Below are 62,500 nucleotides of genomic sequence, written 5' to 3' on the forward strand. Positions count from 1 at the left end.
ACTGCTTAATGCAAAGCAGGCGTCATTGCGACGTGTTGTATCCGCATCAATCGTCTCGCAACCGTGCAACAGACCCACTCAACTCCTCGCCTCCCCCACCTTCAGCCAAACCATAATCTAATGAGTGCCCTTCCGTGTATCTCCATATCTTCATCTCACTCGCTCGAGGCTGATGTAATGATTTCAAATGATGTACCGTAAATTGTGGGTGTAAAATAAATGGAAATACGCATTTGATAGATATTTACAGACGTTTCATTGACAACGACTTCTGCCAATCATCGATCTTCCTGCTAAATGCCAACGCTTGTTGCTACCACCAGTACACAGCCACAAAAGCCTACAGGCAAAAGTCAGACCGCTATACGCATGCGGCATAGCAACTGTTCCGTAGGATCCAAGCTCAACAGCAAAAACTGAAATCCTCTCATGAATTCCGACGATAAATGCCACAGCAATAAAGTCAACGCGGTCAGATCTGGAATGTCTGAAGGTAATCTGACGAGAGAAGAGCGCACATCCATAAAGCTGATGACTATCAATCATGAAGTAAAATCTACAATGGACACCTGTTAGTCTATCTGTCATAACATTCCCGATACCACTTGTTTCATGTGTATTTATTCAGGCCTGTTTATGAGGGAGGGGGGTAGCTGGGGAATGCAAGCTCCTTGTTGAATTGAAGCCAAAAGTTGAATTATTAAGCAAATCCGAGTTACGCCATGTGGAAATTGGCACAAAGAGGAGAGCCACACCATTGGGGTTTGACCCCCCTGAAAATACTCGTCTGAGGTTGCGATGTTTAATGCATAATTCAACTCTTCATTTTCATGGCGCTGGTTTGAGTTAGTTGATGGTTGCAAATGAAAAGAGAATAAATAGACTGACCCAATAAAGGTTTTTAAATCAGTAGTGATTATTCTAGCATACTTCTTCACATACTATACCCTTTTAAACTGTATGTAGATGCTAAAATCAATTCGGTGTACTAATTCAGACAGGGCCCCATGCTGTATATTATAAAGTTGAATAGGCCTACCAAACAAAACCATTGGTCGATAGAACAACTACGGCCTGAACAGCCTGACAGCGCACTAAAGCTCGTGTCAACTAATAGGACCTGTGGTCTAACTTTCTGTGAATAATTTACAATTACAAAATATGTCATACATGTATTTTCATATTGGCTAATACCTTTCGCGTAAAACGTCTTGGTGTGTTTAGTAGGCTACACCACCAAAGTGCATGTATAATGTTATTTATTCAAACGTGTGCGGAAGAGACGACAATAAATAAACATACGTGGAAGGGTATGTTATAGGTCTCCATTTGTGTTCAAAATATTGAAATATTACGATTTCCCATAATTTGGTGAAGTATAACTGACTATTATTGACCAAAGAAGTGGATGGGGAATGTTTTTTTTTTTTTTAAGTAAGTCTGTCTGAACTGTCACCGCGTCGTGTTTTATAAGCAGACTTTCTGTAAAAAACGGACCACTCAAACATCTACAGTAAACACTTACGGAGTAATAGAAAACTAGAAATAACGCACGAGCATTCATCATTTCGCTTTCAACAGAGATGTTGTATCGTCTATGTACGTCTCAGTACGTTACCACCTTCGCCCGATGCGTGGCCGTCGGCGCAAAACCGCTTCAACGCAACAACAAAAAACTCCATAAAATGTATGTCAATGAGCTATTATATGAATTTAACCTTTAGGGAATATTACAGCTATCATGTCAGGTATGTATATGGACACCTTGTTTATACGATAACGTGACAAGCCGTATTTACAAAGGTCATGGACTGCGCTATAAATCATGTCTTTACCCAAAATAAATTGAATTCAATATACATGCTATTTCCCCGTGCTGAATGAGTGTGGTGGACGCGTGCTTCACTTACTTTGTATTTGTTGTGTTCCAATATATGGCGTCCATAATTATCGCCCTGGTCAAGATCACCTTGCACGCAATAAACAAAACTCCTACATAATATCTCCACATCGAATCCCCCATTATTACGGTCTTTCGGGAGGATCACAATCCGATCCGAAATTATATGTCCAAAAAAAGAGACGTGAAACGCCCAAGAGAATGACTGAGGCAATTAAACTCTATATCACGATCTGAAAATGGGGAGAGAGAAAAAAGGGACGAAATAGTGAATGCGTAAAAACAATCAAATGTAGTGCATCTCCAAGAAAGAACCTGCTGCCGAGTTAGTCCCTTTACCCGAACACCTCGGGAATACAAAACCAAAGGTGCAAAGCAGTCTCATTCAGAGAGAAGAAGATAGCGCGTTAATATTCTCCCTCAGCGAGCCGACCTGAGCACAGGGTACATTCCTCACAACAGAAAGGCGACCCTGTCACCGCCGTTGTCCACTTCCACGAGCGCAGAAGCAAAGAATAAATCCCCCGTTTGTCCGGTTCTTGGTAAAACCAGTCAAGGTACCAATCCAAAGTGCGCGAGCCTCCTTCTCGAATAACAGCAGGAAAGACAGAAAGAGAGAGATCGGCTCGAGACACAGTATTCCCTTTAGAGCTGGGTGGTCGTGAGCAAACTGGCTGCAAATCAATTGTGGATGAGAGTAAAAAAATCAATGATATCGGATGAAGAAAAATAAATATCAAATATGACAATGAAATAAAATAAAAAAATCAAGTCAAATGAAAGTTGTCATACTATGGGTCCATTTCGGTTACAAATGAACTGCTGTGGTTTGAATCCTGCAGATCCGAATGAAATGCTTTGGCGAAAACGTATAGCGATGCTTGAATGCTTGAATGCTGCGCAGAGCCTGTATTGCAAGTAACTGCAACTGACCGGGATTCAGAATATTTGGCAGAGCTTGTTTTACAGTGACTCCGCCCACGTTGCTCCTCATTGGGCACTTGTCCGAAAGTCAATAGTAATACTCCTGTCAATCAAACGAGGCAACTCGGCGACTGGTTCAACTGCAAAGCAGCAGTATTAGCGAATGGAATAGAATTGGAGAAAGCAGTCAAATGACGTTATATTGTATTTATAGTGCATTGACCACGATATAAATTGTATCTCAAAAACGATCTTTAAAATAAAGTGTAATATGCATGACACTTAGGCTATAGTGTTCTCAGAACATCGCTTTAGGTAACACGATGTAGGTCAAGTATAATAACCAGGGGATATGATGTCAAGAATATTAAGCAGCTGATTTTTTTAAACATTTAAATTGAACCTTTATTTAACTTGAGGGGAAAAAGTGACTCGGATCTTTATTTGTAATAGGTAACCTCGCACATTTGCGAACACTTGATTTATTTGCTTGATGACATTCCTATATTATTATCAAAATACTCCACAAAACAATATCCACACAACATTCACGACGTGTGTAATATTGTAGGGCCCACATTAGAATGTATATGAAATGTCCCACATTGGGGCCCACATCAACCGCCTCAAAAGACAAGGCGTTGAAGGCAACTTTTTTGCAAAAGGCAACAGCGCACACTAGCGGATGCTCGCTTGAAGAAGGGTGAGTGGACGTTTTGAACAATCGAATATTTTTTTTAATAGCCTTTTATGCAAATGTTTGATCAAAATTGACCAATAAGTCATTCAAAGAGAGAATCTGAATCTTTATTATCGATAATTATGTAATTTATCATCAACCAATATGGATATTTATAAAACACAAATCTTTGGTTTATGGTTTCAGTGTTTGATTATTTTCTAACTCGAATTCTTTATTTAATTATTAGGCTATAATTATTATTATAATTATTGTCATTATTATCATTAAGTTATTACAAACTTACCACCACCAGTCTTCAACAATGGGATTTCTAGATATTAGGCCTACAGACCAAAATGCGCATCGTTTTTTTATGAGAATCTCCTAATGGAACCTAAAATGTACTTTTACAGTAAATTGAGTCAGCTCAAGGTAACCTGTAATTAGTGTAATGGACGCAGATTTGATGAGCCATTTCAACCCACACACATTTTCAAACTAAATTACATATGTCTGTCCAAACGTGTGACGTTTTCACACTTTCGAATAGCTTACTTTATGTATATAAGGCTACAATTGCTTACTGCACTGCTTGTTTAGCTGATAAAATGGGCTGTAGTCTCACGAGATAGATCATTTGGGACCAGGGTGGAATGCGCCTGCGGTGCCGGGGTTCCGATCCTCTTGACTAGAATCAACACACCGCAAAAGTGACCAGTCTACGCGGATAGAATGCCCGCCGTCGAATGTAGGTTTATTTGGCGAAGATTAGGCTAAAGAACATATGATAAATTAAAACGAAAGATGAACGAACGGTTAAGGAGGAATAATAAAATATCGACATAAACATGTGAATGTTATAAAGTAACTGACGCTTGTGCTTACAACGTGCAAATGTAAAAAGTTTCATCTTAATTGTATACGTCTACAGAATGTAAAGTAAACTAATAAAAAAGTGAAACCTATATATACGTTTGGTCCTTTTACCTGAATAAACAATAGGAAGTGTAATGGAATAGTGTCAGTATTGCAGATAATGTGCTGCCTTCGGGAGATGAGAGGAAGCGGCGAGTTCCTCAGACTTCAAAATACCCCCCCTATTAGCCGTAAACAATCGGCAGTGATTGCTTTGCGCCTTTCCTGGGTAGGCTATCAGTCAGCAAGTCTAGCAAGGAATCGGAAAATACACACAAACTCTCCTCAACACATTGGTTGCGTTTCTGAATAGTACACTTTTAGCTAAACACATTCAGCTTGAATATATAAATATATTGTAAGACAGATGATTGAACAGTTTTGTTATTCGGCATATGTAAGTCGCTCTGGTTAAGAGCGTCTGATAAATTACTGTCAAATGTACCAATAATAAAATAGGTCCATTGTGTCATTAGTCCTGTTCTGAAATGTTTTATAATAATCATAATTAATTTGTTGCCAGGAATTATGTCTCCTTATAAAACAGCAAAAAGTTAAACACCAGACGGTTCAATAAAGTGAGACTATTTCAAGAAACATATTCTTATTATATTGTCATTATTATTATTAGTATTATTATTATCATCATAATTTAGGGGCAGTTTCCCGGACACATATTAAGAATTGTCCTAGTCTTTAAAAAAAAGCCCTTTAAATGGAGATTGTCGATTGAGCTTTTTAGTCCAGGACTATTCTTGGGAAACGGCCCCATGTCGTTCAGCTTGAAATTCGTCCTCTAATACTTTCAAACGTTTCGTCTCCAATCAGCCTTGAATTGCATTACTAGGTGATAAAAAGCCTGCATTAACATTAGGCCTAAATCATAGCGTTGTTAAAAGATAAACATTCATAGTAACGTGTGTGAAATGTTTAAATATATTTCTCTTAGCTTAAATAGAAACTATAAATGGCTTAAATTGAATGTTATGTGTGGCCATCATTGATGGTGTCGGTCTACTGTAGACGAGACTACAACTGCTGGAAAAACACTTTTTCGGCAAAGAAATTTAGGCAGAAAATAGACTAGCCTGTAATGGAAAATGGTTGTCCTTCATTATAGGCTATTGTACTGCAGCCTACTTCAAACAAACAAAATTGAATAGACTTGATGTGGCTAAACTTTCCATTTTTGTTCTCTCACTTGAAAGGCCCGCTAACTAGCGGGACTGAGTTATCATGGTCGAACCTCTGTTTATTCAGTTGCTCTCGTCTTTGGTGTTACCAACATTACACGGAGAACATCTCAGGTCTATGGGTGGGTGTCCTGAACCTGTAACGGGATCAAACAGAGTCCTGCTGAACTCACAATGCATGCACCCTATCGCTGAAAACCCAAGTAAACACACTTGTCATTTAAAGTGACCTATACTATAATGTTCCAAAGTCTTCCCCGACCTAATGCTTCGTTTCAACGCTGATGGGTGCTTTCAGATGTGTTTACAATAGTGATATATTTTGTCTTGGCTCTTAGTTTCTGTGTGCGTGTTCGAGAGAGAGAAAGTCACTGTCTCAAATTACCCGGGTTTGCTTTAAAAGCAGAGGTTCCATCCAGCACGAACATGGTGGTTATTTAACGATGGACGGTCGCTCTCACGTCCAGGATTTGGCATGTCAAACATTTTATTTGAAGCTTTTGGCACGACGTCCCGTGTGTGATCCACCTGGAAGTTCGGTGACCGAGACTCCAGTCAGCTCCCGTCTTCCAAAGAATCATTGTCTTGAATTCACATCACTGCTAAGATCAACTGTCCAAATACACAAACGAATTTATTTAAAAATGTAAATTGTTTCATCGTCTTCATTCCTAAAATCAAATAAATCTTAATCATAAATCAAATGTCTTTATAAAGCCCTTTTTACATCAGCTGATATCAAAGTGCTGTACAGAAATCCAGCCTAAAACCCCAAACAGAAAGCATTGCAGATGTAGAAGCACGGTGGCTTAGAAAAAACTCCCTTGAAAGGCAGGAACCTAGGAAGAAATCTAGAGAGGAACTAGGCTCTGAGGGGTGACCAGTCCTCTTCTGGCTGTGCCGGGTGGAGATAAGAGTACACGGCCATTAAGGCCAGATTGTTCTCGAGATGTTCAAACGTTCATCGACGTTAAAGGTTACAGTAGATAAATGAAACAGGCACAACGTTAAAAACGGTTGTTTTTAAACTCTAAAAAAATCCCCTGTAATGTGGCTGATTGGGGAAAATCCTATGAGAAAATCCATGAGCAAGTAGTGATGCACCAGCTAGTTTTCCATCCAATTGGGCGACAGATTTACATGCAAATATTATAATATTTACATCAAGAAAATATGAGCATTTTCCACACCAGTGGCGTTTTCACCAAACTGAGTTGATGGGGAGGAAATAGTCAGTGTATGAGCACAGTGCGCTCAAAAAAAACAACCCCCCCCCCCCCCAAAAAAAAATCGACCCTTTCGCTTAAATTGTATTTTATTTAACTCGTGTTCATGTACCGAATACAAATCTAAAAGTTTAATGTGTTTCAACACTACCAATAGTTTTGTTTACAAAAACGGTTGCTTTAAAACAGCAAAATGTGCCCACTCTGGTCTCGACACGTACGCTTAAGCCAACAGCTCGCAGATTCAGTGCTTGAAGGCTAGACTACATATTGTGTATAGACTAATAAACTGCATGATATTCCGTAGTGAGAGGACCAAAACCACATCATCGTGCTCATAAGGGTAGCCTAGTGGTTAGAGCGTTGGACTAGTAAACGAAAGGTTGCAAGTTCAAATCCCCGAGATGACAAGGTGCAAATCTTTCGTTCTGCCCCTGAACAGTTAACCCACTGTTCCTAAACCGTCATTGGAAATAAGAATTTGTTTTAAACTGCCTAGTAAAATAAAGGCGTTTAAACCAAAATTTTCGCTAACTGGCTGGCCATTCTCTCCCATAATACATGTTACTGACACAAAAAGACCACACCATGTCGAAAGAACAAATGTCAGCGTTCATAAAATTGTACCCAAAACGTCCTATTACCGTCACATCCTTCCTGATTTTAATATATGGACTTCACTAGCATAGAAATGGGGTTATTGGCGGTTTACACATGCAGCCCAATTCTGATATTCCCACAATTGGGGAAATAACCATTGAACGGAAGACACAATCCCGAGACAGTTGTATGCATTCAATGGATTTATTGGTAAATTGTTCAGCCCCCGTTAACAAGTTGGGGGAAATTACCACAAGACAAATTTCACTTACTCATGAAGCCCCTTTACCAGAGGTCAGCCATACATACTGTCACTCACTCACTCACTCACTCACTCACTCACTCACTCACTCACTCACTCACTCACTCACTCACTCACTCACTCACTCCTAAACCATGTACCGAGTCAATCTTACCTGGACGGGGGGTTGACGGGGACCCTAACAGGGGGGTGTACTACACAAGCTAAGGAGCAGGAGGTCTGAAACATCTACTTTCAAAGCACAATTCACTCAGATTGAAAACGGTAACAGTTCAGTAAAATGATGCACGATTAAATAAATCCCGTGTTGTTTTGGATTCATTTCATATATTATCTCACAAGAGTAGGACGCCACATGACAGAGACTCTAAATATTACATCATACAGGAAATGTCTCTCGTCCCCCCCCACCACCACCACCACCACTCCTGACCATGGATGAGCCTTGTATCCTGTTCCAACACCAACCTGACCAGCTCCATGGGCAGATTGGGAATTGGCCTGGCCTGGCCTGGCCTGGCCCCCCCCCCCCCCCCCCGCAGCAGTAGGGTCTCTTCGTCCACCCGTTTTGGTTTTTGTATTTGATGCTAATCTAAATCTAGGAGAAACGTTGAGTATAAAAACATCTGATGTGAGGTGTAGGGGAGGTTGAAGATGAGCCTGTCAGGTGGAGGTCACCGTGCTTTACTGAGTTTAGGTTAGCTTAGCCTGCAGCATCACTTTATGTTAGCCCTGCCTGCAGCATCACTTTAGGTTAGCTTAGCCTGCAGCATCACTTTAGGTTAGCTTAGCCTGCAGCATCACTTTAGGTTAGCTTAGCCTGCAGCATCACTTTAGGTTAGCCCTGCCTGCAGCATCACTTTAGGTTAGCCCTGCCTGCAGCATCACTTTAGGTTAGCCCTGCCTGCAGCATCACTTTAGGTTAGCCCTGCCTGCAGCATCACTTTAGGTTAGCTTAGCCTGCAGCATCACTTTAGGTTAGCTTAGCCTGCAGCATCACTTTAGGTTAGCCCTGCCTGCAGCATCACTTTAGGTTAGCCCAGCCTGCAGCATCACTTTAGGTTAGCCCTGCCTGCAGCATCACTTTAGGTTAGCCCTGCCTGCAGCATCACTTTAGGTTAGCCCAGCCTGCAGCATCACTTTAGGTTAGCCCTGCCTGCAGCATCACTTTAGGTTAGCCCAGCCTGCAGCATCACTTTAGGTTAGCCTAGCCTGCAGCATCACTTTAGGTTAGCCTAGCCTGCAGCATCACTTTAGGTTAGCCTAGCCTGCAGCATCACTTTAGGTTAGCCCAGCCTGCAGCATCACTTTAGGTTAGCCCTGCCTGCAGCATCACTTTAGGTTAGCCCTGCCTGCAGCATCACTTTAGGTTAGCCCTGCCTGCAGCATCACTTTAGGTTAGCCTAGCCTGCAGCATCACTTTAGGTTAGCCTAGCCTGCAGCATCACTTTAGGTTAGGTTAGCCTAAAGCATCACTTTAGGTTAGCCTAGCCTGCAGCATCACTTTAGGTTAGCCTAGCCTGCAGCATCACTTTAGGTTAGCCTAGCCTAAAGCATCACTTTAGGTTAGCCTAGCCTAAAGCATCACTTTAGGTTAGCCTAGCCTAAAGCATCACTTTAGGTTAGCCTAGCCTAAAGCATCACTTTAGGTTAGCCTAGCCTAAAGCATCACTTTAGGTTAGCCCTGCTTGGGGAAATCATCTTTCTACGTTCGACACATATGGAACAGGAAAACCTAGGCCAACTCCTAAACCCCACAGTTTTAATAAGCTTCAACAGAACCCCCTGTGGAAACAGAGGTCACTCAACCGCTCGTGGGCCACAGTAGAAGACCAAGTAGTGACAGATCAAATCCTTAAAAATTAAAATAAAAAAAGCACAAACAATAGTCACTGGGTGTGTGGGGCGGGGGGTCAAAGGGGTCAAGCGGCGAAACAGGTGTTTGAAGGTGGGTGGGCCTCCCTCCAAGGCTTGGTTTGGAAAGGTCTGTGGAGCAGGACGGTGCCGTGGGCTAACCTTCATTCAGCCTTCCACACAGCTAGCGTTCCAGAGAGGAGGAGGACGAGCAGAGTGCTGGGTGGGATGAGAAGGGCAGGAGAAGGAAGAGAGGAGGGATGAGAGACTCATTCGGTGGCCTTGAGGGAGAAGGAGAGCTTGGGCCGGGACTTTCCCTTGCCCAGGATCATTTTCTGTTCCTCCTTCTGTTGCCGCTGGCGATCCTGGTCCAGCTTCATCCTCTCCTCGTGAATCTTTCTCTGCTCCTCTACGATACGCAACTGCTCCTCAGCCTGGTGGACGGACACACACACACACCACAGGGTCAGGATAGAGATCCTGCAATGCCAAATGCTCACAAAACTGTTCATGTTTTCTGAGCCACACCAAGATGTTATTAGAATCAGTTTGTTGTTGTTGTTGTTTTTCACCTTGTTTACGACAATCGTGACCTGTACATGTCCAAATAAAAAAATACTAATCCATCTTACAAAATGAGTCAAGTTTCAGAAACAGAATAATAAAAACAGGCAAAGGGGAAACAACACTTATTGTTAATGGTTACTGATAACCATCCATACAAAGCCTGGGCCAGAACGCATTAGTGTGTTGTACTAACGTAGCGTTTCTCACAGAAGCCCTGGGAATCTACGTCAACGCACTCAAATGGCATAACGACAAAAAAAAATGCCACTACCACATTTCACATGAAAGCTTACGAAGACCCACGTATTTCAATATCAAGAACGACCATATCGCATCATAGAACTGCCACGTTTGCCGTTTGACCAGAACAGAGAGGAGGAAACAGGGGTTTTACCAGCTTGGCCTGAGCGTCGGCGATCTTGCGGTTATTCTCCTCCAGGATTTTCTCCAGCTCGTCCCGTTTGGATCGTTCTTCCTCCTGAAGACACAATGCCATGTTAGAATAGGATATGGCCGCACCACACCCCAACACACACACCCCCCCCAACACACACACACACACACACATCCCCCCCAACACACACACACCCACCCCAACACACCCCCACCAACACACACACCCACCAACACACACACACACACCCCCACCAACACACTCCTCCAAACACACACACACACACTCCCCCCAACACCCACACACTCCCAACACACACACCCACTCCCAAGTACACATTGGCCTCACACACACACACACACACCCACTCCCCCCAACACCAACACACACACCCCCACCAACACACACACACCCACACTCCCCCCAACACCCACCCACTCCCAACACACACACACCCACTCCCAAGTACACATTCGCCTCTCAACACACATGTGGGCACAGTCACTCGTCTTCACCCTACACAAAGGAGTGTCACTCCCCCCACCACAACCAGCCACTCCCCCCACCACAACCAGCCTCTCCCCCCACCACAACCAGCCACCACAACCAGCCTCTCCCCCCACCACAACCAGCCACCACAACCAGCCTCTCCCCCCACCACAACCAGCCTCTCCCCCCACCACAACCAGCCACCACAACCAGCCTCTCCCCCCACCACAACCAGCCTCTCCCCCCACCACAACCAGCCTCTCCCCCCACCACAACCAGCCTCTCCCCCCACCACAACCAGCCTCTCCCCCCACCACAACCAGCCTCTCCCCCCACCCACCACAACCAGCCTCTCCCCCCCCCACCCACCACAACCAGCCTCTCCCCCCACCACAACCAGCCTCTCCCCCCACCACAACCAGCCTCTCCCCCCACCACAACCAGCCTCTCCCCATACGTTGTTCTCTCTGTCAAGCAGAATGCTTTCAGAACAAAGGGAAAGAGAAGCCCTGCTCATACAAGTCACTCAATAAGACTCGTAGCCTTCTCTGGATCATTCAGACATTGAAGAGAATAGAAAAAGAGGGGAAAACACTTGTCACACTTACATAGTAGATATTAAATAAATACAAATAAAAAGGAAAAAAACATTCTAAAAAATCTAATTAATATCTATTTGCTTCTTCAAGCAAGAGGAAAATGATTTTTTTTTTAAACATCAAAAGGAGTGAATAGTTTTAGCTCACCAATGCACGTATACCTACACAACAGGTGAAAGCATTCAGCATTAAAGCGGTTGAATATTTACTGTCTCGTCCAGACTGTCTCCTGCAGAGAGAGAAGCGCTCCTGGGGAGGGAGGGGGGGAGTAGGTGCCATACACCAAAATGTGCCCGGCCCACCTGTGGCCTTCCTCTTTAAAACAGATCTGTGTACTGCTAGTCTGTGGCCTTCCTCTTTAAAACAGATCTGTGCACTGCTAGTCTGTGGCCTTCCTCTTTAAAAGTGATCTGTGTACTGCTCGTCTGCAGCCCAGCTTGCACTCTTTAAAGCGTCTCTCTCTCTCTCTGTTCTCAGTTCACATGGAGACAACATACCGCAGCAGTAGAGTACAGTACAGTGTGGAGGAGGCCTGAACACGGCACATGAGCTGGGAGCTGTCCGCAGGCCAGTTCAGGTCAAATGGTGTTAACAGAAGTTGGGTCCAGAAATCAAAATTAAGAAGAAAAAAATATATTACATAAACACCCCTAAAGAGAAGCAAGTCATGAGGATGTCAAATCAAATAAAGAGCATTTGCTGTGGTTGTTTATTCTTTAAAAACATGTTAGTTTCAACATAAAAAAATAAAAAAGGAATATTAAATAAGTAGCATTAACAGTTCGACCAGAGATCATTGACCTTGCAAACAGGAAATGGTCCTTCACCGTTACGTATCCCAGAACAGATGCCTTCTAAAACGGGAGCTATTCAAAACAAATATTAAAAGAGAGGACGATGATAATATAAAATGTTATTGGACACACTAAACTAAATTCTGTATGTAATCGTGTACTTTTAAAATTAGGCTATCTACTCAAAAACAGAAAGCGGCGTGGAGTGAGAGGTCTACTGCTGCATCTGGAAAGGGGGGGGGGGGGGTAGGGGGTCTGAATAAGAGCGATGGTGAGGGAGGGGGTAGCTCAGTGAGGTGCACTGGGGCCACTTCTCACCCGATTAGTACTGAGCCACCGGTCGATCACTGTGCTAGTCAAGGTGGCTGCTCCACCTCATTCACAGAACATTATTATGGTCCTGTAGACAAACCCGACCCTCATTGAATTAAGCCTGGGGGAGGTGCTAGCTTCATCAATATGTCATCTATGCCCAGTCTCTCAATCTACCGAGAAGATTATAGACCACACAAACCGAAAGAACCACTAAGAACTAAACTATTTTTTGATTTAACCAGGCAAGTCAGTTAACTAAGAACAAATTATTATTTACATTGAGATGCAGTGCCCGAGACCGCTGTGCTACTCAGGGGTCCAAACTAGGGGTAACGGCTCACCAAACCCACGATTCGGTACGTATCGTCGTTTTTTGTTTTTAGGGGTGGGGGGGGGTCACTTATTAAGAGAAAGTGGGAAGCCTAGTCAGATGTACAACTGAAATGTTGGCCTCTGAATCAGAGGTGCGGGGGGCTGCCTTAAAAATCGACACCCACGTAAATCGGCACCCGGGGAACCAGTGGGTTAACTGCCTTGCTCAGGGGCAGAAGGACAGATTTTTACCTTGTCAGCTCGGGGATTCGATCCAGCAACTTGTCCAACTCTCCTACCCGCCAGGCTACTTGCCGTCGGTACGTACTGTCATTTTGGGGGTCACGGTTCGGGTTCGGTACAGCGGGAAAATGGAATACCAAGAGTTAGTTGTGCTTTTTTTTATTTAAGAAAATCCAGTGTTTGTTATTTTTGATGCCATTACAGAGGCAGGAAAAAATAGTTTCCCCTTTTTGATACTGAATGTGATCAGATCTTCAACCAAAACCTAATATTAGATAAAGGGAATCTGAGTTAAGTTACATTTTTTTTTATGAAATAAAATAAGTATATGTATTTGATAAATTTAACAAAAAGTTATGCAAGACCCAATGCCCCTCTGTAAAAAAGTAGCGGCCCCCCAGACACCATAAATGTCAGGGTTCAAAGTGGAGTTGCAATACAACGGCTCAAGACACGAGACGTATGTGTCAGGGTCAACAGCAAATAACGGACTACAAAGAGAAAACCATTCACATCACGGACACCGGACAGTAGCGGAGAGGAAGTGGAAAGTTCCTCGGCGTACACATCACGGACAAACCGAAAAATGGTCCACCCACACAGACAGCGTGGTGAAGAAGGCGCAGCAACGCCTCTTCAACCTCAGGAGGCTGAAGAAATTTGGCATGTCACCCAAAACCCTGACAAACTTTTACAGATGCACAATCGAGAGCATCCCGTCGGGCTGTATCACCGCCCAGTACGGCAACAGCACCACCCACAATCGTAAGGCTCTCCAGAGGGTAGTAAGGTCAAACTAGCTGCCCTCCAGGACACCTACACCACCCGATGTCACATCGTCAAGGACATCAACCACCCGAGCCACTGCCTGTTCACCCCGCCACCACCTAGAAGGCGAGGTCAGTACAGGTGAATCAAAGCTGAGACCGAGAGACTGAAAAACAGCTTCTACCTCAAGGCCATCAGACTGGTAAGCAGCAATCACTAACTCAGAGGCTGATGCTAACATACATTTTATTACGTGGCCAGTGATGAGTACCACTAGCCACTTTAAATAATGCCACTGCAATAAATGTTAACATATTACTCATCTCATACGTATGTACTGTATTTTATACCATCTACTGCACCTTGCCTATGCCACTAAGCCATCGCTCATCCATATATTTATATGTACATATTCTCATTCCGTCCCTTTAGATGTGTGTTGTGTATAAGGTAGTTGTTGTGAAATTGTTAGATTACTTGTTAGATATTACTGTAGTCAGAACTGGAAGCACAAGCATTTCGCTACACTTGCATTAACATCTACCAACCCCGTGACCAACAACATCTACCAACCCCGTGACCAACAACATCTACCAACCCCGTGACCAACAACATCTACCAACCCCGTGACCAACAACATCTACCAACCCCGTGACCAACAACATCTACCAACCATGTGTATGTGACCAAAAAACATTTGATTTAACTGGTTGTCTCACCTTCAGCTACAACCAAACGCTTCCTGTAGTTGTTGATCAGTCTCTTACGTTGCTGTGGTGGAATTCTGTCCCACTCTTCCACACAGCACTGCTTTAACTCAGCGACATTTGTGCGTTTTCAAACATGAACTGCTCAGCAAGACAATGATCCAAAGCACACAATCAAAAATCTACATGCAGATGGCTATAGAAGTAACACATTCGAAGTTTTGGAGTCAAAGTACAGGCCTAATCCCAATTTAGATGTTGTAGCAAGACTCGAAATGAGCAGTTCATGCTTAAAAAAATAAATAAATAAATAAATCCACAAACCACGCTGAGTTAAAGCAGTGCTACATGGAAGTGGGGGCCAGAATCACTTCACAGCGAAGTGAGAGACTGATCAACTAAAATAAGCGTTTGGTTGGAGTCATTTCAGCTAAAGGTGGCACAACCACTTATTGAGTGTCTGGGGGCAATCACTTTTTCACACAGGGAAATTGGATGCTGCATTTAACTTTGTTCATGAAATAAAATAATCAAATGTTATTAGTCACATGCTGAACACAACAGGTGTAGGTAGACCTCACAGTGAAATGCTGAATACAACAGGTGTAGTAGACCTCACAGTGAAATGCTGAATACAACAGGTGTAGTAGACCTCACAGTGTAGAGTAGGTTTTGTCGTGCCCTCTTCATGACTGTCTTGGTGTGCTTGAACCATGTTAGTTTGTTGGTGATGTGGACACCAAGGAACTTGAAGCTCTCAACCTGCTCCACTGCACCCTCGTCGATGAGAATGGGGGCGTGCTATGTCCTCTTTTCCTGTAGTCCACTATCATCTCCTTTGTCTTGCTCACATTGAGGGAGAGGTTGTTGTCCTGGCACCACATGGGCAATTCTGTCCTCCTCCCTATAGGCTGTCTCGTTGTTGTCGGTACCACTTGTGTCAACGGCAATCTTAATGATGGTGTTGGAGTCGTGCCTGGCCGTGCTGTCATGAGTGAACAGGGAGTACAGAAGGGGACTGAGCACGCACCCCTGAGGGGCCCCCGTGTTGAGGATCAGGGTGGCGGATGTGTTGCTACCTATCCTTACCACCTTGGGACGGCCCGTCAGGAAGTCCAGGAGCCAGTTGCAGAGGGAGGTGTTTAGTCCAAAGGGTCCTTAGCTTAGTGATGAGCTTTGAGGGCACTGTGGTGTTGAACGCTGAGCTGTAGTCAATTAACAACATTCTCACATAGGTGTTCCCTTTGTCCAGGTGGGAAAGGGCAGTGTGGAGTGCAATAGAGATTGCGTCATCTATGGATCTGTTGGGGTGGTATGCAAATTGGAGTGGGTCTATGGATGATGGTGTTGATGTGAGCCATGACCAGCCTTTCAAAGCACTTTATGGCTACATTTAGGCAGGTTACCTTAGTGTTCTTGGGCACAGGCACTATGGTGGTATTTTTAAAACATGTGGGTATTACAGACTCGAACAGGTAGAGGTTGAATATGTCAGTGAAGACACTTGCCAGTTGGTCAGCGCATGCTCGCAGTACACGTCCGGTGGTAATCCACCTGGCCTCGCGGCCTTGTGAATGTTGGCCCGTTTAAAGTCTTCCGGAACAGCTGGTTCTAGAATGTAATTGTTGTTCTATTTGTTCACTCGGGTTCTCTTTATCTAATGTTAGGTTTTGGTTGAAGATCCAATCACTTTCAGTATCAAAAGGGGGAAAATACCCTTTTTCTAAGCGCAGTATATGATCACGAGTCACATGCCTGATGAAAGCACAAATCAGGCATATCAACACTTTAAAATGAAAACACGATTAATCATCAACAACACTAAAATAAAAGAGCGATACGCGTGTGAAATCAACATGTAAACACGGCGCAGATATTCTATAGGACCCATGCAGGAATGTTTTCTTACAAAGAGGAAAATATGCGTATGTGTGTGACTCATACAGACAGCTTGTCTGTAGTAGCACATAGTTCTGTGGTGGGCTGTCACCGTTAAGATGCTCTCTGTAGCCCTGGAGGTCCAGCCATCTGTAGGAAGTGGAACGCCGGGTGCATTGGGACGATTCATGGACAGCTTGGGCTTTCAGGTTTGCTTATATATAGAGCTGGTACTACGTGTTTGCTGAAATGGATGTGAGAGGGCGAAGTTCGGAACGTGGCGCGAGCACTTTCACGAGGCGCTAACCCCCCTAATTATTTTTCAACCATCTGGAATGGAAGCATGTCCACAGCTATGAAACACACCTATCGCTCGTAATTTCTTTGGCCCAGTCAGAATCAGCTGTGGAGGGCTGCTTGAATAGGTGTGGAGGGCTGCTTGGTAGGCATATGGAGGTGATGTCGGCGTAAATGTGTCAACGTGTTTCGTGTTGGCAGCTGCCAAGGCTATTCTTGGGTGAACAGTGGTGACATTCTCTCTGCCCATCGACCGTTGTAATCTACTGGAAAGCCTAAAAACGTCCCCAAACTGAGGATTTAAAACAATTCTGGTTTATCGACTCCCACCACTCGCCATCGTACAGAACTGGTTCCCGGCTGCGCCTGACAAAAGCAACAGTTTGAAATTCGCCAACGAAGATGCCATTTTTGATTACAACGTGTTCATAGGCTCTAGTTGTTTCAACAGAATAGCCTGAAATGGTTGTTTTTTTTCCCCAAGCACAGATTTACTCTAGAAATATACAACGTAGCGCAGGCATAGCCTATAGGCCTAGTGTTTTTTTCAAATATATTCAAATCGGGTTCAAAGTGCGGAACAAATCGAGGTCCCGTACCGCAAGGTTCAGTATGAATGCATGTGCCGTTACAGAACTAAAATAAACTACTGGGCTAAAAAAAAAAAGGGCCTGATTTGTAACTCATAAAGCCAAAGTTTCTCCATCCCTATTTGTCTCTGGGTGGTTAGTGGATGGACCCGTGTTCTCTGCCTGCCTGAGGAAAATAAAACATTTCACAGAATGTTGGACACAGAGACAGTTACTGAAAATGAAATGTCAATTTGAAAAAAAAAGAGCTTTATTTTTTGTAGATAATTACAATAATGAAAGTTTTAAAAAAAACGTTGTTTTTTTTTAAAGTAAAATAGTCATTCTGAATAGGAATGTATGAATGTGGAAGGAGGGGGGAGAATGATGACAGCAAATGAAGGGATGAGGTCAGCAAATGAAGGGATGAGGTCAGCAAATGAAGGGATGAGGTCAGCAAATGAAGGGATGAGGTCAGCAAATGAAGGGATGAGATCAGCAAATGAAGGGATGAGATCAGTAAATGAAGGGATGAGGTCAGCAAATGAAGGGATGAGGTCAGCAAATGAAGGGATGAGGTCAGCAAATTGTCATAACTCAGCCATGTTCAAAAGTCTCAAATGAATCCTGCGTGTCTTGACTGTCCACTGCCAAATATTGTCCGTTTAACTTGCCCATTTAGAAACCCTTAGTCTGCTACCCTAAAAGCACAGAGCTCTAACCCAACCCTCAGTCCACTACCCTTAAAGCACAGAGCTCTAACCCAACCCTCAGTCTACTACCCTTAAAGCACAGAGCTCTAACCCAACCCTCAGTCTACTACCCTTAAAGCACAGAGCTCTAACCCAACCCTCAGTCCACTACCCTTAAAGCACAGAGCTCTAACCAAACCCTCAGTCTACTACCCTTAAAGCACAGAGCTCTAACCAAACCCTCAGTCTACTACCCTTAAAGCACAGAGCTCTAACCCAACCCAACTATCATGAGCCTCAGCAGCCGTGTCCTACCCTCTCAGCAGTGAAACATGTCTTGGCCAGTTTGGGGGGTGGGGTAGGGGGGGGGGACCCCACTTGCCAGAGAAGGCAGTAGTGGGGGCGGGGTAGAGGTGGGGGTGCCTGCATTCCCAACGACCGAGCGTTACCTCTCTGGCCTTCTGGGCCTGTAGCTCCGTCTGCCTCTGTTTCTCCAGCTCCTCCAACAGCTGGTGCTCCATGATGCGCTTGGCCTCCTCCACGCGTCGCAGAACCTCCCGCTCGATCTCGTCTCTACGTTTCTCCAGCTCCTCCTCCACCCGCTTGGCCACCAGTTCCTCCACGCGACGCGCCGTCTCCTCCTCGATCAGCTTCTCCTCTATCTCCACCTGCCGGCTGCACGGCAAGGGTGGCGAGAGAAAGAGGGGAGGGTTGCTGACGCGGTAGCACAAGTGACATGAAACGATCAATGCATATTCAGGTTACTGTTGAATCAATGTAACTTAAAACACAAAAAGTCAGACATTGCTATAGGAACAAATCAAATGTTATTGGTCACATACAACATACTTAGCAGATGTTATTTCGGGTGTAGCGAAATGCTTGTGTTCCTAGCTCCAAACTCCGGGAATTCTGCATTTGTACGTTTATCAGGGTTATAAAGCTGCTATATGTTTGTTTTTTAAAGAAAGGGGGAAAAAAAAGGTGTTTCAGTGATTTAGGAATTGCAGCATGTCATTATGACATATGTACTTAACATAAAACGTGTGTGTGGAAACAGATTTGACCCATTGACAACAGGAGATGAGGGGGGAGGACCTGATGTGACACATGACAACCCCCCCGCCCCCCGCCCATTTGGTGGAAGTCAGCTTGTCTAGAGCAGCAGAGAAATGTGTGTGGGGGGGTGGGGGGTAAACGTAGGTGTGGGTCAGTTCAAACGGCATGCCCTGGGGTGGGGGAGTCAGGTCGCGCACACGAACACAAGGCAGGCGTCCTGTTTACTGTTCAAATGCTTTTAAACTGTTTCAGCTGCACCATCAACAGGACGTGGCTATCGGGGGTCGTTGTCACGTTGCTTCAGGCACGACTTTAAAAAAAAAACGCGACACTGTCCCGCTCTCTGATTTCATTTGGTTTGGTTACACACGACTACCAGGAAATCTAAAACCAGTATCCTTATCTGGTGTCCGTGTCTCTATCGGACATTGTGTGGCAGGTTAAGTGACCCTGTGGCTGGGCAGTAAAATCCCACACAGCAGTCCAGGTGTAGTTCACGGTGTTGTTGGTATCGGACGTCGATCAGCCTCTGGCCAAAAAGGTGCCTGATGTCTTTATTTCTCTGTCAGACCAACATCTTCTAACTACAAACAACGGAGGGTGTTATTATGCGAGGTGCTCGCTGAAGCAGAAAAGTCAAACATTTTCATCCCTTCAATTACACTATATAAAAATTGGTAACGCCACGGGGTTTTGCAATGTGCAACAAGCATGGATAATGCAGTGTGACATGTAAAGGAATGTGGTTCTGAAACAGATAACAGAAGTAACTGTGCCTCTGGGTGTTCATTGTTACATTTCCGACTGGACTGTGGCTTATCATAAGTCCTTCGCCCCGAATGCTAATTTGGACTGACACAAGTACACATTATAGTGTCTGCGGCCAGATGAACATCATGTGGTTTGACTTCAGTGGTTGAAAACCAGAGGGGCATAGGTACCTAACATGTTTAATTTGACAGGTGAAACAGTTTACCAGTGACAAGGCTTTTATCATGGATTTATATTTATTTGACTAGATTTGGCCATAATGTCTCACATTACTCACAGCTTGCAGGAGGGATGTTGTAGACAAATCTTTTCGAGGACACATAGCGAGGCTACATAGCTAGGCTAGCAAGATAAACCACTGTAGGCCAAAATCATGACACTAGGTCGTTGATTTGTGATGCATGACAAATGGCCAACCAGATTGGCACCGAGACGCACAACTGCACAACTAACATAAATGTGCATAAATGAAAGATATTTAAAATCTATACATTCCTTAAGGTTAAAGACAAATGAATTGCAGCCAAGTGACTTAGCTAGCTAGCCTGTTGTCTAATGGTGCAGGCTTGTATAGCTGCTGACTAGGGCCTCCTCAATACACGTATTGAGAAGGCAGCTTTGCGCTTTTTCCTGTATGTATGTCTGTTAAGCGCCAATATATTTTTGTATTAGCAAGGTAGTTACCTACTAATCAAACATGTCTTGTATTATGGCTAAAATATTGAGCTTCAACTTACATCTTCCTCTGTCTTTCCATTTCGACTTTCTTCTCCTCGTCCTCTTTTCTCTGTTTTTCGTCCAAGGCGCTTCTCTTGCTCAGTGTCCTGCCGAATATGTCAATTCTCTCCGGCGGTGTGACCGCTCTCTCCCTTTCCCTACGGGTCGATGCTGTAGCTGACCGGGAACGAGAACGTGATTCTCTGCGCCGGTTCCTCTTCGCTTCACGGGACTTGGATCGTTTCTTGGTCCTCTCTTTGTCCCGTGAACGCGACCGGCTCCGTTTTTTGCTGTGCTTGCTGCTTTTGGAGTGTTTGGAACGGGACGAACTGCGACTTCTAGATCGACCCATGATCACCTCAAGTCTAAAAAAAATCCCAGTTAACTACTTCTAAAAGTCGGAAATATTCAAAATAAACAACACGGTGTTCCACCTACACACTCGTACACCCCACTACCTGCAATATATGCTCAAATTGAATTGTTAAAACACTCGTATGTCTCAAAAATATTCATTCAAACGTGGTTATTATTCTACCCTGATAACTTGCGGCGCTAAAGCAAGATGGCGACTAGCTCCTTTTTCCCACAATGCAATGCATTCGGTCTTTTCCGTCTTTCTCCGGCTCATGCATGCCTCTCCTGTGCTGAGTTTATGAACTCACCTGTGCGATATGTAGCATAATGGACATTAATAAATGTTTCATAAAAAAAAATCAATACGTTCACACAAATTAATCCATCAAATGACACTCGTTTGATAACCTCAAGGAGACAGTATACTCTGTTTAACTGTTGACGATAGTAGCTGCGCTCCAGTGGGTGGAGGACGCTAAACCTGTCAGAATTCAATTCAAATCAAATTGTATTTGTCACATGCACCGAATATAACAGGTGTAGTAAACCTTATGAAACGCTTACTTACAAGCCCTTAAAACCCTCTTAAGGACCCTTTTCACCCCCAATTTTCGCCTAAAATTACATATCCAAATCTAACCGCCTGTAGCTCAGGACCTGAAACAAGGATGTGAATTTTCATGATATAATTTGAAAGGAAACACTTTGAAGTTTGTGGAAATGTGAAATGAATGTAGGAGATTTTTACACATTAGATCTGGTTTAAAGATAATACAAAGAAAAAAAAACATTTTTATGTTGTACCATCATCTTTGAAATGCAAGAGAAAGGTCATAATGTATTATTCCAGCCCAGGCACCATTTGAAATTTGGCAACTAGAAGGCAGCAGTGTATGTGCAAAGTTTTAGATTGATCCAATGAACCATTGCATATTTGTTCAAAATGTTGTATCAAGACTGCCCAAATGTGCCTAATTGGTTTATTAAAACCTCTTAAGGATCTCTACAGATTGCTGTCCCGCCCTTGGGACGGTTGAGCTAATGTGCGCTAATGCGATTAGCATGACATTGTAAGTAACAAGAACATTTCCCAGGACATAGACATATCTGATATTGGCAGAAAGCTTAAATTCTTGTTTAATAGAACTGCACTGTCCAATTTACAGTAGCTATTACAGTGAAAGAATACCATGCTATTGTTTGAGGAGAGTGCACAAGATCGTCCGGCCCTTCTGGCATTTGCCAGAATTGAGAGATGGTCAATCCACCCATGATTCTCTGTAATAACATAAATGCCTCCAATAGTAGGTCACTCCTATTCTGTTTTCCGGATGATAAACGATTCTACATAGACAGGGCATCTGAGCATACTACAGTAGATCCTCAAAAGGTTTTACAGCTGCACCATCGAGAGCATCCTGACGGGTTGCATCACTACCTGGTATGGCAACTGCTCGGCCTCCAACTGGGTAAAAACAAGTGAATATATTGATAAAAAGTCAGCTTGTCCTAGAGATAGATACACAGTTATCAAAACGTCACGCCAGTGTAAACCTCCACAAAACACAGCCCATAATTTAAGTTTTTCTAAAATCCCCTATGGGAAAAATGAATGGTGGAAAAACAATTAGAACCACTTCCCTGTTTGACCTCTAGGTTTTATGGGTATGTATGACTCGTACTTTGGTACTCCATTTCACTTCTTGGCAGAAAGATTAGCATTAGCAAGTGGCACTGTCAAATGAAGCATGTGCTGGAAATCTATACTCATCCACATAAAATAGTCCCGGTATCGTTCTTTGACAAACACAGAAAGTTGTATATTGAATTCAATAAAGGAAAACAGAGAGAGCGAGAAGGAGAGAGAGATGGACAATTCCTTATTGTAGCCATTGGCTGTATTATAGAGCCAAAACATGAAGGAACTGGCCGTCTCTCTCTCTCTCTCCTTCTCGCTCTCTCTGTTTTATTCTATTGAATTATATGTAGCCTAATGTTTAAAAATTTAGCAAAGTTGGCAGGGAGGAACACTTGACAAGCACCAATTTGAAATATGTAGTTAGGCTGTTATAAGATATTAAATAAGCCAATGGTCACCTATAAGGAATTTATTCAATGATTGTCTTATTTTTCTAAGGCTCTGTAATAAACCATTTTTAAGATATTTATAAATTGTGTTCGCCATTTATTAAGCATTATGCCACATTAATAAACCATTTACTAATAATTACTAAAGTATTTTTCCAGTCTCTAATCTTAAAGTGAGTGTTATTTATACTTTATAAATGTTTTAGGTGACCAGTGTAATTTCTCACAAAAAGAAGGGCTTGACATTAGTGGACATTCCTGCAGTAGCTGGCAGTAGAACAAACACACAACACAGGATGTTTAGAGAGCTTTTTATTCTCTATGTTGGTTAGGTCGGGGTGTGACTAGGGTGTGTCATCTAGGGTTTTTGTATGTCTATGTTGGCCTGGTGTGGATCCCAATCAGAGGCAGCTGTTTATCGTTGTCTCTGATTGGGGATCATATTTAGGCAGCCATTTCCCCTTTGTGCTTTGTGGGATCTTGTCCATGTATAGTTGCCTGTGAGCTCTATATGCCTCTGATTGAGAACCACTCCAGACAGCCATAGACTATGCTAGATACCCCCACTAAGCCACACACCCAACACCTAACAACACCCCAAGACAAAACACACCACAATAAACCCATGTCACACCCCGGCCTGACCAAATAAATAAAGACAAACACAATATACTACGACCAGGGCGTGACAGAACCACCCCCCTAAGGTGCGGACTCCCGGACGCACACCAAAAACCATAGGGGAGGGTCTGGGTGGGCGTCTGTCCATGGTGGCAGCTCCGGCGCAGGACGTGGACCCCACTCTATCAATGTCTTAGTCCCTCCTCCTCGCGTCCTTGGATAGTCCACCCTTGCCGCCGACCATGGCCTAGTAGTCCTCACCCACAACCCCACTGGACTGAGGGGCAGCTCGGGACTGAGGGGCAGCACGGGACTGAGGGACAGCACGGGACTGAGGGGTAGCTCGGGACTGTGGGGAAGCTCAGCACTGAGGGGAAGCCCAGCACTGAGAGGAAGCCCAGCACTGAGAGGAAGCCCAGCACTGAGAGGAAGCCCAGGCAGGCAGTTGGATCCGGCAGATCCTGGCTGGCTGGCGGTTCTGGCAGATCCTGGCTGACTGGCGGTTCTGGCAGATCCTGGCTGACTGGCAGATCTGGAAGAGTCTGGCTGACTGGCGGATCTGGAAGAGTCTGGTTGACTGGCAGATCTGGAAGAGTCTGGCTGACTGGCAGATCTGGAAGAGTCTGGCCGACTGGCGGATCCTGGCTGACTGGCAGATCCGGAAGAGTCTGGCTGACTGGCAGATCTGGAAGGGTCTGGCTGACTGGCAGATCTGGAAGAGTCTGGCTGACTGACAGATCTGGAAGAGTCTGGCCGACTGGCGGATCCTGGCTGACTGGCAGATCTGGAAGAGTCTGGCTGACTGGCGGATCCGGAAGAGTCTGGCTGACTGGCAGATCTGGAAGCGTCTGGCTGATTGGCGGATCTGGAAGAGTCTGGCTGACTGGCGGATCTGGAAGAGTCTGGCTGACTGGCGGATCCTGGCAGACTGACAGCTCTGGCTGCTCCATGCTGACTGGCGGATCTGGCTGCTCCATGCTGACTGGCGGCTCTGGCTGCTCCATGCAGACTGGCAGCTCTGGCGGCTTCTTGCAGACTGGCAGCTCCTTGTAGACTGGCAGCTCCTTGCAGACTGGCAGCTCTGGCTGCTCCATGCAGACTGGCAGCTCTGGCTGCTACATGCAGACTGGCAGCTCTGGCTGCTCCATGCAGACTGGCAGCTCTGGCTGCTCCATGCAGACTGGCAGCTCTGGCTGTTCCATGAAGACTGACAGCTCTGGCTACTCCATGCAGACTGGCATCTCTGGCTGCGCTAAACAGGCAGGAGACTCCGGCAGCGCTGTAGAGGCGGAAGGCTCTGGCAGCGCTGTAGAGGCGGAAGGCTCTGGCAGCGCTAAACAGGCGGGAGACTCCAGCAGCGCAGAAGTGGAGGAAGGCTCTGGCTGCGCTGAACAGGCGGGAGACTCCGGCAGCGCTGTAGAGGAGGAAGGCTCTGGCTGCGCTGAACAGGCGGGAGACTCCGACAGCGCAGGAGAGGAGGAAGGCTCTGGCTGCGCTGAACAGGCGGGAGACTCCGGCAGCGCAGGAGAGGAGGAAGGCTCCGGCAGCGCTGAACAGGCGGGAGACTCCGGCAGCGCAGGAGAGGAGGAAAGCTCCGGCAGCGCTGGAGAGGCGAGGCGCACTGTAGGCCTGATGCGTGGTGCTGGCACTGGTGGTACTGGGCCGAGGACACGCACAGGAAGCCTGTTGCGGGGAGCTGCCACCGGAGGGCTGATGTGTGGTGGTGGCACAGGATGGGCGTACTGGAGATCTTGAGAGCAGTGCTGGCACAGGAAGTGCAAGGCTCGGGAGGTGCACAGGAGGCCTGGTGCGTGAGGCTGGCACCATCTTCACCAGCCGACTAACACGCACCTCAGGACGAGTATGGAGCGCTGACCCAGGTGCCATCAAATCCCCGACATGCTCCGTCGGGCGAATTCCATGCTTAAAGCACCAACACAGCAACTCCCTCATTTCTCTCTCCTCCAATTTCCCCATTAACTCCTTCACAGTCTCTGCTTCGCTCACCTCCAACACCGGCTCTGGTTCTGGTCTCCTCCTTGGCTCCTCACGATAAACAGGGAGAGTTGGCTCAGGTCTGGCTCCTGACTCTGCCACACTCTCCCTGAGCCCCCCCCCCAATACATTTTTGGGGCTGACTCTCGGGCTTCCATCCACGTCGCCGTGCTGCCTCCTCCAGTTCTTCTTTGGGGCGGCGATATTCTCCAGGCTGATCCCAGTGTCCTTCTCCGTCTAATTCGTCCTCCCATGTCCATTCCTCTCTTTGTTGCTCCTGCTGTTGCTGTTGCCTGTTACCACGCCGCTTGGTCCCGTTGTGGTGGGTGATTCTGTAACGGTTCTCGTCTGTCGAAGGAGAAGCGGACCAAAATGCAGCGTGGTGGTTATTCATGTTCTTTAATAAAAATGAACTCGACATGAAATAACGAACAAAACAAAGAACGACCGTGAAAACCTATACAGCCTATCTGGTAACACAAACACAGAGACAGGAACAATCACCCACGAAATACTCAAAGAATATGGCTGCCTAAATATGGTTCCCAATCAGAGACAACGATAAACACCTGCCTCTGATTGAGAACCACTCCAGACAGCCATAGACTATGCTAGATACCCCCACTAAGTCACACACCCAACACCTAACAACACCCCAAGACAAAACACACCACAATAAACCCATGTCACACCCCGGCCTGACCAAATAAATAAAGACAAACACAATATACTACGACCAGGGCATGACAGTATCCCTGTAAAACGAGTCCTATATCGACATAACCTGAAAAGCCGTTCGGCAAGGAAGAAGCCACTGCTCCAAAACCGCCATAGAAAAGCCAGACAACAGTTTGCAACTGCACATGGGGACAAAGATCGTACTTTTTCGAGAAATGTCTTCTGGTCTGATGAAACAGTAATCAAACTGTTTTGCCATAATGACCATCGTTATATTTGGAGGAAAAAGGGGGAGGCTTGCAAGCCGAAGAACACCATCCCAACCGTGAAGCATGGGGGTGGCAGCATCATGTTGTGAGGATGCTTTGCTGCAGGAGGGACTGGTGCACTTCACAAAATAGATGGCATCATGAGGGAGGAAAATTGTGGAGATGTCTTGAGATGTTCATTCAATACATCAGTTAGAAAGTTAAAGCTTGGTCGCAAATGGGTCTTCCAAATGGACAATGACCCCAAGCATACTTCCAAAGTTGTGGCAAAATGGCTTAAGGACAACAAAGTCAAGGTGTTGGAGTGGCCATCACAAAGCCTGACCTCAACCCTATAGAACATTTGTGGGCAGAACTGAGAAAGCGTTTGAGCAGAGAGGCCTACAAACCTGACTCAGTTACACCAGCTCTGTCAGGAGGAATGGGCCAAAATTCACCCAACTTATTGTGGGAAGCTTGTGGAAGGCTACCCAAAACATTTGACCCAAGTTAAACAATTTAAAGGCAATGCTACCAAATGTTAATTGAGTGTATGTAAACTTCTGACCCACTGGGAATATAATGAAAGAAATAAAAGCTGAAATAAATCATCCTCTCTACTATTATTCTGACATTTCACATTCTTAAAATAAAGTGGTGATCCTAACTGACCTAAGACAGGGAATTTTTACTATGATTAAATGTCAGGAATTGTGATAAACTTAAATGTACTTGGCTGTCACGCCCTGACCTGAGTGTTCTTTGTTTTCTTTATTGTTTTCGTTTTATAAATATGGCACTGTGGTTGTTTTAACAAGAAGTTAATCTTTAAACCTATGTGAAATATGTTTTGTTTTCTGAATTTTTTATATTTTTATAATGAGCATTGCTGTAATTGAAACTAAACTAATTAAAAACGAATTAAACTTTTGTTATTGACCAAATACTTATTTTCTCCCATGATTTGCAAATAAATTCATAAAAAATCCTACAATGTGATTTTCTGGATTTCTTCTCCTCATTTTGTCTGTCATAGTTGAAGTGTACCTATGATGAAAATTACAGGCCTATCTCATCTATAAGTGGGAAAACTGGTACAATTGGTGGCTGACTAAATGCTATTTTGCCCCTGTATTAGTGTCACGCCCTGACCTGAGTATTCTTTGTTTTCTTTATTGTTTTGGTATGTCAGGGTGTGACATGGGTGATGTATGTGTTTTTGTACTGTCTCATGGTTTTGTAGGTTTATGGGATTGTTTATCATCTAGGTGTATATGTTTATGGTTGCCTAGATTGGTTCTCAATTAGAGGCAGGTGTTTATCGTTGTCTCTGATTGGGAACCATATTTAGGCAGCCAATCTTCTTTGGGTATTTCGTGGGTTATTGCCTATGTCTAGTTGCCTGTGTCTGCACATTTATAGTATAGCGTCACGTTCCTTTTGTTGTTTTTGTAGTTTGTTTAGTGTCCGTCTTTATTAAAATATATAATATATATATATATGTATTCTAATCACGGTGCGCTTTGGTCTCCTCTTTACGATGAACGTGACATTGGCTTAGGTGTATGATGCTAATATATACATATTATTATTAGTATTGGATAGAAAACACTCTGAAGGTTCTAAAATTGTTTGAATTATGTCTGTGAGTATAACATAACTCATTTTTATTTAACTAGGCAAGTCAGTTAAGAACAAATTCTTATTTTCAATGACGGCCTAGGAACAGTGGGTTAACTGCCTGTTCAGAACGACAGATTTGTAACTTTTCAGCTTGGGGGTTTGAACTTGCACCCTTTTGGCTACTAGTCCAACGCTCTAACCACTAGGCTACCCTGCCTCCCTGGCAAACACTTGAAAAACTGATTTTAAATGTACTTGGCTAAGGTGTATGTACACTTCTGACTTCAACTGTTTTCGGAAAGTCTTCAGACCCCTTGACTATTTTGCACATTATGTGACGTTACAGACTTATTCTAAAATTAATTTACTTGTTTTTTTCCTCAATCTACACACACAATACCCTATAATTACAAAGCAGAAACATTTTTTTGTTTTACATTTTATCAAAGTTATTACAAATCAAACATCTTAAATATCACATTTACGTAAGTTTTCACAGCCTTTTCCTCTGTATTTTGTTGAAGCACCTTTGGCCATTACAGCCTTGAGTCTTCTTTGATACAACGCTATAAGCTTGCCACACCTGTATTTGGTGAGTTTCTCCCATTATTCTCTGCAGATCCTCTCAAGCTCTGTCAGGTTGGATTGGGAGTGTCGCTGCACAGCTGCTCTCAGGTCTCTCCAGAGATATTCGATGGGGTTCAACTTCGGGCTCTGGCTGGGTCACTCAGAGACATTCAGAGACTTGTCCCGAAGCCACTCATGCGTTGTCTTGGCTGTGTGCTCAGGGTCGTTGTCCTGTTGGAAGGTGAACCTTCGCTCCAGTCTGTGTGCTCAGGGTCGTTGTCCTTTTGGAAGGTGAACCTTCGCTCCAGTCTGTGTGCTCAGGGTCGTTGTCCTGTTGGAAGGTGAACCTTCGCTCCAGTCTGTGTGCTCAGGGTCGTTGTCCTTTTGGAAGGTGGACCTTCGCTCCAGTCTGTGTACTCAGGGTCGTTGTCCTGTTGGAAGGTGAACCTTCGCTCCAGTCTGTGTGCTCAGGGTCGTTGTCCTGTTGGAAGGTGAACCTTCGCTCCAGTCTGTGGTGCTCAGGACTCTGGAGTAGGTTTTCATCAAGGATCTGACTGTATTTCACTCCGTTCATCTTTCAGCTGAAAACATCCCCACACATGCTTGTGTACAGTGGCTTGCGAAAGTATTCATCCCCCTTGGCATTTTTCCTATTTTGTTGCCTTTACAACCTGGAATTAAAATAGATTTTTTTGGGGTGTTTGTATCATTTGATTTACACAACATGCCCACCACTTTGAAGATGCAAAATATTTTTTATTGTGAAACAAACAAGAATAAGACAAAAAAACAGAACTTGAGCGTGTATAACTATTCACTCCCTCAAAGTCAATACATTGTAGAGCCACCTTTTGCAGCAAGTACAGCTGCAAGTCTCTTGTGGTATGCCTCTATAAGCTTGGCACATCTAGCCACTGGGATTTTAGCCCCTTCTTCAAGGCAAAACAGCTCCAGCTCCTTCAAGTTGGGTGGGTTCCGCTGGTGTACCGCAATCTTTAAATCATACCACGGATTCTCAATTGGATTGAGGTCTGGGCTTTGACTAGGCAATTCCAAGACATTTAAATGTTTCCCCATAAACCACTCGAGTGTTGCTTTGGCAGTATGCTTAGGGTCGTTGTCCTGCTGGAAGGTGAACCTCTGTCCCATTCTCAAAACTCTGGAAGACTGAAACAGGTTTCACTCAAGAATTTCCCTGTACTTAGAGCCATCCTTCATTCCTTTAATTCGGACCAGTATCCCAGTTCCTGCCGATGAAAAACAGTGTTCTCGGTGTGATGAGGAGTTGGGTTTGCGCCAGACATAGCGTTGTCATTACTGGCCAAAAAAATCTATTTTAGTCTCATCTGACCAGAGTACCTTCTTCCATATGTCTGGGGAGTGTCCTACATGCCTTTTGGCGAACACCAAACATGTTTGCTAATTTTTTTCTTCAAGCAATGCCTTTTTTCTGGCCACTCCTCCGAGAAGCCCAGCTCTGTGGAGTGTACGGCTTAAAGTGGTCCTATGGACAGATACTCCAATCTCCGCTGTGGAGCTTTGCAGCTCCTTCAGGGTTATCTTTGGTCTCTTTGTTCCCTCTGATTAATGCCCTCCTTGCCTGGTCTGCAATTTTTGGTGGGAGGCCCTCTCTTGGCAGGTTTGTTGTGGTGCCATATTCTTTCCATGAATATGAATAATGGATTTAATGTTGCTCCATGGGATGTTCAGAGTTTCTGAGATTTTTTTATAACCCTGATTTGTACTTCTCCACAACCTTGTCCCTGACCTGTTTGGAGAGCTCCTTGATCTTCATGGTGATGCTTGCTTGGTGGTGCCCCTTGCTTGGTGTTGTTACAGACTCTGGGGCCTTTCAGAACAGGTGTATATATATACTGATATCATGTGACAGATCATGCGACACTTAGATTTCACACAGGTGGACTTTATTTAACTAACTATGTGACTTCTGAAGGTCATTGGTTGCACCAGATCTTATTTAGGGGTTTCATAGCAAATGGGGTGTACACATATGTACACACCACTTTTTCCATTTTTATTTTAGAATGATTTGAAAGTTGTTCTTCTTTTCATTTCACTTCACCAATTTAAACTATTTTGTGTATGTCCATTACATGACATCCAAATAAGGTTATAATGCAACAAAAAAAATTTGCAAAGCACTGTCGTGGTTAGGATTCTGCGCTCTCACCGGCGAGGCCCGGGTTCGATTCCCAGTCAGGGAACTACTCTTTGGGGCTCCCGAGCGGCACAGTGGTCTAAGTCACTGTATCTCAGTGCTAGAGACTACAGACCCTGGTTTGTTTCCAGGCTGTATCACAACCGGCCGTGATTGGTAGTCCCATAGGGCGGCGCACATTTTGGCCCAGCATCGTCCGGGTTAGGGTTTGGCCAAGATTGTAAATAAGAATAAATGAAAATTAGTTTTTAACTGACTTGCCTAGTTAAATAAAGATAAAATAAATAAAAATGCTTCCCACTACGCAATCCTGTCTCTGAGCTCTACAGACAATTCCTTCGACCTCATGGATTCGTTTTTGCTCTGACATGAACTGTCGAATGTGGGACCTTATATAGACAGGTGTGTGCCTTTCCAAATCATGTCCATTTAATTGAATATTCCACAGGTGTACTCCAATCAAGTTGTAGAAACATTTCAAGTATGATCAATGGAAACAGGATGTACATGAGCTCAATTTCGAGTCTCATAGCAAAAGGTCTGAATATTTCTGTAAATATAAGGTGTTATTTATTTTGTATTATTATAAATTTGCCAAAAATGTAATTAAAAGCGATTTTCGCTTTGTCATAATGGCGTATTGTGTGTAGATTGAGGAGGAAAAATATTGATTTGATCAATTTAAGAGTAAGGCTGTAAAGTAACAAAACGTGGAAAAAGTTAAACGGTCTGAAAACCTTCCCGAATGTTAGTGTCTGAAAACCTTCCCGAATGTTAGTGTCTGAAAACCTTCCCGAATGTTAGTGTCTGAAAACCTTCCCGAATGTTAGTGTCTGAAAACCTTCCCGAATGTTAGTGTCTGAAAACCTTCCCGAATGTTAGTGTCTGAAAACCTTCCGAATGTTAGTGTCTGAAAACCTTCCGAATGTTAGTGTCTGAAAACCTTCCGAATGTTAGTGTCTGAAAACCTTCCGAATGTTAGTGTCAGAAAACCTTCCGAATGTTAGTGTCTGAAAACCTCCCGAATGTTAGTGTCTGAAAACCTCCCGAATGTTAGTGTCTGAAAACCTTCCGAATGTTAGTGTCTGAAAACCTCCCGAATGTTAGTGTCTGAAAACCTCCCGAATGTTAGTGTCTGAAAACCTTCCGAATGTTAGTGTCTGAAAACCTTCCGAATGTTAGTGTCTGAAAACCTTCCGAATGTTAGTGTCTGAAAACCTTCCGAATGTTAGTGTCTGAAAACCTCCCGAATGTTAGTGTCTGAAAACCTTCCGAATGTTAGTGTCTGAAAACCTTCCGAATGTTAGTGTCTGAAAACCTTCCGAATGTTAGTGTCTGAAAACTAGCTTATGTAATGATTCATATAAGGTGAGCAAACAGTTTGTACCTGTCTGAGAAATGCCTTGTAAGTAGTTTATTTTGGACCCTTAAAATAAAGCGTTACCGTAGGATGTTACTGGGCCCAGCACAGACAGTGTTGTCCCTTGGGCTTCCGGTCCCAGTGATGCTAGGCTTAGCAGCACAGACAGTGTGGTCCCTTGGGCTTCCGGTCCCAGTGATGCTAGGTTTAGCAGCACAGACAGTGTGGTCCCTTGGGCTTCCGGTCCCAGTGATGCTAGGCTTAGCAGCACAGACAGTGTGGTCCCTTGGGCTTCCTGTCCCAGTGATGCTAGGCTTAGCAGCACAGACAGTGTGGTCCATTGGGCTTCCGGTCCCAGTGATGCTAGGCTTAACAGCACAGACAGTGTGGTCCCTTGGGCTTCCGGTCCCAGTGATGCTAGGCTTAGCAGCACAGACAGTGTGGTCCCTTGGGCTTCCTGTCCCAGTGATGCTAGGCTTAGCAGCACAGACAGTGTGGTCCCTTGGGCTTCCTGTCCCAGTGATGCAAGGCTTAGCAGCACAGACAGTGTGGTCCCTTGGGCTTCCGGTCCCAGTGATGCTAGGCTTAACAGCACAGACAGTGTGGTCCCTTGGGCTTCCGGTCCCAGTGATGCTAGGCTTAACAGCACAGACAGTGTGGTCCCTTGGTCTTCCAGTCCCAGTGATGCTAGGCTTAGCAGCACAGACAGTGTGGTCCCTTGGGCTTCCGGTCCCAGTGATGCTAGGCTTAACAGCACAGACAGTGTTGTCCCTTGGGCTTCCTGTCCCAGTGATGCTAGGCTTAGCAGCACAGACAGTGTGGTCCCTTGGGCTTCCGGTCCCAGTGATGCTAGGCTTAGCAGCACAGACAGTGTGGTCCCTTGGGCTTCCGGTCCCAGTGATGCTAGGCTTAGCAGCACAGACAGTGTGGTCCCTTGGGCTTCCTGTCCCAGTGATGCTAGGCTTAGCAGCACAGACAGTGTGGTCACTTGGGCTTCCGGTCCCAGTGATGCTAGGCTTAACAGCACAGACAGTGTGGTCCCTTGGGCTTCCTGTCCCAGTGACGCTAGGCTTAGCAGCACAGACAGTGTTGTCCCTTGGTCTTCCTGTCCCAGTGACGCTAGGCTTAACAGCACAGACAGTGTGGTCCCTTGGGCTTCCTGTCCCAGTGACGCTAGGCTTAACAGCACAGACAGTGTGGTCCCTTGGGCTTCCTGTCCCAGTGACGCTAGGCTTAACAGCACAGACAGTGTGGTCCCTTGGGCTTCCGGTCCCAGTGATGCTAGGCTTAGCAGCACAGACAGTGTGGTCCCTTGGGCTTCCTGTCCCAGTGACGCTAGGCTTAGCAGCACAGACAGTGTTGTCCCTTGGTCTTCCTGTCCCAGTGACGCTAGGCTTAACAGCACAGACAGTGTGGTCCCTTGGGCTTCCGGTCCCAGTGATGCTAGGCTTAACAGCACAGACAGTGTGGTCCCTTGGGCTTCCGGTCCCAGTGATGCTAGGCTTAGCAGCACAGACAGTGTGGTCCCTTGGGCTTCTGGTCCCAGTGATGCTAGGCTTAGCAGCACAGACAGTGTGGTCCCTTGGGCTTCCGGTCCCAGTGATACTAGGCTTAGCAGCACAGCCAGTGTGGTCCCTGGGGCTTCCGGTCCCAGTGATGCTAGGCTTAGCAACACAGACAGTGTGGTCCCTTGGTCTTCCGGTCCCAGTGATGCTAGTCTTAGCAGCACAGACAGTGTGGTCCCTTGGGCTTCCGGTCCCAGTGATGCTAGGCTTAGCAGCACAGACAGTGTGGTCCCTTGGGCTTCCTGTCTCAGTGATGCTAGGCTTAGCAGCACAGACAGTGTGGTCCATTGGGCTTCCGGTCCCAGTGATGCTAGGCTTAGCAGCACAGACAGTGTGGTCCCTTGGGCTTCCTGTCCCAGTGACGCTAGGCTTAGCAGCACAGACAGTGTTGTCCCTTGGTCTTCCTGTCCCAGTGACGCTAGGCTTAACAGCACAGACAGTGTGGTCCCTTGGGCTTCCTGTCCCAGTGACGCTAGGCTTAACAGCACAGACAGTGTGGTCCCTTGGGCTTCCTGTCCCAGTGACGCTAGGCTTAACAGCACAGACAGTGTGGTCCCTTGGGCTTCCGGTCCCAGTGATGCTAGGCTTAACAGCACAGACAGTGTGGTCCCTTGGGCTTCCGGTCCCAGTGATGCTAGGCTTAGCAGCACAGACAGTGTGGTCCCTTGGGCTTCCGGTCCCAGTGATGCTAGGCTTAGCAGCACAGACAGTGTGGTCCCTTGGGCTTCCGGTCCCAGTGATGCTAGGCTTAGCAGCACAGACAGTGTTGTCCCTTGGGCTTCCGGTCCCAGTGATGCTAGGCTTAGCAGCACAGACAGTGTGGTCCCTTGGGCTTCCGGTCCCAGTGATGCTAGGCTTAGCAGCACAGACAGTGTGGTCCCTTGGGCTTCCGGTCCCAGTGATGCTTAGGCTAGGGTTTGTTAGAAGTTAGTCGGGCTCTTTTTTTAATGTTCTTAGTAGTTCAGGATTAGATGGGAGGGTTTAGTTTCTCATAAGGTTTCTACATTTTTATTCATTTAGTCTGTAAACTGTGATTGACGACACACTTCAGTACAGTAGGTGGCGACATGCGTCTCCAACGTTTATTTGCGGACCGCCATATACTAGAAGAAGAACATCAAGGCGCTAAATTGACAGGCGTTCAGTCAGACCATAGAGATAGATAGAGGACTCCTCTTTATAGCTGTGCCATAGTAACGTCTGTGACAACACGGGCAGCTCCATTGAGGCCACGAACCCATTGGTTTCCACACCCAGTTGACTACTTTGACTACTCTAAAATGGCAGAAGCACGGTGGAAGCACTCTATAGTGCTGCCCATGCTAAAATAGCCTTTTGGCCACGAGAGGCCTCTATCATTATCTATGAGGGCTTACCAACGAGTCATCCCCACTGAATTTGCCATTGCCCACTTGACCTAACTTTTTCCTAAATCAAATGTGATGGGACAAGGACATCGGCCAAACCCTCCCCTAACCCGGACAACGCTGGGCCAAACCCTCCCCTAACCCGGACAACGCTGGGCCAAACCCTCCCCTAACCGGGACGACGCTGGGTCAAACCCTCTTATAAACCCAGACGACGCTGGGCCAAACCCTCCCCTAACCCGGACGACGCTGGGCCAAACCCTTCCCCAACCCGGACAACGCTGGGCCAAACCCTTCCCTAACCCGGACGACGCTGGGCCAAACCTTTCCCCAACCCGGACAACGCTGGGCCAAACCCTTCCCTAACCCGGACGATGCTGGGCCAATTATGCACTGCCTCATGGGTCTCCCGGTCGCGGCCAGCTGCGACACAGCCCTGGATCAAACCAGAGCCTGTAGTGATGCCTCTAGCACTGCGTCTCAGTGCCTTAGACCCTTAGACCGTGCTTTAAACCTGCACCTGCCTGCCTCCCCCACCAACCTCCTCTGTAAACCAGTCGGGTGTAGAACAGAAGACCTCCAGGCTTGGATCTAAATACCAGTCCCCTGCCCTATACAATACACGATAACACGAATAAAACATCACATCATTATGTGAACTGGTGGATAGGGCGAAATGTAGTTATGCCACAGCACTACTAGATTAATGACTTTAATGACTTTACAAAAATATGAAACATCAAAATAGCTAACTGATCTCAATGTACCGATAACAGTTTATATTTGTATTTTTTTTTTTAAAGAACACTCAGTGTCTATATTTGTTTCTGTATTTGTCTGTGTACAGGTCTGAATGTTATTTTCAGTGGTTGTTTATCTGAGGTCGTTCTGCAAGGACAGGCAGGGACAGATTGGGGCACAGGCCGGTCTGTGGCAGAATGAATGGGGCGAAAATGACTTGACAATGACACAATCACACAAACTGTGAGATAACCATCCTACTCCGTCAAAAAGGAGGCCATTGTGATATAACTCCTGAATCTTTTGAGAGCTGTTCTAAAAATGTGCTGCCATTACTATATTTAACACTCATAACTCAGTGGCCGAGTGAGTCAATGTGAGGTCAGTGCCAGTGCTAAGAATGAAAGTTCTCTAAAGAGAGATTTAACTGTCAGTTTGCCTGCTATTTGGAATATCAAAACAACTTCTAAAGAAAAAGATTTTAACTGTCAGTTTGCCTGCTATTTGGAATAGCAAAACAACTTGTAGTTTATTAAGAGAGGCATGAGTTTTACCGTTGAGTCATGTCTTTCTTATCAAAGTTGTGATCACAACATGCATTGTGTTTTGGAGCCTAAATGCATTGATGCCGTTTCCCACTATGATTCTAATGTTACGGGAGGCACATCTGTCATTCCTGTACCAGGTAAAGACACCACTGCTCTTTCTTTGTGTGCCATTTGCAGTCTGCCTGTCATACATTACTTTCTTCACAGAAGCACGCTGAAGGTGAGCTTCAATAACACCAAAATACATGTCCCCAGGAATAAATGAAAATAGGAACAGTTGATATTGATATTTTGATATTGATATTTTAAGGGTAGCAATGGCAAGGGTAGCAATGGCAAGCAAGGGTAGCTCCTACTGTCTCTTTTTGTCTCTCTCTCTCTCTCTCTCTCTCTCTCTCGCTGTCAATCTATCTTTCTGTCTCTTTTCTCTCTCTCCTTCTCTCTCCCTCTCTCTCTCTCTCTCTCTCTCTCTCTTTCTGTCTGACTCTTCCCTCTCTCTGTCTATTTATCTTTCCGTCTCTGTCTCTCTCTCTCTGTTTTCTCTCTCTCTCTCTCTCTCTCTCTCTCTCTCTCTCTCTCTCTCTATCTTTCTGTCTGACTCCTCTCTCTCTGTCTATTTATCTTTCCATCTCTGTCTCTCTCTGTTTCAATCTCTCTCACCCTCCTGCACCATTCCGACTTGGGTGTTTATGAATGATTCTTTAATTCAACATCCCAGAGATGTCTCTTGTTTTCGCTCGTTACAGTTTGACAGCAAGGAGAGATGCTTAAACCCTTTTGATGAATAATAGAAACGTTACGTAAATGTACTGAATAAGGAAACATTGCTTGTATACGACGATGGAAAAGTTGACTCCGAGAAATAATAGTGTTTAATTGAAAGACTTGTGGAAGTTTGTGATCTGTTTACTAGAAGCTGGTTGAGTAGTGGTGGAAGAAATCAAATCAAATCAAATCAAATTGTATTTGTCACATACACATGGTTAGCAGATGTTAATGCGAGTGTAGTGAAATGCTTGTGCTTCTAGTTCCGACAATGCAGTAATAACCAACAAGTAATCTAACTAACAATTCCTAAACTACTGTCTTATACACAGTGTAAGGGGATAAAGAATATGTACATAAGGATATATGAATGAGTGATGGTACAGAGCAGCATAGGCAAGATACAGTAGATGGTATCGAGTACAGTATATACATATGAGATGAGTATGTAAACAAAGTGGCATAGTTAAAGTGTCTAGTGATACATGTATTACATAAGGATGCAGTCGATGATATAGAGTACAGTATATACGTATGCATATGAGATGAATAATGTAGGGTAAGTAACATTATATAAGGTAGCATTGTTTAAAGTGGCTAGTGATATATTTACATCATTTCCCATCAATTCCCATTATTAAAGTGGCTGGAGTTGAGTCAGTGTCAGTGTGTTGGCAGCAGCCACTCAATGTTAGTGGTGGCTGTTTAACAGTCTGATGGCCTTGAGATAGAAGCTGTTTTTCAGTCTCTCGGTCCCAGCTTTGATGCACCTGTACTGACCTTGCCTTCTGGATGATAGCGGGGTGAACAGGCAGTGGCTCGGGTGGTTGATGTCCTTGATGATCTTTATGGCCTTCCTGTAACATCGGGTGGTGTAGGTGTCCTGGAGGGCAGGTAGTTTGCCCCCGGTGATGCGTTGTGCAGACCTCACTACCCTCTGGAGAGCCTTACGGTTGAGGGCGGAGCAGTTGCCGTACCAGGCGGTGATACAGCCCGCCAGGATGCTCTCGATTGTGCATCTGTAGAAGTTTGTGAGTGCTTTTGGTGACAAGCCGAATTTCTTCAGCCTCCTGAGGTTGAAGAGGCACTGCTGCGCCTTCTTCACGATGCAGTCTGTGTGGGTGGACCAATTCAGTTTGTCTGTGATGTGTATGCAGAGGAACTTAAAACTTGCTACTCTCTCCACTACTGTTCCATCGATGTGGATAGGGGGGTGTTCTCTCTGCTGTTTCCTGAAGTCCACAATCATCTCCTTAGTTTTGTTGACGTTGAGTGTGAGGTTATTTTCCTGACACCACACTCCGAGGGCCCTCACCTCCTCCCTGTAGGCCGTCTCGTCGTTGTTGGTAATCAAGCCTACCACTGTTGTGTCGTCCGCAAACTTGATAAGTTTGTGATCTGTTTACTAGAAGCTGGTTGAGTAGTGGTGGAAGAACATGAGAAGTTTGTGATCTGTTTACTAGAAGCTGGTTGAGTAGTGGTGGAAGAACATGAGAAGTTTGTGATCTGTTTACTAGAAGCTGGTTGAGTAGGAGTGGAAGAACATGAGAAGTGAACCTGTTCGCTTTGTGTTTTTTAGCAAACATAACGAATGTGCAATTATCTGATTATTAACTTCCAATGATAACGTCACCTTGTACAATATCTCTCGATGATAGATAGAAAGACAGATACCACTCACAGCGCTCGAGATAATCAAAAATCCATTCTTTCTTTTTCATGTGTCTCTCTTTCTCAGGTCCCCTTCATCTTCTGGGGGAAAGAAACGCTTAACAAACACAGGATCTCCTTTTCCAAAGGGCAAACACATTGTCACATTGTCATGCTGATGTCTCAGGGGCCCTGGCATAAAGAACCATAATGCCGAGGGGAGAGGGACTTGAAAACAAGTTTTTCCTCTGTGAATAATAAGGGTTTTTCTTTCCCCTGGCCTGAGTGTGTGAAAGTGAGATGGTGAAGGGGACGGAGAGGGAGAAGAGCTAGGATAGCGGTTGGGGGTGAGGGGTGAGGTAAGGGGGATAGCAGTATTGTTTAGGGGGTCAGGGGAGTGGTCAGTTCCAGTCAGTGAGCTCCTGAGTTGTCCCTGGTGTTGGTTCTCTGTGAGACGTCATTTTCTCATCTCAGAGACAGAGATGAGGGCTACACACCAGGGACCAGTGACCCCCCCCTCCAATCTTCATTAGCGGTTATCATTGAAAGGTAATGTGGAGGACGTAATGCAAGGGGAGGTAATGCTGAGGAGGTAATGCAGAGGTGGCAATGGTGAGGAGATTATGCCGAGGAGGTAATGTGGAGGAGGTCATGCAGAGGAGGTAATGTCGAGGTGGTAATGCTATCTATGTATCAAACACCTCTGCATTCAACTAATTCAAACCCTGTCCCTGTTTAACATGTCCTTTAACCATAGTCTCCATAAGTCTCATGTTTAACTCTTAGCTCTGTTTCCGTGTCACTGAAGGGTTTGGCTTTGTGCCTGTGCACACGTCACAACGGTTCCCCTCATGCCCAAGGAGACAGTATTATGTGTCACACAGTGAGGAGCCTCAGAGGGACTTGGGAGGGTCATGGGAGCTGGGAGGCAAAGGTTGCCGCCACCATATATGAGACAAGCAGTGGTCAGCGCACCAGGATGAGCTTTCCCAGGAATGGAAGGACAGAGAGAGAGAGAGAGAGAGAGAGAGAGAGAGACAGGTGAATATGACACTTAGGCTGAGGGGAGAGGTCAGGGGTCAGGTTTGAAGTATATTGGATGTGAAAGCTGATCTAGTTGAGCTCTTGTTCTCCAACTTAATTTGAGAAGGATGATGTCCATCCCTCGTTTCTAACATCCCTGAGGTCGCCATAGACAACCAAAGAACAGAAGTTAGACAAAAGTTGAAATTCAAATCTTTAGGATAGTGAAGAGTATTTCTTCCTGTGTTTGTTCAACTTAAGTCCCTACAGAGTGAAGGGGATTCATGGGTGCTGTGTTGTGTCAGTACTTTCACTGCCTTAGAAAAAAAACCAGGACTTTAAAGACTCTCCCGTCCTCCTCTATGTGTCTTTGGCAGATCCTTTGGTCTAAGGGGATGTACCGCTTCTCCTCTTTGATCTCCTCTCACTTTCTTCTCTAACCCTCCCTCTCTCTCTCTCCCTTTCTTCTCTAACCCTCTCTCTCTCTCCCTTTCTTCTCTAACCCTCCCTCTCTCTCTCCCTTTCTTCTCTAACCCTCTCTCTCTCTCCCTTTCTTCTCTAACCCTCTCTCTCTCCCTTTCTTCTCTAACCCTCTCTCTCCCTTTCTTCTCTAACCCTCCTCTTTCCTTTCTTCTCTAACCCTCTCTCTCTCTCTCCCTTTCTTCTCTAACCCTCTCTCTCTCTCTCTCCCTTTCTTCTCTAACCCTCTCTCTCTCTCCCTTTCTTCTCTAACCCTCCCTCTCTCTCTCCCTTTCTTCTCTAACCCTCCTCTCTCTCTCTCCCTTTCTTCTCTAACCCTCTCTCTCACTCCCTTTCTTCTCTAACCCCCTCTCTCTCTCCCTTTCTTCTCTCCCTCTCACTCCCTTCTTCTCTAACCCTCTCTCCTCTCTCCCTTTCTTCTCTAACCCCCTCTCTCTCTCCCTTTCTTCTCTAACCCTCCCTCTCTCACTCCCTTTCTTCTCTAACCCTCTCTCTCCCTCCCTTTCTTCTCTAACCCTCCCTCTCTCCCTTTCTTCTCTAACCCTCCCTCTCTCTCTCTCCCTTTCTTCTCTAACCCTCTCTCTCACTCCCATTCTTCTCTAACCCTCCCTCTCTCTCTCCCTTTCTTCTCTAACCCTCCCTCTCTCTCTCCCTTTCTTCTCTAACCCTCTCTCTCTCTCTCTCCCTTTCTTCTCTAACCCTCTCTCTCTCTCTCCCTTTCTTCTCTAACCCTCTTTCTCTCTCTCCCTTTCTTCTCTAACCCTCTCTCTCTCTCCCTTTCTTCTCTAACCCTCCCTCTCTCTCTCCCTTTCTTCTCTAACCCTCCCTCTCTCTCTCTCCCTTTCTTCTCTAACCCTCTCTCTCACTCCCTTTCTTCTCTAACCCTCTCTCTCTCTCTCCCTTTCTTCTCTAACCCTCTCTCTCTCTCCCTTTCTTCTCTAACCCTCTCTCTCTCACTCCCTTTCTTCTCTAACCCTCTCTCTCTCTCCCTTTCTTCTCTAACCCCTCTCTCTCTCTCCCTTTCTTCTCTAACCCTCTCCTCTCTCCCTTTCTTCTCTAACCCCCCCTCTCTCTCTCCCTTTCTTCTCTAACCCTCCTCTCTCTCTCCCTTTCTTCTCTACCCCTCCCTCTCTCTCTCTCCCTTTCTTCTCTAACCCTCCCTCTCTCTCTCTCCCTTTCTTTCTAACCCTCTCTCTCTCTCCCTTTCTTCCTCTCTCTTTCTTCTCTCTCTCTCTCTCCCTTTCTTCTCTAACCCCTCTCTCTCTCTCCCTTTCTTCTCTAACCCTCTCTCTCTCTCTAACCCTCCCTCTTCTTCTCTAACCCTCCCTCTCTCTCTCCCTTTCTTCTCTAACCCTCCCTCTCTCTCTCCCTTTCTTCTTAACCCTCTTCTCTCTCCTTTCTTCTCCTCCCTCTCTCTCTCCCTTTCTTCTCTAACCCTCTCTCTCTCTCCCTTTCTTCTCTAACCCTCCCTCTCTCTCTCCCTTTCTTCTCTAACCCTCCCTCTCTCTCTCTCCCTTTCTCTCTCTCTCCCTTTCTTCTCTAACCCTCTCTCTCTCTCTCTCTCCCTTTCTTCTCTAACCCTCTCTCTCTCTCTCCCTTTCTTCTCTAACCCTCTCTCTCTCTCTCCCTTTCTTCTCTAACCCTCCCTCTCTCTCTCCCTTTCTTCTCTAACCCTCTCTCTCCCTTTCTTCTCTAACCCTCTCTCTCTTCTCTAACCCCTCTCTCTCTCTCTCTAACCCCTTTCTTCTCTAACCCTCCTCCTCTCCCTTTCTTCTCTAACCCCCTCTCTCTCTCTCTCTCCCTTTCTTCTCTAACCCTCTCTCTCTCTTCTTTCTTCTCTAACCCCCCCTCTCTCTCTCTCTCCCTTTCTTCTCTAACCCTCTCCTCCTTTCTTCTCTAACCTCTCTCTCTCTCTAACCCCCCCCCCTCTCTCTAACCCCCCCTCTCTCTCTCTCTAACCCCCCTCTCTCTCTCTCTAACCCCCTCTCTCTCTCTCTCTAACCCCCTCCCCTCTCTCTCTCTCTCTCTCTCTCCAACAGCGGGTTTGAGAAAGTATGTTGGTTTATCCACCAACCCAGTTGTGTGTGTGCACACGTTTTACTACACTTGAGTACCAGAAGTCCTCACTAGAATAGTAAAGTAATGTGAAAATGAGGCCCTGTTTATGGGAAAATAAGTGTTTCTTAGAATCTACATGCAGGAAGAGAGACATTTATCATGAGTACAAATCCCCCCCTTCTGCCGCTACACACACACACACACACACACACACACACACACACACACACACACACACACACACACACACACACACACACACACACACACACACACACACACACACTGTTTCTTCGTACCTGCAAGCTCTCCACTATAACAATGGGCATTTCCTGGGGTCACAGTGAACAGTGACTGAATGAGTAATGGTGACACCGTTAGAAGTGGTGAAAGGGTAGAGGCCGAGGGTTTTTTTTACTACAACATTTAGGATCACACTAACGTTACAGAGCAGGAAGCACAGTCCTCTCTGCTTATCAATGCAAGCATGAAACAGCAGTTTGGAGGTTTTAAAAGGAGCAGAAGCCGAAACGTTGCTGGTTCGCATCCAAGATATGAACTTGGCTGATGTGTAGATATGAGATGAATGCCAAGTTATCATGATTGGCCTCAGGGACAAAAATAGTTGTAAACCTCGGAGAAGGTTGACAAGGAGACACTTGGTCCTTGCTATAACCACCTCTTCCTCTCCTCCCAAAAATAAAAAAAATTGAGAGGTGTCACGAGAGAACTACACCTGCATTGTTTGGGGTTTTAGGCTGGGTTTCTGTATCGCACTTTGTGACATCAGCTGATGTAAGAAGGGCTTTATAAATACATAGGATTGATTGATTGATTGAATGATTGACTGATGGGTGTGTGTGTCATGGCGTTGCCAGGGTTGACAGGGATGTGAAGCTGGGGTGGCAACGTCACCCCTCTACACTCCCTGGGTTTCAACGTCCCTGTCTGGTTACAGCTGTGCCTGTCCCAGGGTGACAATATGGAGGGCAGACGGGGTGCAGTGGGATATAGCAGGGTGCAGCGGGGTGCAGGATGAAGTGGGATATAGCAGGTGCAGCGGGATATAGCAGGATGAAGTGGGATATAGCAGGGTGCAGTGGGATATAGCAGGGTGCAGTGGGATATAGCAGGGTGCAGTGGGATATAGCAGGGTGCAGTGGGATATAGCAGGGTGCAGCGGGATATAGCAGGGTGCAGTGGGATATAGCAGGGTGCAGTGGGATATAGCAGGGTGCAGTGGGATATAGCAGGGTGCAGCGGGATATAGCAGGGTGCAGCAGGATAGAGCAGGGTGCAGTGGGATATAGCAGGGTGCAGTGGGATATAGCAGGGTGTAGCGGGATATAGCAGGGTGGGATATAGCAGGGTGCAGCGGGATATAGCAGGGTGCAGTGGGATATAGCAGGGTGCAGTGGGATATAGCAGGGTGCAGCGGGATATAGCAGGGTGCAGGGATATAGCAGGATGAAGTGGGATATAGCAGGGTGCAGGGATATAGCAGGGTGCAGCTAGATGCAGTGGGATATAGCAGGGTGCAGCGGGATATAGCAGGGTGCAGGGATATAGCAGGGTGCAGCGGGATATAGCAGGGTGCAGCAGGATATAGCAGGGTGCAGCGGGATATAGCAGGGTGCAGTGGGATATAGCAGGGTGCAGCAGGATATAGCAGGGTGCAGCAGGGGTATATAGCAGGGTGCAGTGGGATATAGCAGGGTGCAGCGGGATATAGCAGGGTGCAGTGGGATATAGCAGGGTGCAGTGGGATATAGCAGGGTGCAGCGGGATATAGCAGGGTGCAGTGGGATATAGCAGGGTGCAGTGGTATATAGCAGGGTGCAGTGGGATATAGCAGGGTGCAGCGGGACATAGCAGGGTGCAGTGGGATATAGCAGGGTGCAGCAGGATATAGCAGGGTGCAGCGGGATATAGCAGGGTGAAATGGGATATAGCAGGGTGCAGTGGGATATAGCAGGGTGCAGTGGGATATAGCAGGGTGCAGCAGGATATAGCAGGGTGCAGTGGGATATATCAGGGTGAAATGGGATATAGCAGGGTGCAGTGGGATATAGCAGGGTGCAGTGGGACATAGCAGGGTGAAATGGGATATAGCAGGGTGCAGTGGGATATAGCAGGGTGCAGTGGGACATATCAGGGTGTATCGGGATATAGCAGGGTGCAGTGGGATATAGCAGGGTGCAGTGGGATATAGCAGGGTGCAGTGGGACATATCAGGGTGTATCGGGATATAGCAGGGTGCAGTGGGATATAGCAGGGTGAAATGGGATATAGCAGGTGCAGTGGGATATAGCAGGGTGCAGTGGGACATATCAGGGTGTATCGGGATATAGCAGGGTGCAGTGGGATATAGCAGGGTGAAATGGGATATAGCAGGGTGCAGTGGGATATAGCAGGGTGCAGCGGGATATAGCAGGGTGCAGTGGGATATAGCAGGGTGCAGCAGGGTGCAGTGGGATATAGCAGGGTGAAGTGGGATATAGCAGGGTGCAGTGGGACATAGCAGGGTGCAGTGGGATATAGCAGGGTGCAGTGGGACATATCAGGGTGTATCGGGATATAGCAGGGTGCAGTGGGATATAGCAGGGTGAAATGGGATATAGGAGGGTGCAGTGGGATATAGCAGGGTGCAGTGGGACATATCAGGGTGAATCGGGATATAGCAGGGTGCAGTGGGATATAGCAGGGTGAAATGGGATATAGCAGGGTGCAGTGGGATATAGCAGGGTGCAGCGGGATATAGCAGGGTGCAGTGGGATATAGCAGGGTGCAGCAGGGTGCAGTGGGATATAGCAGGGTGAAGTGGGATATAGCAGGGTGCAGTGGGACATAGCAGGGTGAAATGGGATATAGCAGGGTGCAGTGGGATATAGCAGGGTGCAGTGGGATATAGCAGGGTGCAGTGGGATATAGCAGGGTGCAGCAGGATATAGCAGGGTGCAGTGGGATATATCAGGGTGAAATGGGATATAGCAGGGTGCAGTGGGATATAGCAGGGTGCAGTGGGACATAGCAGGGTGAAATGGGATATAGCAGGGTGCAGTGGGATATAGCAGGGTGCAGTGGGACATATCAGGGTGTATCGGGATATAGCAGGGTGCAGTGGGATATAGCAGGGTGCAGTGGGATATAGCAGGGTGCAGTGGGACATATCAGGGTGTATCGGGATATAGCAGGGTGCAGTGGGATATAGCAGGGTGCAGTGGGACATATCAGGGTGTATCGGGATATAGCAGGGTGCAGTGGGATATAGCAGGGTGCAGTGGGATATAGCAGGGTGCAGTGGGACATAGCAGGGTGCATCGGGATATAGCAGGGTGCAGTGGGATATAGCAGGGTGCAGTGGGATATAGCAGAGTGTATCGGGATATAGCAGGGTGCAGTGGGATATAGCAGGGTGCATGGGATATAGCAGGGTGCAGTGGGATATAGCAGGGTGCAGCGGGATATAGCAGGGTGCAGTGGGATATAGCAGGGTGCAGCAGGGTGCAGTGGGATATAGCAGGGTGAAGTGGGATATAGCAGGGTGCAGTGGGACATAGCAGGGTGCAGTGGGATATAGCAGGGTGCAGTGGGACATATCAGGGTGTATCGGGATATAGCAGGGTGCAGTGGGATATAGCAGGGTGAAATGGGATATAGGAGGGTGCAGTGGGATATAGCAGGGTGCAGTGGGACATATCAGGGTGTATCGGGATATAGCAGGGTGCAGTGGGATATAGCAGGGTGAAATGGGATATAGCAGGGTGCAGTGGGATATAGCAGGGTGCAGCGGGATATAGCAGGGTGCAGTGGGATATAGCAGGGTGCAGTGGGATATCAGGGTGCAGTGGGATATAGCAGGGTGAAGTGGGATATAGCAGGGTGCAGTGGGACATAGCAGGGTGAAATGGGATATAGCAGGGTGCAGTGGGATATAGCAGGGTGCAGTGGGACATATCAGGGTGTATCGGGATATAGCAGGGTGCAGTGGGATATAGCAGGGTGCAGTGGGATATAGCAGGGTGCAGTGGGACATATCAGGGTGTATCGGGATATAGCAGGGTGCAGTGGGATATAGCAGGGTGAAATGGGATATAGCAGGGTGCAGTGGGATATAGCAGGGTGCAGTGGGACATATCAGGGTGTATCGGGATATAGCAGGGTGCAGTGGGATATAGCAGGGTGAAATGGGATATAGCAGGGTGCAGTGGGATATAGCAGGGTGCAGTGGGATATAGCAGGGTGCATGGGATATAGCAGGGTGCAGTGGGATAGCAGCAGGGATATAGCAGGGTGCAGTGGGATATAGCAGGGTGAAGTGGGATATAGCAGGGTGCAGTGGTACATAGCAGGGTGCAGTGGGATATAGCAGGGTGCAGTGGGATATAGCAGGGTGGGCAGCAGGGTGCAGTGGGATATAGCAGGGTGCAGTGGGATATAGCAGGGTGCAGCGGGATATAGCAGGGTGCAGTGGGATATAGCAGGGTGCAGCGGGATATAGCAGGGTGCAGTGGGATATAGCAGGGTGCAGCAGGGTGCAGTGGGATATAGAAGGGTGAAGTGGGATATAGCAGGGTGCAGTGGGACATAGCAGGGTGCAGTGGGATATAGCAGGGTGCAGTGGGATATAGCAGGGTGCAGCAGGGTGCAGTGGGATATAGAAGGGTGCAGTGGGATATAGCAGGGTGCAGCAGGGTGCAGTGGGATATAGCAGGGTGAAGTGGGATATAGCAGGGTGCAGTGGGACATAGCAGGGTGCAGCAGGATATAGCAGGGTACAGTGGGATATAGGAGGGTGAGGATATCAGTGGGATATAGCAGGGTGCAGTGGGATATAGCAGGGTGCCTTGGGATATAGCAGGGTGCAGTGGGATATAGCAGGGTGCAGTGAGATATAGCAGGGTGCAGTGGGATATAGCAGGGTGCCTTGGGATATAGCAGGGTGCAGTGGGATATAGCAGGGTGCAGTGGGATATAGCAGGGTGCAGTGGGATATAGCAGGTTGCAGTGGGATATAGCAGGGTGCAGCAGGTTGCAGTGGGATATAGCAGGGTGCAGTGGGATATAGCAGGGTGCAGTGGGACATAGCAGGGTGCAGCAGGATATAGCAGGGTGAAATGGGATATAGCAGGGTGCAGTGGGATATAGCAGGGTGCAGGGATATAGCTGGGTGCAGCGGGATATAGCAGGGTGCACTGGGATATAGCAGGGTGCACTGGGATATAGCAGGTTGAAATGGGATATAGCAGGGTGAAATGGGATATAGCAGGGTGCAGTAGGATATAGCAGGGTGTCTTGGGATATAGCGGGGTGCAGTGGGATATAGCAGGGTGCAGTGGGATATAGCAGGGTGCAGCAGGGTGCAGTGAGATATAGCAGGGTGCAGTGGGATATAGCAGGGTGCAGTGGGATATAGCAGGGTGCAGCGGGATATAGCAGGGTGCACTGGGATATAGCAGGGTGCACTGGGATATAGCAGGTTGTAATGGGATATAGCAGGGTGAAATGGGATATAGCAGGGTGCAGTGGGATATAGCAGGGTGCAGTGGGATATAGCAGGGTGCAGTGGGATATAGCAGGGTGCAGCAAGATGAAGTGGGATATAGCAGGGTGCAGCGGGATATATCAGGGTGCAGCGGGATATAGCAGGGTGCCTTGGGATATAGCAGGGTGCAGCGGGATATAGCAGGGTGCAGCGGGATATAGCAGGGTGCCTTGGGATATAGCAGGGTGCAGCGGGATATAGCAGGGTGCAGCGGGATATAGCAGGGTGCAGTGGGATATAGCAGGGTGCAGCGGGATATAGCAGGGTGCAGCGGGATATAGCAGGGTGCCTTGGGATATAGCAGGGTGCAGCGGGATATAGCAGGGTGCAGTGGGATATAGCAGGGTGCCTTGGGATATAGCAGGGTGCAGTGGGATATAGCAGGGTGCCTTGGGATATAGCAGGGTGCAGCGGGATATAGGAGGGTGAAGTGGGATATAGCAGGGTGCAGTGGGCTATAGCAGGGTGCAGTGGGCTATAGCAGGGTGCCTTGGGATATAGCAGGGTGCCTTGGGATATAGCAGGGTGCAGTGGGATATAGGAGGGTGAAGTGGGATATAGCAGGGTGCAGTGGGCTATAGCAGGGTGCAGTGGGCTATAGCAGGGTGCCTTGGGATATAGCAGGGTGCCTTGGGATATAGCAGGGTGCAGCAGGATATAGCAGGGTGCAGCAGGATATAGCAGGGTGCAGCAGGATATAGCAGGGTGCAGTGGGATATAGCAGGGTGCAGTGGGATATAGCAGGGTGCAGCAGGATATAGCAGGGTGCAGTGGGATATAGCAGGGTGCAGAGGGATATAGCAGTGTGCAGCAGGATATAGCAGGGTGCAGTGGGATATAGCAGGGTGCAGTGGGATATAGCAGGGTGCAGCAGGTTGCAGTGGGATATAGCAGGGTGCAGTGGGATATAGCAGGGTGCAGTGGGACATAGCAGGGTGCAGCAGGATATAGCAGGGTGCAGTGGGATATAGCAGGGTGCAGCAGGCAAGTGTCCAGGGTGTGACATGAGTCTGTTTGTAGGAGCTGATCGTGTTTCATCCACCACTGGGCTCAATGTGATTTCAGGTTTCACAAGTTGCCAGGGGGACAAAGTAGAAGAACCAGGGTTTTGCTAAGGTTCCAGACAGAGGGTACACACATGGTCCCACCAGTCAACACCTCCCCTCTCACTCTCTCTCTTCCCCCATATCACCTGCTGTTCTGCACCAATGGCTACGTGATGCTGTGCTGGAAAACTTTATATTCATAGATTTTTTCTTTTCATTTCTTTTATTACTTTTCAAAGTATTTATTCAGGGCATTTGTTTATCATCAGTAACGACATTCTCCATAGTTTCTGTGTGAACTTCTAATCTAAAGTACGTGATGTGTCTCTGAATATACTGAGTTAAATGAATCATTTTTTTCTCTATTTCTCACTCTCTCTCCCTCTATATTTAAATGAGCCCAAACAAACCGCAATTAGAGACGCAAGCTTTTCAGGCAGGAGTTTGAGCTATTTGTCTAGCCTGTGTTGTCTCCCTGTGAAGTGACTTGTTAGTGTCTCTGAGGAATCGATACAGTCTGTTGATCGTTGGCAGTGCAGTAAGACACGTGTATGCCTGTTTCCCAACGCCCCTCCCGCTGCTCTTAACGAGGAAGTGGAGAGAGAACAGTCCATATCTCCACTCCCATCCCCAATCTCCCCCCACCCCCCACCACTGCCTGTTTCTTAACGAGGAAGTGGAGAGAGAACAGTCCATATCTCCACTCCCAACCCCCCCCCCCACCGCTGCCTGTTTCTTAACGAGGAAGTGGAGAGAGAACAGTCCATATCTCCACTCCCAACGTCCCTCCACTCCCCCCCACCGCTGCCTGTTTCTTAACGAGGAAGTGGAGAGAGAACAGTCCATATCTCCACTCCCAACTGCCCCCCCCCACCGCTGCCTGTTTCTTAACGAGGAAGTGGAGAGAGAACAGTCCATATCTCCACTCCCACCCCCCCCTTCACGTTTCTTAACCAGTCCCTCCCTTCACCGCTGCCTGTTTCTTAACGAGGAAGTGGAGAGAGAACAGTCCATATCTCCACTCCCAACCCCCCTCCCTTCACCGCTGCCTGTTTCTTAACGAGGAAGTGGAGAGAGAACAGTCCATATCTCCACTCCCAACCCCAACCCCCCACCCCCTTCACTGCCATCAATAGGCCTGTCAATCTATCAGGCCTTCAGAGAGCATAACACTGTGGGGGTGTGTGTGTGTGTGTATGTGTGTGTGTGTGTGTGTGTGTATGTGTGTGTATGCGTGTGTGTGTATGCGTGTGTATGCTAGTGTGTGTGTGTGTGTGTGTATGCGTGTGTGTGTATGCGTGTGTATGCTAGTGGATGTGTGTGTGTGTGTGTGTGTGTGTGTGTGTATGTGTGTGTGTGTGTGTGTGTGTGTGTGTGCGTATGTATGCTAGCGTGTGTGGATGTGTGTGTGTGTGTGCGAAAGCTCGTGTGTGTGCGTGTCCGACGAATCTAATTTGACTTTCAAGAGGCCAGAGTAATCTAACGTATTGTTCATACGAGTCCATGATGTTTTGTGAGTCCATACCATTCCACACGAGTGAAAGCAAGTGAAGTGGTCGCTCACGCCACGGGGAGGGAGTGCTCACGTGTCAAATACAATCTAGACGTCACTTGCCTTAAACAAGAAACCTAAGAAGAAAAGAAAAAAAAAAAACCTAAGAAATATCTCGGACCTGCCTGGTGTGTTCCTTGTTCTTCATGATGCTCTCTGCGCTTTTATCGGACCTCTGAGACTATCACAGTGCAGGTGCATTTATACGGAGACTTGATTACACACAGGTGGATTGTATTTATCATCATTAGTCATTTAGGTCAACATTGGATCATTCAGAGATCCTCACTGAACTTCTGGAGAGAGTTTGCTGCACTGAAAGTAAAGGGGCTGAATAATTTTGCACGCCCAATTTTTCAGTTTTTGATTTGTTAAAAAAGTTTGAAATATCCAATAAATATCGTTCCACTTCATGATTGTGTCCCACTTGTTGTTGATTCTTCACAAAAAAATACAGTTTTATATCTTTATGTTTGAAGCCTGAAATGTGGCAAAAGGTCGCAAAGTTCAAGGGGGCCGAATACTTTCGCAAGGCACTGTATTTGGATGGTAAGCAAATTGGAGTGGGTCTAGGGTGTCAGGTAGGGTGGAGGTGATATGGTCCTTGACTAGTCTCTCAAAGCACTTCATGATGACGGAAGTGAGTGCTACGGGGCGGTAGTCGTTTAGCTCAGTTACCTTAGCTTTCTTGTGAACAGGAACAATGGTGGCCCTCTTGAAGCATGTGGGAACAGCAGACTGGTATAGGGATTGATTGAATATGTCTGTAAACACACCAGCCAGCTGGTCTGCGCACGCTCTGAGGTTAGGATGTAGCTCTGCTTACTTTTCTCCTCTCTGATGAAACAGTAAAAAGTCCACGCCTCTCAGAGTACTATTAAACATAGCTGACCTCTGACCTGGAACTTAAAGCTCCAAACCTCTGCTCAGAAACAGCCACTCTGTGGGGTTGTAAACAGAGTTAATTAGTAGGCAAACAGGAACAATGTTGTGGCATAAAGCCAGCTGGAAGACTCAAACAGGATTATGGTTGCAGAGGTTTCAAATCAATTGGCTTTTGGGATTTTCAAGTTAGACCTGATCCTGCATTTAAAGCAAAACATCAACTTTTGCACCTCGTGACAAAGTTTAATGAGAAGAAATAAAATAAATAAAATAACCACACACACCACACACACACACACACACACACACACACACACACACACACACACACACACACACACACACACACACACACACACACACCACAGTGTTATGCTCTCTGAAGGCCTGATAGATTGACAGGCCTATTGATGGCAGTGAGAGGCGTGACACCGTGTCTTTAAATCAGAGTGGACTGATTTAGGCCCCTCGGGCAGATCATAAACAGCCCTTTGACACCCCTAAAAATCCAATACGACACCCCCTGTGTGACAAGCAACTCCTTAGCACTGTCACCTCTGACCCCTTCACCCCTCACACCCTCTAGGGTCTAGATTACCCACCCACCACTCAAAGACGCGGACACAGAAATGCTTTTATAACAAACTCCTCGTTTCTGCTTTGAAAGAAGGGGGGGGGGGGTGGGGTGGTAAATGAATGTTTGATTGAATACGTGGGTGCAGCATTGGCGGCAGGGTAGCCTAGTGGTTAGAGTGTTGGACTAGTAACCGGAAGGTTGCTAGATCAAACCCCTGAGCTGACTTGGTACAAATCTGTCAGTCTGCCCCTGAACAGGCAGTTAACCCACTGTTCCTAGGCTGTCATTGAAAATAAGGATTTGTTCTTAACTGACTTGCCTAGTTAAATAAAGGTGATTTTAGAAAAAAATGTTTTTAAATAATAAAGGTAAAATAAAATTGTTTAAATAAATTGGCAGTGGTTCAGTCATGGTTAATACAGTCTATCCCGGTGAGATGACTTATAAGTGTGTGCTCCCTAGGGCTGGGCGATATTTAATATTTTAGGTAACGCTTTACTTGACACTAGCGTCATAACCTGTCATAACAGCTGACAGAACGTGTCATAACCTGTCATAATGTGGTCATAACACTGTCATGACCCATATATATTTAGGCTTGTTGTGACATATGTTGTGTAATTTTATGACTGGTTAATGCAACACCATAAGAGGTGTCAATACCCAGATTTATTCCAATGTGGGGGGTTTTCCCTGCCAAGAAATTTTATTTTGTTTGAAAGTTTGATTCTTAACTTAAGTCCTTTGTTGTTGTTGAATTCTTTTCCGAATAATGTTTTTTTTTTTAATCATATTTTTAAATCCCTTTTAGAAAATACACTTTATGACTGTGTCATGAAGTATTATGACCATCATGTGTCACTTTACTTATGACATCATAATCATATAAGCCAGATAAGCCTATCACGTGCGTTCTCTTACGTCTATCGTCAGTCACAAACAGGATGTCCTGGAATCTGTTCCTGCGTTCATTCAGGTCATCAGAAACAGAGCACTGTTGGTAGGTGCATGTCTGACGTCAATGTGTGCACAATTACAATGATAATTTAATACGGTCAATTTCAGAAAATCTTACATATCATCAACATACTGTTGACAACTACAGTGTAATCATGGAATGTTTCGCCTTGTGCGCTAGGTTTTTTGTGTGGTTCGGACACACTTGTGCAGGTGTCAAAACCAGCCACAAATATAACTCAATATACTGTATGTCACAACAAGTCTAAACATATATATTCATTAACTACACGAGGAAAGTCAGTGTGTCTGTGTTTGTGGATGAAACAGCACTATACACGTCAGCTACTACAGCGACTGAAATGACTGCAACACTTAACGAAGAGCTGCAGTTAGTTCCAGAATGGGTGGCGAAGAACAACTCAGTCCTACATATGTCTAAAACTAAAAAAAACATTGTGAATGATCGCAAGCATTGTCTCTTCTTCAGGCAATTTAGGATGTATGTGGTGACGTTGATGTGGTGGTGGCTTTTGTCCTAAATACAATGTTTTTTTAGTTTTAGACATATTTAGGACAAAAGCCACCACATCAACATCACCACATGCATCCTAAATTGCCTGGAGAAGAGACATGCGTGCGAGGGGATGGTGGTTCCCCATCCCCGGTCGTACACCGCCAATCGCCATGCCGAAAACAACCCTCTTCAGTTGGGTTTAGGAATGGGGGATATGGTGGGGAGATGTTGAACAATGCATTGTGGGTGGTCGATGAACCAGTTGCGGACGAGTGCAGCCCGGTAGAAACTCACGTCGTCCCAGATGACAACATACCTGGTTCGCTCTGGTCCACCCCTCTGCTCGGCTGGAATGAGGATGCCTTGTAGTGTGTCCTGGAATGTGATGAGAAGGGCGGTGTTCTAGGGACAAAGGTTGGCATGGTGATGGAGGACTCCTTGCTGGCTAACGACTGTGCATGGTGATATTCCCTCCTCGCTGTCCAGGGACATTCACAATGGCATGGTGGCCAATAATCCCCATCCCCTTCTTTTGGCTCCAGGTTGATGCCAGCCTCATCAATGTAAATGTAAACGTGACATCCAGCTCCAGAATTGCAGCAGCATCCAGCTCCGAGACATCCAGCTCTAAGACATCCAGCTCCAAGATATCCAGCTCCATGACATCCAGCTCCAAGACATCCAGCTCCAAGACATCTACAAGCTCCAAGACATCCAGCTCCAGGACATCCAGCTCCAAGACATCCAGCTCCAAGACATCCAGCTCCAAGACATCCAGCTCCAGGACATCCAGCTCCAAGACATCCAGCTCCAAGACATCCAGCTCCAAGACATCCAGCTCCAAGACATTCAGCTCCAGGACATCCAGCTCCAAGACATCCAGCTCCAGGACATCCAGCTCCAGGACATCCAGCTCTAAGACATTCAGCTCCAGGACATCCAGCTCCAAGACATCCAGCTCCAAGACATCCAGCTCCAGGACATCCAGCTCCAGGACATCCAGCTCTAAGACATCCAGCTCCAGGACATCCAGCTCCAGGACATCCAGCTCCAGGACATCCAGCTCCAGGACATCCAGCTCCAAGACTCTGTCCCTTGAAACAGACAAGACAATATGTGGCATAGACCGAGAGCAGTCAATATGGTGAAGCACAATACACTGGATTACAGTACTGTGATGTGTAAATACCGTGCTGATGTGATAGTACATTCCCAGTGTAGTACTTACTTGCACATATTCATAGCGCTGTTCCTTAAACCCTCTCTGAGTTTCTCTCAAATGGCGCTGTAATGCACGGTCCAATGTCGACAAGGCCACCATATTGTGTTGTCTGCAATTATGTGCTTCTGGATTTCTCCTCGTCTAATGGTGTTGTTTGCCACCATCATGTCTCCTGTTCTGGTGTGAACAGCCGGTGTCGTCCACCATGGCCTGGCCGTCTCTGTTCTGGTGTGGACAGCCTGTGTCGTCCACCATGGCCTGGCCGTCTCTGTTCTGGTGTGAACAGCCGGTGTCTTCCACCATGGCCTGACCGTCTCTGTTCTGGTGTGAACAGCCTGTGTCTTCCACCATGGCCTGGCCGTCTCTGTTCTGGTGTGAACAGCCGGTGTCGATCCACCATGGCCTGGCCGTCTCTCAGTTCTGGTGTGAACAGCCGGTGTCGTCCACCATGGCCTGGCCGTCTCTGTTCTGGTGTGAACAGCCTGTGTCGTCCACCATGGCCTGGCCGTCTCTGTTCTGGTGTGAACAGCCGGTGTCGTCCACCATGGCCTGGCCGTCTCTGTTCTGGTGTGAACAGCCGGTGTCGTCCACCATGGCCTGGCCGTCTCTGTTCTGGTGTGGACAGCCGGTGTCTTCCACCATGGCCTGGCCGTCTCTGTTCTGGTGTGAACAGCCTGTGTCGTCCACCATGGCCTGACCGTCTCTGTTCTGGTGTGAACAGCCGGTGTCGTCCACCATGGCCTGGCCGTCTCTGTTCTGGTGTGAACAGCCGGTGTCGTCCACCATGGCCTGGCCGTCTCTGTTCTGGTGTGAACAGCCGGTGTCGTCCACCATGGCCTGGCCGTCTCTGTTCTGGTGTGGACAGCCGGTGTCGTCCACCATGGCCTGGCCGTCTCTGTTCTGGTGTGAACAGCCGGTGTCTTCCACCATGGCCTGGCCGTCTCTGTTCTGGTGTGAACAGCCGGTGTCGTCCACCATGGCCTGGCCGTCTCTGTTCTGGTGTGGACAGCCGGTGTCGTCCACCATGGCCTGGCCGTCTCTGTTCTGGTGTGAACAGCCGGTGTCTTCCACCATGGCCTGGCCGTCTCTGTTCTGGTGTGGACAGCCGGTGTCGTCCACCATGGCCTGGCTGTCTCTGTTCTGGTGTGGACAGCCGGTGTCTTCCACCATGGCCTGGCCGTCTCTGTTCTGGTGTGAACAGCCGGTGTCTTCCACCATGGCCTGGCCGTCTCTGTTCTGGTGTGAACAGCCGGTGTCTTCCACCATGGCCTGGCCGTCTCTGTTCTGGTGTGAACAGCCGGTGTCTTCCACCATGGCCTGGCCGTCTCTGTTCTGGTGTGGACAGCCGGTATCTTCCACCATGGCCTGGCCGTCTCTCAGTTCTGGTGTGAACAGCCGGTGTCGTCCACCATGGCCTGGCCGTCTCTGTTCTGGTGTGAACAGCCGGTGTCGTCCACCATGGCCTGGCCATGTCTTAGTTCTGGTGTGAACAGCCGGTGTCTTCCACCATGGCCTGGCCGTCTCTGTTCTGGTGTGGACAGCCGGTGTCGTCCACCATGGCCTGGCCGTCTCTGTTCTGGTGTGAACAGCCGGTATCTTCCACCATGGCCTGGCCGTCTCTGTTCTGGTGTGGACAGCCGGTGTCGTCCACCATGGCCTGGCCGTCTCTGTTCTGGTGTGGACAGCCGGTGTCGTCCACCATGGCCTGGCCATGTCTTAGTTCTGCAGAAGATCCACAAATATGATATGATTGGTTACAGTAAGCTAAAATAATCTATTGTCTTTCCATATGAAATTACATTGCTGTAACATTGGCCAACAACCACTGAGTATCATAGGCCTACTGATGTGTCGGACTGCAGTATTTTTCATTTATTTTACCTTCATTTAACTAGGCAAGTCAGTTAAGAACAAATTCTTATTTTCAATGACGGCCTAGGAAGAGTGGGTTAACTGCCTGTTCAGGGGCAGAACGACAAAATTTCACCTTGTCAGCTCGGGGATTTGAACTTGCAACCTTCCGGTTACTAGTCCACCACTCTAACCATTAGGCTACCCTGCCGCCCAGTATACAGTATACATAAATAAAGAGCATATTGTAGATGGTAGGTAACTTACTGGTTGTCATTGTCTGAACTCCCTGCCCAGCCTCCCTCATACTCAATCCATTGTTGAGCACATGGTCAACCAATGGGGTCCTGATCTCATCTGAGACAACTGCTTCACCTCCAGCTCTTGCTTCACCATTGACTTCCATTTTCCTCCAAAACAGGAGAGCTCATCTGTGGCCTTTTATAGTGCTAAAGCTCTGATTTCTATGTGAACAATTCAGCAACTAGTGTTTACACCTGTGAGGAGTGGGTGTTGCCAATTGGTGCATAGAGCTTGACATTGTGATTGGCGTTGCCTTCCAAAGGGACTTAAGATATTTTTATTTTGAATGTTGTGCCTAATGTAGAGAACTGTGTGTAGTGTTTTGCAAAAAGTGATGGTTTAGACTTGGTTTAGGGATTTGGTACACGAGTTTCAGGTTTCAGGTGATTGCATTTCAAGTTCCTATTTTAGTGTGTAAACAATTAGGAAAAACCGAAAATAAATCCACAAGCGTTCTATAATCACACCATTAGTTTGTGTATCTTACTGTCTCTGCAAAAAATGTTTTTTATTTATTTTTGTAGCAAGTTGTGGATAAAGTACATGTTGTGGATAAAGTACATGAGCACATGTTGTACATGTGCTTATGCTAATCACTAATGTTAGTTACCTGGCAGGTTAGGAGAATTAGGTTAAGGTTAGGAAAAGGGTAGGGTTTGGGTCAGCTAAAATGTTTTCCTAACCTGCTAAAAAAAAAGTTACTTCCTGTCAAAACTATACTCCGTTTAGTCACAACCCAGTAAGAGAAAGCATTTAATGTAACATCCATTAGGGTCCACTGGGAAACACTGACAGACACTTTGGTTCCTACTCTGTCAAAATTACCCCTTTGTGGCTTTTTCATTAAGTTTCATTGAACAGTATAAAACAATCAGAATGGCCAAAGCCCCATTAAAAACACTTAGAAGTTATGTGTTGCCACCCGATGGTTAAGCACTACTCGTAAAGCATATTTAGAACTTTTGTTATTCAAAACCCTCAAATATCGCAAAATACTGTCATTCTGTAAAAAATGCAGAAAAATATTTGCGAAATTATATTTTGGCCATATCGCCCAGACCTCCTGTTTCCTCTGTGTCCTCAGATAGCCCCTCTGTAGGTGGCAAAGACATGCAGAGCAGAGGACAGCTGCTGTGTCTATCAAACACACATACTTTTCTTCTTCTCGTTCTCTCTCTTTCATATGCATCACTTGCATAATCTCACACACATTACTTCACCTCAAACCAGTGTTTACCTCCTCCCACAGCACCGCACCCTTCTATGGAGAGGTACGGTCACATTGGTTGACCTGGAGCTGACCTTCTCCTCACTGTCAGCTGCCTGACTGATATCTCTATCTGGGGAACGTCCACTGTCTAACAACCTTATCAATGATAAGACTATCTGCTGCCCTTCACAGTGAGCTAAATTAAGAGGCAGCTAGACCACACCATAACAGAGAGAGGGAGGTGGAAATAGATGGAGAGATGTGGAGAGAGAGGGAGGTGGAGATAGAGGGAGAGATGTGGATAGAGAGGGAGGTGGAAATAGATGGAGAGATGTGGATAGAGAGGGAGGTGGAGATAGAGGGAGAGGTGGAGATAGAGGGAGAGATGTGGAGATGGAGGGAGAGGTGGAGAGGGAGAGAGATGGAGAGAGGGAGGTGGAGATAGATGGAGAGATGTGGAGAGAGAGGGAGGTGGAGATAGAGGGAGAGGTAGAGAGAGGGGGAGGTGGAGGAGAGAGAGGGAGAGGAGGGGGGGAGAGAGGGAGGTGGAGAGAGATGGAGAGGTGTGGATAGAGAGGGAGTTGGAGATAGAGGGAGAGGTAGAGAGAGGGGGAGGTGGAGAGAGAGGGAGAGGTGGAGAGAGAGGGAGGTGGAGATAGAGAGGGAGGTGGAGATAGATGGAGAGATGTGGATAGAGAGGGAGGTGGAGATAGAGTGAGAGGTAGAGAGAGAGGGAGGTGGAGATAGATGGAGAGATGTGGATAGAGAGGGAGTTGGAGATAGAGAGGGGTAGGTGGAGAGAGAGGGAGAGGTGGAGAGAGAGGGAGGTGGAGATAGAGAGGGAGGTGGAGATAGATGGAGAGATGTGGAGATGGAGGGAGACGTGGAGAGGGAGAGAGATGGAGAGAGATGGCGGGAGGTGGAGATGGAGAGATGTGGAGATGGAGGGAGACGTGGAGAGGGAGAGAGATGGAGAGAGATGGCGGGAGGTGGAGATGGAGAGATGTGGAGTGAGAGAGAGAGAGAGAGAGAGAGAGATGGAAAGATGGAGAGAGAGATGTGGAGAGAGAGGGAGGTGGAGATAGAGAGGGAGGTGGAGATAGATGGAGAGATGTGGAGATGGAGGGAGACGTGGAGAGGGAGAGAGATGGAAGGTGTAAACTTGGCAGTAGAAAATCTTAACAGTATATTTGACCTCTCAGCTTCCCTATCAAATCTAAAAATCTCAAATAGAAAACCGAAGAAAATTAAGAACAATGACAAATGGTTTGATGAAGAATGCAAAATTCTAAGAAAGAAATTGAGAAACCTGTCCAACCAAAAACATAGAGACCCGGAAAACCTGAGTCTACGCCTTCACTATGGTGAATCACTAAAACAATACAGAAATACACTACGGAAAAGAAGGAACAGCATGTCAGAAATCAGCTCAATGTCATTGAAGAATCCATAGACTCTAACCACTTCTGGGAAAATTGGAAAACACTAAACAAACAACAACACGAAGAATTATCTATCCAAAATGGAGATGTATGGGTAAACCACTTCTCCAATCTTTTTGGCTCTATAACAAAGAATAAAGAGCAAAAACATATACATGATCAAATACAGATCTTAGAATCAACTATTAAAGACTACCAGAACCCACTGGATTCTCCAATAACATTGAATGAGTTACAGGACAAAATAAAAACCCTCAAACCCAAAAAGGCCTGTGGTGTTGATGGTATCCTCAATGAAATGATCAAATATACAGACAATAAATTCCAATTGGCTATACTAAAACTCTTTAACATCATCCTTAGCTCTGGCATCTTCCCCAATATTTGGAACCAAGGACTGATCACCCCAATCCACAAAAATGGAGACAAATTTGACCCCAATAACTACCGTGGAATATGCGTCAACAGTAACCTTGGGAAAATCCTCTGCATTATCATTAACAGCAGACTCGTACACTTCCTCAATGAAAACAATGTACTGAGCAAATGTCAAATTGGCTTTTTACCAAATTACCGTACAACAGACCATGTATTCACCCTGCACACCTAATTGACAACCAAACAAACCAAAACAAAGGCAAAGTCTTCTCATGCTTTGTTGATTTCAAAAAGCCTTCGACTCAATTTGGCATGAGGGTCTGCTATACAAACTGATGGAAAGTGGTGTTGGGGGTAAAACATACGACATCATAAAATCCATGTACACAAACAACAAGTGTGCGGTTAAAATTGGCAAAAACACACACATTTCTTCACACAGGGTCGTGGGGTTAGACAGGGATGCAGCTTAAGCCCCACCCTCTTCAACATATATATCAACGAACTGGCGCGGGCACTAGAAAAGTCTGCAGCACCCGGCCTCACCCTACTAGAATCTGAAGTCAAATGTCTGCTGTTTGCTGATGATCTGGTGCTTCTGTCACCAACCAAGGAGGGCCTACAGCAGCACCTAGATCTTATGCACAGATTCTGTCAGACCTGGGCCCTGACAGTAAATCTCAGTAAGACCAAAATAATGGTGTTCCAAAAAAGGTCCAGTCACCAGGACCACAAATACAAATTCCATCTAGACACTGTTGCCCTAGAGCACACAAAAAACTATACATACCTTGGCCTAAACATCAGCGCCACAGGTAACTTCCACAAAGCTGTGAACGATCTGAGAGACAAGGCAAGAAGGGCATTCTATGCCATCAAAAGAAACATAAATTTCAACATACCAATTAGGATTTGGCTAAAAATACTTGAATCAGTCATAGAGCCCATTGCCCTTTATGGTTGTGAGGTCTGGGGTCCGCTCACCAACCAAGACTTCACAAAATGGGACAAACACCAAATTGAGACTCTGCACGCAGAATTCTGCAAAAATATCCTCAGTGTACAACGTAGAACACCAAATAATGCATGCAGAGCAGAATTAGGCCGATACCCACTAATTATCAAAATCCAGAAAAGAGCAGTTAAATTCTATAACCACCTAAAAGGAAGCGATTCCCAAACCTTCCACAACAAAGCCATCACCTACAGAGATGAACCTGGAGAAGAGTCCCTAAGCAAGCTGGTCCTGGGGCTCTGTTCACAAACACACCCTACAGAGCCCCATGACAGCAGCACAATTAGACCCAACCAAATCATGAGAAAACAAAAAGATAATTACTTGACACATTGGAAAGAATTAACAAAAAAACAGAGCAAACTAGAATGCTATTTGGCCCTACACAGAGAGTACACAGCGGCAGAATACCTGACCACTGTGACTGACCCAAAATTAAGGAAAGCTTTGACTATGTACAGACTCAGCGAGCATAGCCTTGCTATTGAGAAAGGCCGCCGTAGGCAGACATGGCTCTCAAGGGAAGACAGGCTATGTGCTCACTGCCCACAAAATGAGGTGGAAACTGAGCTGCACTTCCTAACCTCCTGCCCAATGTATGACCATATTAGAGAGACATATTTCCCTCAGATTACACAGATCCACAAAGAATTCGAAAACAAATCCAATTTTGAAAAACTCCCATATCTACTGGGTGAAATTCCACAGTGTGCCATCAGAGCAGCAAGATTTGTGACCTGTTGCCACGAGAAAAGGGCAACCAGTGAAGAACACGCACCATTGTAAATACAACACATATCTATGCTTATTTATTTTATCTTGTGTCCTTTACCATTTGCACATTGTAAAAACACTGTATATATATATAATATGACATTTGTAATGTCTTTATTGTTTTGAAACTTCTGTATGTGTGATGTCTACTGTTAATTTTTATTGTTTATTTCACTTTATATATTATATACCTTACTTGCTTTGGCAATGTTAACATATGTTTCCCATGCCAATAAAGCCCCTTGAATTGAATTGAATTGAATTGATGGAGAGAGATGGCGGGAGGTGGAGATGGAGAGATGTGGAGAGAGAGAGAGAGAGAGAGAGAGAGATGGAAAGATGGAGAGAGAGATGTGGAGAGAGAGGGAGGTGGAGATAGATGGAGAGATGTGGAGAGAGAGGGAGGTGGAGATAGATGGAGAGATGTGGATAGAGAGGGAGGTGGAGATAGAGGGAGAGGTAGAGAGAGGGGGAGGTGGAGATAGAGGGAGAGGTGGAGAGAGAGGGAGGTGGAGATAGAGAGATGTGGAGTGAGAGAGAGAGAGATGGAAAGATGGAGAGAGAGAGGTTGAGAGAGATGGAGAGA

General features: G+C 46.4%; 3 protein-coding genes across 4 annotated transcripts in view; all 3 read right to left on the bottom strand.

Annotated features, from left to right (window-relative positions):
• Nucleotides 1-2,823, bottom strand: part of LOC135518938 (ephrin-B2a-like) — a 51,655-nt gene extending 48,832 nt beyond the window's left edge. The window contains exon 1 of the mRNA XM_064943906.1: nt 1,911-2,823. Within this exon, the coding sequence (XP_064799978.1) occupies nt 1,911-2,023 (113 nt within the window). The 5' untranslated portion in view covers nt 2,024-2,823. The remainder of the gene's footprint in view (nt 1-1,910) is intronic.
• A 6,355-nt stretch (nt 2,824-9,178) lies between these two features.
• LOC135518923 (arginine and glutamate-rich protein 1-B-like) lies at nt 9,179-21,321 on the bottom strand. Of its 2 annotated transcripts, none has more exons than XM_064943880.1 (4): nt 20,748-21,321; nt 18,630-18,894; nt 10,518-10,601; nt 9,179-9,990 (listed from the first exon to the last, which is right to left on the bottom strand). In XM_064943880.1, the coding sequence occupies exons 1-4, from the start codon at nt 21,077-21,079 to the stop codon at nt 9,826-9,828; spliced, it is 846 nt and encodes a 281-aa protein (XP_064799952.1). In that variant the 5' UTR covers nt 21,080-21,321; the 3' UTR covers nt 9,179-9,825. The 2 variants fall into 2 exon arrangements, with proteins under 2 accessions (XP_064799952.1, XP_064799953.1); XM_064943881.1 differs by having other exon boundaries at nt 9,180-9,990; nt 18,630-18,855.
• Nucleotides 21,322-32,523: 11,202 nt separating this feature from the next.
• Nucleotides 32,524-35,413, bottom strand: LOC135518883 (putative per-hexamer repeat protein 5). The gene is made up of 2 exons (XM_064943837.1): nt 35,385-35,413; nt 32,524-34,918 (listed from the first exon to the last, which is right to left on the bottom strand). The coding sequence occupies exons 1-2, from the start codon at nt 35,411-35,413 to the stop codon at nt 32,524-32,526; spliced, it is 2,424 nt and encodes an 807-aa protein (XP_064799909.1).
• Nucleotides 35,414-62,500: the final 27,087 nt, after the last annotated feature.

Source organism: Oncorhynchus masou, chromosome 29 (genome assembly GCF_036934945.1).
Source record: "Oncorhynchus masou masou isolate Uvic2021 chromosome 29, UVic_Omas_1.1, whole genome shotgun sequence".
Classification (NCBI taxonomy): Eukaryota; Metazoa; Chordata; class Actinopteri; order Salmoniformes; family Salmonidae; genus Oncorhynchus; species Oncorhynchus masou.

What these genes read in the sequence shown, in the direction of transcription:
- LOC135518923 (XM_064943880.1), bottom strand. Translation starts at nt 21,079, where the DNA reads ATGGGTCGATCTAGAAGTCGCAGTTCGTCCCGTTCCAAACACTCCAAA. An exon ending in ATGGAAAGACAGAGGAAGAT is followed by an intron (nt 18,895 to 20,747) that starts GTAAGTTGAAGC and finishes CTACCGCGTCAG; the next exon opens with CAACCCTCCCCTCTTTCTCT. An exon ending in AGGCCCAGAAGGCCAGAGAG is followed by an intron (nt 10,602 to 18,629) that starts GTAACGCTCGGT and finishes TTGTGTCTTCAG; the next exon opens with GAGGAAGAACGATCCAAACG.
- LOC135518883 (XM_064943837.1), bottom strand. Translation starts at nt 35,413, where the DNA reads ATGGCAAATTCAGTGGGGATGACTCGTTG. An exon ending in TCAGTGGGGATGACTCGTTG is followed by an intron (nt 34,919 to 35,384) that starts GTAAGCCCTCAT and finishes AACAAACCCTAG; the next exon opens with CCTAAGCATCACTGGGACCG.